Consider the following 60,948-nt stretch of genomic DNA (forward strand, 5'->3'; position numbering starts at 1 on the left):
CGTGGGAAGGACCTGGGCTGGTAACACAGGTGCTGCGAACACCTGCTAGAAGACAGCTATTGAAGAGGTGCTTTGCCAAGATACCTGCCTAAGGTCATTCTTTTTACAAAGTACTTCCTCTCAGCAATTCAGAATTCGGTTTTGTGGCTAGTCTATTCATGAACTCGTGTTGGTAGAAAGGGGCAACATTTTATTAGATACCTACAAACATCACCTCCCATGTATCTTCAGGCTGTCATGATATAATAACATTATTCTGTCTATTCACAGCACTCTGCTAGAAGTTGCAGGAGTGTTACAGTACTGAGCAGGGAAGACCTGTGGACTTGGCCTCATTTTCAATTGTTTTGAAATTACAACAAGCTAGATAGGTGCAGTTAAGCTAAAGATTATTATCTTGGCCACAAGCAGACTTACCACTTTTTTGCTTAGGAAAGTCTTACTATGGCATCCTCTAAGTTCAGGATATTAACAAACTAAGAGGCACAGAAGTTTCTGTAGGATTCCAAGCCGTCCTGCCCAAACAGCTATTAATACAACAAAGAAGTAAATCCCAAGATTTTACCTCCATAATTATGCAACATGTATCTCCAATATTCCCTTGTCAGAAGTGATTTTGTAGAGAACTGATACAGCATTAATCTAGTGGAGAAAAATTATTTCTGAAGAAGCTTATGAAAATGGCAAAATATAATTGCCTTAATGGCTGGTGCAGCTGCCTTACAGGAACTGTCTTCAGAGAATAAATAATTTCATTGCCACTAAAATATTTATTTCCCTCCCCAAGCCTTCAGTTTGATTTTGTTTTCTAAGTAGTATTCTGCATTTGGTGTGCTTTGGTTTTCTTCAGCACTATAGGTTCCGTTTTTCAGTGATAGGATAGCAGGTCAGTTTTGTGTAAGATACTCAGGACTGGTTTGTGCCATGAGGGAAAAGAAGAAAACAATTAGTTTTAGAAAATCCAGATCAAAGGAGAGTGAGATTGTGTATATGCATATCAAGACTAAGTTCAAAGATTCAGACTCATCAAATTATGCATAGCTATCTTGTTTAGATGTGTGACTGTTATACACTTCCTTCCCATTCATTGCCCGCTGTTAAGTGAGACTGCAAACTTGCGAACTACTATAAACTTGTCTAAATTTAGCAACCTGAAGTCTTTTTTATCAAGACACATAATTAAGTATGTGGAAGACCTGTGATGTATGTATTACAACACCATTAGGGTTTAAGACTGTCTTATGTGCCTACACAGGGCCTCTCACAAGAAAATACGAAATACCGCCCTGAGAAGTGGCTGCAGTCACGTCATCAGCAGAGCTCTCTTGGGTCACCTTTCATTTTCTGGGGAGCCTGGCCAGCAAGTCCCTCCGCTCTAATTCTTCTCCACCACTTACTCTACATTACCTATCAGTTTTGTTTGGGCTTTTTTTTTTAAGCTTTCACTTTTGACACTGAAAAACAAAACAGGCTGGATCCAGCTGAATGAACAATAACATGTATGGCAGCCCATCTTAACAAGTAACTGGCCAGCATAAACGTCAGTCCTACCCATCGCAATGTTGCATGGGTAGTCTGCCCCTGAGAAACCTTGTGCCAGGTTGGAACCTAAATTTATGGCTATAAAAATGCATGAGAAGGATAAAATGTAGTATCCTGATGGGCTAGAGAAATGCAAAGGCACTGGGAGTCTTGCACAGCCTTTATGAAGGGAGCACCATGTCCAGCAAAGTGAGTCTGGTTGACCTCCACACCGCAACTCCTAAATACAGCTGACTTTAGACTTTCCAGGGGTGCATCCAAATGGCCCGTACTGATACTTAAAACCACTTTACTTTTAAAACAAAAAACCAACAAAAACCCCACTTGCCCTCTTCCCTAAACAATAACCAAACAAAATCCAGTATGTTGAAAATGGAGGGTAGCAAAGCAAAGGCACTTCTACATGGCTATTGTGCTGATTTTCACAGGCTATAAAGTAAGTAATGAAGAAGAAGATACTGATGATGATCACATTAAACACACTTCTTGGCTGTTGTTTTTTTAATCCACTGATATGTACAAATACCTCCTGATGTTCAGATCCTGCAAGCAACTAGGTGAATTATTAATCTTACTGATGTGTAAGGTGACATGTGTATTTTCACACAGGTCCTAGATTTGGTTCCACTGAAGTATCAACATATATTTTCTGTCTTTACTCTTATCCATCTTACTTATGCGTTTGACAAAATCTTGATACAAGTGCTGCAAGCAGTCATCTGAGTAGCTGCTGGTCTATAAGCAGTGAGTGTGGCAGGGAGGACTGCCTGCACGCACCCGGGCTGGCAGCACCAGCTCTCCAGAGTGGCTGGTTCCTCCCTTTGGGCAGATTATCACGTAACTCCTGTGGTATGAGGAAAAAATGGGATAAGGTATGAAAGGATGTAAACCCCGTATTTCCAAACAAAAAGGCTCAGGCAGTAAGTTACAGAGCTTGAAACTGGCTTAAATGTGTGTATAAGCAAAAAGACTATATGCATCCATAAAGCTGTGTGGAGCAGCTGGATAAGTGTTTTCTTGTTTGTGTGCTAAAAGCGTCCCATCGCGGAAGGTTTCTAAGCCTCATCTCTAAATTCATCACCATGGACAAGTGGTCCTCAAGAGATGTCATACTGTGAGTCATGAGGTTTCTCTTTGTAGTACTACGTCTAGCCCCAAAATGTTGTTTTGAACTCTCACGTTAAAAAAAAATCTAATCTTTATCTGAAAATTATAAAAATGTGAACATTAAAAATCTGTTGCAGTTAGTAAAATAACACATTATACTGCAGGCATATGCACACCTAATTTGCCATCACAGGTAATTGGATTGATTTCAGTAAGGAAAGATGGTTCAGTAAATACACTGCATTTCGAAGTATATGTGGTGCAGAATTGGAGCTGCACTTTTCAATGTATAATTCTTTAAAGCTCTAGATTTCTGTGACACAGCTGATTAGAAACCAAAAATTTTTCAGGAAAATTACTTCTCTCTCTTCCTGCCTCACACATCTGATTTCCATGTTCATAGGAAATTTAATTAAACATTTTTATTTTCATATTTATTTCAAAACGTATTTTTTGAAAGTTGACTTAAAGAAAACCCATTATGTAATTAAACATCCAAAAACATTTCCAAATTTATCAAAACATTTTATTGCATAAAACCTGTCAATGCTAAACAAAAAGCGCATTTGGTGGGATTTGTGTATATTGGTTTCCCAACAATGTAGGTTGCTTCTGGTGCATGCACAGATTCCCATCGGCAACATGCACCTTGCATCCCTTCACAGGGAAACGATGGTTGAACGCAGTGCAGTGTGGTCACTGGCGATCCAGCTTGAAGCTGAGATACATGCAGGTTGTGCATTAAACTGGGAAATACTCCCAGGTATAGCTGTAGCTTTTGCAGAAAGCTTGACTTACTGCTAGGTTTGCCTCATCGGTCTCTTTATTCAAGGCGGTTGGTAAAGAGCAAAAATGACACTGGGTACCAGGGGTCATGGAGACCAGCTGTCTGGCATTTTTAATTGAAAGACTCTATCTTACATCTCTGCTTTATATATATTTAATCCACTCCTTTCCTGCAGTATCATTTTTAGCTGATGAAAAGATATTCTGCCATACAGACTGTTCGGGGACAAATTTGCAAATACCGTTCACCTCGGTCTAAGTGTGCAAGGTGTCCTCTTGCTGAGGGACTCTCCTCGTCCCCGTTGTCAGAGACACTCCATCTGGGCACAGAGTTTTGCTGTCTTGGATCAGCATCATCACCTTGTTCATATCCCTGGGGGGAAAATAAGAGGGCTCCCTGTGAGACTCTCAGTCACCTGCTGTTGTAGGATTTAGCTGTTAACATCATATATAATTGTTCCTGGGCTTAGTGCTTACAGATTTACAATTTCTTCTTCAAAATCGCGACTGAGTTAATGAACAGTTCAGCACCCGGGTCTCTATTACCCTTATCTGAAACACACGAATAACTGATTGTCCTGTCATGGAAAAAAAGCCTGCTGCTTTTTTCTTGCTTAACGTAGCAAGAAGAGGTAACTCCTTTGAAATCAATGGAATTAGACCAGCCTACTGCAATAACACTGGCAAAAAGAGAAGTAGACCCAGGTTTTTCCTTACCACACTCAGGAAATATAATATATTCCACAGATTTGAAATCTATGGATCCAGTCCTCCTGCAAAACTGTGGAGAGGCATGCCCTGTTTGTCCTTTCTTTGTACGGTGACATTAAAGGGGTGCTTTCCATGAATTAAAATACCAAATAACTCTGTGGAAGCAAAGTAGGTAGTAAGTCATGACGGAATAGTTTGGGAAAACTTAACATGCTACAGACATCTCAATGCAACAGTATTTCATGCCGTAACAGTTTTATTTTACTCCATAAATACTTTCATCCTTCTTGCTATAACTTGCATAAATGAATAAATACATAGAAAACACTAATGATAAGTCCTAATTTAAAACTAAGCTCACCATCTTGACATTTACTTTTTAAAATATGTATGAGACAATTCCTCTGATCTCTTTTTTATATGCTTACAGACTCACACACTTACCAGTTATTTGTGTTTCTGTGCCAAGTACGGTAATGAGTACAGACTTCCTCCTGCTGACGCTGAGAGCCTTTATACATTCATGAGAGCTTAAGGATCGAGGTCTTAAATTGAGCTCAAGAGATTGCCTGTCAGGGATAACCAAATGCTTCCAGACTTTTTCCCATTCAGCAACAGGAATTGCCTCATGCTTTTATCCCTCATTCTCTGTGCCTTGCGTTATTACCCACAAAAATACAAAGAGTTTTTCTTTATCCCCAAATTATTTTCGCAAGTTATTTATTCAAGGAAGCTTCTAGCCATGTATTAGAAAAACTTGATGGAATTCATGATTGAATTAAAAGAACTAGGATAAAATTCAATAGTTCCAATTTAAAGATCATCCATACGGGAATTTCTCCTCCTGTATAACCGCAAATCCTTGGGTTGGATCAAGGAGAAAAAAAATAGCAATGTAGTATTCAGCCATAGGATGACTGTGAGCTCCAGTGTGTTAGAACCATAAAACTGAGTTTGTAGGAGTGGAGACTTTTCAAAGGAGTAACAAAGTTTACACAGGACTTTCGGTCCGTGTTCAAAAGCAGAAAAGCAGGAACGGGTACAGAGAAGAGTGACAAGGGTATCTGATGACATGATCTCCAGATATCCCATCGACCAAAATTATTCTGTTACTCTATGAAATTACTTCTCCAAAGATGGGAATCATTTTGGATTGAATTCATTACAAACAATGAGAGGAACAGAGTACTACAAAAGACCTGCTGGTCATGAGGTCTTCCTCTTTGCTGTTAAAGGAAACTGCGTAATAAATTTAGCATGTTTTTGTGGGCCTCCTACAGAGATTCTGTTTTAATTTTTTTTTTAAAAAAGAAAAATAATTACAAATTTAAGTGAAGAGCATGACTCATGAAAATTAAAGTGACAATTTCTTCCCTTCTGTTTTTCAAAGATTGAACTATTGTCTGGTCCTTGAGAAAAAGTCATCAAGGCAGATAAATTACATACCCCATTCAGTGGTTGCCACACAACTGGAAATGTGCAGGTATTCAACTGAAACGTTCCCTTCTTCAGTTGTGGCAGGTTGAGTAAAACCATAGCTCATAAAAGTGAAGTCCACATAGTTTGTGTTCTATAAATTAAGGATTTTCTATGAACTTCAAACATTCTAAAGGAAGGTTTTAGACCTTACGTTTGTGTGTGGTAAGCTATTTATTTGTACCAGAAAAAAATAGTTATTTTAGTTACTTCTGGGTATATGAGAATTTTAATAGAAACACATTTAAAAGTAGTATATGGTAAATCAATTTTACTGTGTTTTTTTCATAGTAAAATATTAGGTTTTAGTATGCAGTTGTGACAACTTAGGCAATTTTATCAGAAAACCACCAGTCCTTAAAATTTTCTTTAAAGACTGTAGAAGACTGCAGAAAACTGCTTTCACTGAAAATGTAGTACTTCATATTTTCCAGGTTTGTAGTTTGCCTGAACAACCAAAAATGTTGGTTATTTCCAACCTTTGAGCATATTTCACAATTACATAGCTGTCTCCAAAGCAAGACAGCATGGACATCTCTTGTTTGGACTCCTTGCTGTTTGTTCTTTTACAGATACCAGTTCACTGTCTGTGGACAAGCATAAAAGCAAATTAGTAGAGCACCTACTAATTTTTCACTGAACCTTGAAAAGTAAGGATCCTCTGCACACCCTCTTTGCATACAGACAAGACTTTGGCAAATTATCTATGTTATCAGGAGACTTACGTGTATGGAAAATGCTCAAGATGTGGAAAGTATTAGGTTATTTGAAAAAAAGCTTTTATAGGATATTGAAAAAAGTATGAAGTTGAAAAAAGGATGCCAAGGAGTAGCACCAAGTAATAAAACATAGCTATTATATTTTTTAAAATACATAAATTGTAGTTTAACATTGCTTACCTTCTTTGTGCAGATTAGTCTTGATTTTTTCAGTCTCAAACAGATTTACTAGAAAAGCCAAAGCCATGTCTACATGGTGTGATGGTAATTTGGCTTTAATAAAAGGAAAGTTGTCAAGGAATAGTGAGGTTTAAACTTCTAAGAAAGGATGTAGTTTTCAGGTAACCAGGCAGAAATGCTGATTTTTATTTCCCCACCATGAGTAAATCATGAGCAATGTCATTTACTGTCTTTCTGAGGCATTATAAGACCTGATGGGCAACTGATGCCTTTGTCCAGTTTCATGCAGTACAGTCATTGATAACTCTAGGGGAAAATAGAACCGTTAGAACAAATAAAGTGCTCTTCAGCGTCTTTTGAGTGTGTGTATGTGTGTGTCTGTAATAGAAAACAGGGCTTGAAGAAGCCTGGTCCATTTCTCAGCATTGTGCATGTCTGAGTGTATCTGCTTCTCTTGATTAAGATCAAAGGCAAGCAGAGGAAACTGAGAGTCGCATGGCAAGTCGGACCTATGGACCATTGGAGATTTGATATCTTTCTAGGCTTAGAGGTGATTTCTTACAGTGCTTGTGACACCATTGAAGTCTATCAGGTAAATGGACAATGTTTCAAATGCACAAGACTTAAAAAGGGTTGCAGAATTTTGTTCTTTAGCTTCTGTAAAATGTGTATTTACGGCTTTCCATCTGTGGTCCGTGCATTGCTCCCATTACTGTAGCCATCTGGAAGCTTAAAAGTCATGAATTTATTTATTGTCTCAATACCCCCACAAGTTTAAAAGATGCTATCATCCCCATTTATAGGGGTGGGGAGCTGAGCCATGTTTACACTGTCAGCTAAGCGTAGCTATAAGCCTAAGCTTGTCCATCATGCTTTACAGGCGAGTGTGCACTCAGCTGCAGAGTCAGGCTGAATGCCATGCTTCTGCAAGTACCCGTGCTTCAAGCACACCCACCAGGACAGAGCCCAGACTCTTGCTCAGGCCATTGGAACAGATGGGGCAAAGAGGGACCAAACAAACCAGTCAATCAGCAAATATCTCTAACCAAATATACAACGTGTGGTTTTTACAGCTGAATGACAGCCAGCAATGTGGCTATAAAGCATACCGAGCTCAGTATAAGAAACTTTCTGCCAAGCCTGCACTTAATCTCACTTGTAGATGACCTGTGATGGTTTGCTTAAGGTCTTAAAGGAAGTTGGAGCACAAGAAGTCTAATGTAGACCTCTAACACTGAACCATTTGCCCCTTCAGCCTTCCGCTTTTCATACCTAAATTCTGTAATAACCCTCTTTCAGAGTTGGTGTTCTTCCTTTGATTTCACCGAGGTCAAGAGCAAATCTGCTGTGCAGAGTCCCGAGATTCTTAATTTGGAAATAGTTGCTGCAGTTGTCTGAAGATATACCTGGGGCTTAGAATGAACTGAAGCAACTTTGAAGTTCAGAAAAGTATATGAGCTTCTGTGTGGACTTTTAGCATGGAAGAGGGCTGGGGCTGCAGGCACGTGCAGGCTGTGGACTGGACCCTGGCCTGAGGCTAAGCTAACTGATCAGGACGTGGATAAACTATGGGACATGACATGAGAAATTGCTGGATATGACAATGTGAGAAGCTGAAAAAAAATTCAGATAGCACTGTGAAGGACAGCTGGATCTTGCAGGAGGTAAAGGAGGAGTTATGTGAGAAAGAGTTGAATTTGAAGGGGAGTACTGGGGACTTTTTGTGGGCAACAGTACCTAGGTAACCCTATCAGTAATACCATATGAGGCTGAGATTACCTAGAAGTACCAAATTTGGGTACAGATGTAACAAAGCTGGGACCAACTGGGAAAAAGTAATTAGGGCTGAGTTGTTTATTTGAGAGGAGATGAACAAAGAAAGCAAGGTACAAGCATGGTGAAAGGGAGGGTCAAGAATGGGGAAAGGGATAAAAATATATGCGACTGATGTAATCAGGTCTCTCCAGGGGCACTGGCTGGGCAGCCCTGTGCTTCACTGGCACAACCTAATCAGGACAGTAAACGAAGCTTGTCTGGCCACACCACACAAGCCTAACATGCCCCTGTAGTCAGGATGAAGAGGGAGGTTGGGGGGAAGCTTTCCTTTCTGGGCAGGGGAGCAGCCAGATGGACAGATAAGCATCCTGGTACTGTCAGGCCCATGCCAGGCCTGACAGCATCACCATCTACTCATGACTTCCTTACAAAGCACAGAGCAACTGACTGGAGAAATATATGAGCCATGGGAATAAAGAAGCAGATGGGGTTGTAGCAGAAGCTCCTTTCAATAATCTCTGTTACTGGAATGATGATGGTCCTTTCTTTAAAAGCAGCTGTGGTTGACATAATATGTCATTGCAAGAATTACATCCAAGCTAAACAATCCTCATCTGTTTCATGCAAACATGCTATTATAATACGTTTCTTAGGAAGTGAATTCAAATGAGTATACAGGCTGTTTCATTTAAGCAGGCTACTGCAGCCTCCCCCTTGGGTCAAAATGGGCATCTCCCAAGTTTTTGCATTCCTTAATCCTATGCAGTTAGCACTGTACATGTTGTTTACCTGGACTTTAGTAAAGCCTTCAACACTGTCTCCAATAGTATTCTGGAGAGAATGGCTGCTCGTGGCTTAGACAGGTGCACTCTTCACTGGGTAAAAAACTGGCTGGACGGCCGAGCCCAGAGAGTCGTGGTGAATGGAGCGAAATCCAGTTCGCGGCCGGTCACAAGTGGAGTCCCCCAGGGCTCAGTTTTGGGGCCGGTCTTGTTTAACATAGTTATCAATGAACTGGATGAGGGGATTGAGTGCACCCTCAGCAAGTTTGCAGATGACACCAAGTTGGGTGGGAGTGTTGATATGCTTGAGGGTAGGAAGGCTCTGCAGAGGGATCTGGACAGGCTGGATCAATGGGCCCAGGCCAATTGTATGAGGTTCAACAAGGCCAAGTGCCGGGTCCTGCACGTTGGTCACAACAACCCCATGCAACGCTACAGGCTTGGGGACAAGTAGCTGGAAAGCTGCCCCGCAGAAAAGGACCTGGGGGTGTTGATTGACAGCCAGCTGAGGATGAGCCAGCAGTGTGCCCAGGTGGCCAAGAAGGCCAACGGCATCCTGGCCTGTATCAGAAATAGTGTGGCCAGCAGGAGCAGGGAGGTGATCGTCCCCCTGTACTCGGCGCTGGTGAGGCCGCACCTCGAATACTGTGTTCAGTTTTGGGCCCCTCACTACAAGAAGGACATTGAGGTGCTGGAGCGTGTCCAATGAATGGTGGCAAAGCTGGTGAGGGGTCTGCAGCACAAGTCTTATGAGGAGCAGCTGAGGGAGCTGGGGTTGTTCAGTCTGGAGAAGAGGAGGCTGAGGGGAGACCTTCTCGCTCTCTACAACTACCTGAAAGGAGGTTGTAGAGAGGTGGGTGTTGGTCTCTTCTCCCAAGTGACGAGGGACAGGACAAGAGGAAATGGCCTCAAGTTATGCCAGGGGAGGTTCAGGCTGGATATTAGGAAAAAGTTCTTTATGGACAGAGTGTTGAAACACTGGAATAAGCTGCCCAGGGAAGTGGTAGAGTCACCCTCACTGGAAGTGTTCAAGGAACATGTGGACGAGGCATTGTGGGACATGGTTTAATGGGCATGGTGGTGTTGGGTTGATGGTTGGACTTGATGATCTTACAGGTCTTTTCCAACCTTAGTGACTCCGTGATTCTGTGATTCTGTGATATATGTCCTTGTCGTCTACTTCCTTACTTTGCCTGTTTGTTCCTTTTAAGTGTGCATTTGTCTTGGTACTTCTTATTTTATTTTCTACCCTGAGTAACTGCCTTCTTTCTCTCTTCTATTTGCATACGACTGGATGACACTTGGTGAAGCAAGATGGTACGCATTACCATACACACACTTTTTTTTCTGAGACGGACATGCACTGAAGCAACTGGTTCCCACTTTCTGTGTTTGAGCTAGATGGCCATATATGCAACGTTTACGAGTCATTGGAGGCCAGCTTTGCTCGGAAAAGCATTGTTCCTTAGTTGGAATGAAAACCGGAATTTCTGCAGACATTCACCTTTCCAGACCATCTCTCTCTGGAATGAAGCTGTATGAAGGAAGAGTGCTAGTAATATAGCATTGGTTTAGTCCCTAAAGTTTCCTGCTTGAGTAAAGTAGGAAACCCTTTTTGCACCTGAGAAACATCTATGAAACTCAGATATCCTATGCATGGGAATTAGTGGGCAACTTGCATATAAATTCAGTTTTCAAAGAAGTCATCTGTGCTATACTGATAAATATCATGCAATAATGTATTTTGCCTCCTCAGCATTTCAGCCTACATTACCCAAGCAAATCTTCTTCATTCAAAATTATAGATTAGCGAGCTCTTCCTTATACCGGGAATAATATCCATTTTCCTGCCTTAATAACTAAAAGGCAGAAAATATATATAATGCTACCTAGAAAATACAAATGGTGCTCTCTTCTGTTTGGATGAGCATCTGCTGTAATACATAAAACTGTAAAGAAGGGCTCAGGAAGTTTTGTAAAGTTCCCTTTCCAGAAGCCCCCATCAGGTCTCAGGAAGGAGCCCAACCTTATTTAAGTAAGTCGTTTTGGTAACAGCATTGAGTCCCCGGTTGAAACTCTTCATCTCAGTAATGAAGAGAGATAAAAAAATTAACGTTTGAATATTTCTTAAAATTTTGACTAGCAGAAGAGTTTAGCAGAGAAAAGGGTATGAAGCAATCGATCTTTCATCACAAATGATATCTGATGCCATATTGGGAGTTGACGAGAGGCTTTCATGCTGTAGCTTTTTTCAGATGTGTCTTTCAGTGTGTAACTAGTTCCCTAGCCTTAATGAACCACTTAAGTGCAGCATTTATGGCATCTTGTTCTCAAGTGCTATAATCCCACCTCTACCATTAGGAATGGATGCTTGTAAGTGGGGATTTATTTTCTTTCCGATTTTTTCTATAGGTATTTGATTTATAACATATCATTCCTCAAATTGTGTTTAAAGTACTTGTAAAGCCTTTGTAAACATACTTTTATTGAATTCCATGGGAGAGGAGAGAGCTGATTAAGGTTCACATTAGTCAGGAAAATAAAACAATGAGAAGGATTTTCCTGAAGGAAATGAAGAATTTACATAAATGCAGTTCATGCCATGTGACTTCAGCAGGAAAGTTTCATGAGAAAGAACTACTAATTCCGTTGGTAAAGAAGTTGTATATGTGCTGCAAAATGGTTTCATTGAATCCATCTGGTCTGTTCATAGATGAGTAGAACTATGAAGTAAATGGAAAAAAGTAAATTAAAAGAGCCAAAGAAACCAATAGGTTTTAGTCCCCACTGGTGGCAGGGAGTATCACCCTTCCCAGGCCCATGTAGCATATTCTGTGTTTCAAAAGCAGCTGTGTCATTTTTCGTGCTGTTCTTGAAAATATAAGAGGGTAGTGAAGGAAAAAAATAGTCATTGCATATCAGTGCTAGCCAATAGCTGGTCACCCATTTTGCTGAGACACAAGGCTGTCCCTGGGGACACCAGTGGTCTGGATTCTACTCTTTGCTCACCACTCTCATCTGGTCAGTTCATTCCATAAAGTTTGTGTATTGCTCTTTGCAAAGACTTTCAACTGTGTTCACACAAAATTCAAATGATCTCACTAAGTCCTAGCTTTAAATTCCATTAGCCTAGTTGCTAGGAGTAAATTGAAAGTTTCTCCTGGTGGTTATAAAGTTCTATATGAATTTCTACAAAATATAACCCATCTTGCTGTTTGTTTAGAAATTTAAAAAAATAGACTTTAAAAAAATGTTTAGAGACATTGCGGTTAGAAAAAATAACCTTGCCTGCATAAATCAGCAGAGTACTGACATATGTCTGCAGGCAACACAACTTTCCCTAGATGTATACATGATCACTTGCCTCTTTCTCCTCAACAGCTAGACATGAGGGATGGCAGGGGACCTCACCAGGGGGTGGTTCTGAGTGTTTGGGGTACAGCTGCCATTTATCAGCCACATCTGGTAGATTTTGTTGTTGACTCTTAAATACTGGGTAGGCTGCTGGATTTCTACCCTAAATTCAATGGGTATTGCATAGTGTTTAAGGTAATCGTTTGATTTCTTCAGTGCAAAATGTAACTAGGAAAGCTGTAAAGCTAAAGAATAACCTTAGGACTATGTTCTTTGACTGGTAGATATCAGGAATAAAGCCAGCTTTGGTATCTATGCTTTTCTGAAGAAAGTATAACAGTTAGCCACCGGCTGGCTAGCCTACAGAAGTGGGTGTTAGCAGATAGTTCTCAGGAATTCAGTGTATTCCTGCATCTTGCATGCACAAAAAATGCAACTGCCTTGTCATAATGGCTTAACCATCTTTTCCTAAAATACTAACAGTACCAGGTATGCTAAACTGCTTGCTATGAACTCTCTAGCAGCAGACCCAGCCACAGCTTGAGGCGTTTCCCAACAATGTCAAGTGATCAATCTGTCACAGCACCAATATTTTCCTCTTCAAGGCAGGTCTTTCATCACATTGAAAATGACAGAGTTGCTGAGCTAATCCAAGACAGTTTAGAGTGATGTGTATTAATTCAAGACCATACCTAAGTAATATCTGTTCCTTTGAAATTCCATTACAGCTGCGTAACACATGCTTAGCTACTTATTCAATTAAAATCTGGTTTTTATATGTCAGTTGTCCCAGTCCTTCCAAATGTCCAATGAATCTTTTTTAGTTACTTCACCTTCACATGTCCTGAGCAATCATTACTTCTTTTTACCCATTTCCTTCTTAATAGCAATTTAATACTCTGAAAGAAATGAGTAATAGGAAAGAATATTACTGATGTACGTATGATAAATTAAAAGCATCTATTTTGCTTGAAAAGATGCAGTCATTGTAGTACTCGAAGAGGCTTATTCCTTTCTGTGTAAGTTCCTATACAGGAGGTTAAACTTGGCTTGGAAGCATAGTCATTTCCCCTAAAATTCTAGAGCTGCCAAATTATAACAAGAGTGCTTTCAGAAATCTTCCTTCTTAGCATAGACCATTTGTCAAGTAAGGTCAACAGCAGCCAAACAGAATGGACTGAGGTCCACATCCCTGGGTACATCAGTGTTATTGCAGCCATAACCCGGAGTCTAACTGGACCAAAATCTTTAAGACTATGAAGCTGTTGGAAGGCTTAGGGGTTTTAAGGTGTGGGGCCTGTTTACAGGGAAAGCTCAGCAGGGTTGAGAACCAAAACTGAAGGGCTCAGACAGAAAGAAGGATCAGAGGATAACCAAGGGGAGCAGATATTGACTGGAGGGAAAAGACAAAAGAAGAATGGGGGAAGGGAAAATGGCTGCCAGAAAGAGGCAGAGTAAGCCATTTCAGGGTTCAGTATTTATTAGTAGTACTGAACCCAACAACCAGTGCATTCTTCTGAACCGCTTACTGACAACATTTAATGCTTACCTATATATGCATTAAGGCTTCTTGCAACAAAGGTGAGTCCTACCGGAGCTGTAGCTGCAATACACCGAAGGCAAGACCTGCTACCTGCTTGCTGAGAACAGCAGCAGCTTGGGAACCTTCCTAAAACAGTGAGGCCAGCAAAGGCACACTCACAAGTGTTGTTTCTATTTAGCCAGGTATCTTCTGAGCAGACTCAGAAGCTTCAGGAAAGTAGGAGCGGTCACGATATATTGTGGGGACAAACTTCTCTCAATGTCAAGGGAAATTCTACTGCGTGAAATTCCCGGATAATGAGGAAACGAGATATGAGATAAAGATATGAGATAAAGAAATTTTTTAAAAGGGGGTTCTGGCTAGTGGATGAAACTGTAGAAATAAAGACATGCATGACCTCCAAGGGCTCTTGGAAGAGGGGGAGTACTGATTATCAACAGTACAAATTCAAAAAATCAAAATGTAGGAAAATGCCGGAATTAGCATTGGCCATTCAAATTTATTTCAGCCCTCTTGTGTATGGATTATGATGATGATGTCTTAGTTACATGATCATCCCCTATATTTTCTATGGTCTCCAGCCTCCCATAGTTCATGACATAGATGGTGGTCATTGAACGGACAGCTCTTCAGTTTCTTCTTTCCTGTTTGCAAAGTTATGTTCATTGAGATCTGCTAAAGAAAGTGCATGAAATGAGCTGCTGTTATCTAGAACCTTCTAAGCATGTATGAATAGCTATTTACTTCACAACATTTTTGCAAGCTTTAATGGATAAAGCAAAAGGCATGCCCCTGATATGAAGGTCACCTGTCTAGCTAAAGTCAAGTCCTCTGTTTAACGCATGAGAACACAGGACTCTTCAAAGCCCATTAAATGTTTAAACATACAAAAGCAATGTATCTTACCTAATCTTGTCCTCAGAAACAGATTATTTGTTTTGGCAAAAAAAATAATTGCTTTGATCTGAGGCAGATATGCAATGTGGAAGATGTCAGCCTGAATGGTTTAAATTAGAAGGAATAAACAAAAGCATTTACATAGAAATGGAGGGTCAAGTTGACACCCTAATCTGTAAAGAGCAAATCATTTCTATGGAAGTGCATAATCCAGGGAGCAAGTTTAGAAGCAGGGCTCCAGATCACCCAACACTTTGCAGATGCTGAAAAAGAGCACAAGTACAGTTGCTATCTGAACCTATTTACTGTTGCATTGTGCTGCTGCAAAGAGCCTTAAAGTGTCAATTCAATGTTCTGTTATTGGCAGTGATAAAGTCATACGAGTTGTTCCTGAGAGCGAGAGGGAAACACAGATCCTGAAGGCTGCATTTAACAGGCTTAAGGTGAGTTTGATTGTTTTCATCTTCTTTTTCTGATCTTTGTTGAAGACTGTAGTGAGTTAACTGACATGCCTTTCATTTGGCACTTTACTTGAAGCTATTTTATACTCTGGAAAGCGGCCTTTGCCCATTAAATTTCTAATTTCCCAATAAAATAGTGTAGGAATTAGATTAATCATGCCTGACAATTTTAACAAGAAACACTTATTGCCTTCAAATAATATAGGTGCCACACTTGCAAATTTGCTTTTTTCACTCTTCCACTTCTTGCTAGCACACATAGTTGCATGCTTCATTATATAGCTGATGGTTTTACTTAAAACACTGAGTTAATTCAAGATGTGAACACATACAGGAATAGGAATAAGGAAGTGGCTTCAGTTTGAGAATCTCTGTAGCAGGATAATTTTCTAGAGGCAGTTGAGAGAGTGCCTATGAGATTCCCTAGCAAGCCACATGGCCTTTTCCTGAAGATATACATGAAAAGCAATGGTGCCACTGTAGCACACAGTGCTCTGCAGCATGCTGCTTTGCCAGCACAGCTAACGAAGGCACAGGCAGTCTTTCCACAGCAGTGTGGCCCATTATCTCAGAGTAGAATGGGGAGTACCCGTAAACCAGGCCTCCAGCATGGAAAGGACTGCACCACACATGCGCTGACCTCAGGCACTGGGGTAGGGACAGACCTCGTCAATAATCTCCAAAACACAGCCTAACCAAAGCAGAACCAGGAAGGTAACAACTTAATCACTATGTTGAGTTTGTTCCAGGAGTTGAACGTGAGTCCCATGCTCTGCTTCTCCACCTGTGTTAGCTCATACTCTGCTCAAGCCCAATGGGCATCGGTTGACTTCTCCCTGTACCTATGAAGGTAAAGGTGTTTGAAGGGCAGCCTTGTAGGCAGCACGGACACAAGCTAAAGTCATTTGGCACAGTGAACTCAAGCCTTTGTTCGTGTTTGGCTGAAAAGAGCTGCATGGACATACACAAAGTAACACGTTGGTAACTTTGGCAGTCCTGTGACATACGGTTTTGCATCACAGCAGAACACCAGGGGTACCAAAGCGTTGGGAGCATATGCAAAACCTCTGGGCCACTCACTGCCTTCAACGCCAACAAACTATTAGGCAGTCTGCGATGTATCTCTGTCTCCTTTGTTGAATCCTCATGTAAATCATTGTGTTCTCACTGAGGCAAAGAATGAAGGTGCATATATTTTTCTAGTCCAATAGTTAACATCTGGGATACAAGTAAATCAAATCTCAGTCCGCATACCAAATCAAAAAAATTTAAGATCTTAGAAGAGCTCTTACACCCTCCTGAAAAGCATTCTGTCTTTCAGTTATGACGAAGTTTTCTTGCTACCTTTTTTTAAGAAAGTAGACAGAGCTACCTTAGGTATCTCAGCCCAGGAGAAGGCTCACTGCTGCGAATACTCCAGTAGTGAAGACATTGATGCCTTCCTAGTTTTAAGTAGGAAGGCTGAGGCTCTCTTCATCACCTCTGCATTTCTTAATGATATGTTTAGTTGGTTCCTCACTCAAGATGCTATCTTTTGTAAATCCCATTCTCAAGACATCCAACCTGTGCACACGTTGCATGAGGAATTTCAATGTTCAACAGAGGCTGTGTCTCAGTGCTATGTATTATAGCACTTTGTACTGTAATGCCCAACTCTCCTAAAGAATATTATCTTATATTTGTTTCTGCAGTGCTTACTAAGGGCCTGACCCTCAACTGTGAATGTTACTGTAATACCCCAAAAAGGATAATTGTTTTACTCCCAATTAGGAAAAAAAAATCTAACCATAAATCCAAGAAAGACATGTGGAAGCTGGTTTTTGCATTAATTTCTTCCCCCTGGATGCTGGAACATAAAGAGGGAGCACATGTTTTTTCCCTTCTCCTCATATTGCAAACCCTGCGAAGCAAAAGGGTTACTCACCTTCCTGCAACTGTTTCTCATTACAGAGCTCCCTTAGGCTCCCAGAAAGAGATTCCTTCACCCAATTCCATCAAAGTGGGAGCAGTCGAAACTTGAATAAGTAATTGCATGCTATAACTCTGAGAGCAGGATAATAAAATTTTGGCAAACTGCATTGGAATCTGTCTAGTTAATTAGAAAGTGATTGATTCTGATGAGGCAGTAAGCTGAGGAGGCTGAAGGGAAGATTCAAAAAAGAGAGAGAGTATTGACACCCAGTTTCATGAAAACAGGCTGGGTTTGGCTGCATTTCAGATCTTAGGGCTCTTCCATCTGTAGCTGCTTCACTGCCCATCTACATGGGGTCAGACAGAAAGAGACACCTGGGGGGCTAACAAGTAACGGATATGTTTAACATTAACTAATCATTATCTTTTCCAAAAAAAAAATAATAATCTCAAGTTATTCACTCATGAAGGAGCGGATCGACGATGAGACTTCTTAGAAGTGCCAAATATTCACAATACCAGCAAAAGTCGGTAGCAGCTGTAAGTCATCAGCTCCTCTGAAGAACCATGTATTTAGAGTTGTGCAACTTTTAAGTCTCCATGTTGGTCTCCCCTGTCCTTCCCCCACCCCCAGACTTCCAGACTTGGAAACTCAACCAACAGTGGACTTACGTTCATTTTTTTAAATATGAGTCTTTAAGCACAATGCTGATAATATGCTCAGGAGAAAATAGAAGACAGTGCATCAAAAAAACACCAATAGAGCAAAAAAAAAGCTACAAAGTCCAGATATAGTCCTATTGCTGTCTTAACACAGTATGCCTGACAAACAACACAGATAAGAACAGGAGGATCAACAGAGATATACAAATTGCTATAATTACAAGTACTGCACTTTGGATTTTTATGTTTTGGAGTCAGAAAACCAGAATTGGTTTAAGACACATTTCCTTTTAATCCATTTTGGTTTCAGAAGTAAATTAATACCAACCTGTCATATTACTCACATGTTCTGTTCCTCAAGGAAAAAATAAAGCTGGAACCAGGATCTTTTCAAGACACAAAAGTTTCGTACCTAAATAACCATCAAATAGTACCAATTTCACCTTTTTTTCCAGAGAAAGTATTTTGGGATTAACTGCAAGTAGTTGGTCTATTGAAGAACGTTAATGTTTTATTTAAAGCCATTTGAAGACTTCAACCTGTGTTATGATAAGGCCTGATGGTATTCTCCACCATTGTCAGTATTAGAAGAACAAGGAAAGCCGGTGAAAATAAAAGTTACATCACTCTTTTCTCGAAGTGAGAAGGATACCCGCACTTGAGTTTAAATTCAGACATACGTTTCTCTACCCTGGCAAGTTGGTCTATTAGAGATGACATATATTTCAAAAGTACCAAATGTTACGCTCTCTAGTGATGTCAGGATTAGTCCCCATTAGTCAACCCAAAGAAACACAGAAACTGCAGTGCAAAAGTCAAGTTTGGGGAGCCCAGTTTGCCCCCAGTGTGATCCATGCACAACTTAAATCATAGAATCATAGACTCATTTAGGTTGGAAAAGACCTTTAAGATCATCGAGTCCAACCGTAAACCTAAAACATTCTGAATAAATTCCCAGGACACTGCAAACACAGACTAGATTCTGCACAAATGGATCGTATTTTCATTGAGGATTTCCTTGCATACAACAGATCATCTATGCTGGCAAGGGAAAGAGAAGACAAACCCTCCTGTCCCAGGCTCCCTCCTCACTGTGTCTGGTGGAGGGAGCTTTACTCATGGTGTTCCTTTTAATCTCAAACAGGACTGCTCTTCTACCAATACCTGAGCTGTAAGGTTAACTCATACACTTTTACAGAAGGTGTAGTCCCTTCAGACTTTTTAAACTTAGTATCTGGAGCTCCTTAGGAGCAATATTTGCCCCTTTTTTTTTTAAGAAAAACAAAGTCCATATAATGCTTAGTGTAATAAACCCCTGAAACCTGCCTGAGGTGTATACGCTCTGCTACAGTACAAATGGCATTGCCTATACTGAGTGAATAATGGATAATGAATGTTTCATTCCACACATTTAACTTTTGGTTCATGAATTGCCCAAAGGCAAATCACATTAGTCATAATCACTTGCTGAGTAATCTCCACAAATTAGTTTTGGTCTGTAGCTCCATTGCCCACAGTGCTTTGTTATTAATCATTATTATAAATTGATTCCTTCATTGGCTGGTTCTATTAACCTGTAGCTGACAAAATATCGCTTTTTCTCCCTGATAGTGTAGACCTGCACTGCCAGTAAAAATAGTCAGCACTACAGATTAAAATTTGTCTGTTGTGAGTTCTGTAAAGTTGTTTAAGCTTGCATGGATTCAACAAATAAACTCATCCACAGTAACGAAGCAAAAAAGACACCTAAACGTACTGAGTCCAATTGGTCACCATCCCAGACTGCAAAGCAGCAGGAGGTGGCTCTGGCCCTGATCACTCTTGCCCCAGCCAGGCAGAGCAGGGTCCCCCGCGCTCCCCCTGTCAGCCCCCGCCCAGGACCACAGTACCACCATCTCTCCACAGCAAGTTCTCAGAAAGCTCTTCCGCATCGTGCACTGTCATGTATGCAGCTGTTTCTTAGGGCAATACGTGTCTGAAGTCATAAGAAATGAGGCAGGTGGGGAACAGAGAGTCATGCTCTTTTTCAAGGCAGGAGATGCCAGTTTCTGGTTTTCACTAAGTGACAAAGGTAGTAGCAGCTGGGCGATGCCATCAGTATGTATACAGCAGTATGTATTTCTTGTCTCCAGCACGTTCCTACATCAAGTTTCTTTCAGTTTCTGTGGGGAAAAAACCCAAGAGCCTGGTAACTGTGCTTCCCACCAGCAGCACCGCCCCGCATCCTTGAACACCTTTTGCACTGTCCCTGTGCCAAAGACCACTGGAGCAGATATGACGGTGAGTATGACAGGGGTAAATGACGGTGGAGCTCCTCCAACTTCCATGTAAGATGACAAGTATGTTGCATAGCAGTGTTAAGGAACATTTTCATATGCTTGTGATGATAGACTAAAATGCAGCAAATTCTTCAGCAATTCAAGTACAAACTCATGGAGTTATTTATTTTTTTAGCTATAGATCACTGTCACAGTTTTTGGATTGGGTGCTGCTCTAACACAATCACAGGCACCGATCTTAAATTTTAGATGTTCTGCTGCAGTCTTTGCTCTTATAAATACTATCTCATTTCATAGATAAGGTACAAATCTTTATTCCTGACCCAGTGTTTAAGACTAGAAATACCTTTTTGCAGGTTCACTGTTTCACACTAATCATTTGCAAATTATTACAGTAATCAACAAATGAAAGAGAAATATTTAGGATGATAGTACCACAGTGACGTGAGTGTTACAGAGCTGCCCGCTCCCTGTCCCCCAGGGCTCTTCTTGTCCGTCCATTGTCCCTCTGCCTCATACACCTCTCCAATGATTGGCTATTTTCTCCTGCTTTTTCTTGTTTAGGAGACAATTTGAGGAGCCTGTTGCTGATTTACGAGCCCTTTCATGGTTTTAATTCTGTTGGACCCGACTGACAGAAACAAATGTCACGTTCCCAAGTGCTTTACAAAGAAACTGGGATTTGTTCAGGTCATCAGACCCAGCAGATTCTGTTTATCTGCTCTGGAATTTTCCTTTATAAGCGTTATTTTTGAAGCGCTACTTCGTTTGAGCCTTAACTGATAACTTCTACTCCATCAGTGGTCTACAAGCACTTTTTATCACATACGCCTGACTGGGATCGGGGCTGTTTGTATAGGTAGCAAAGAAGCTACTGCTCTGTGAACATTCCTGGCATAATAGAGTTAGACCACTCATTCTTCAGTAGCTTTTACAAAAGAAATTCCTGGGCACAGCCAGGCACTTTAACTTTGGGAGGAGCCAGCCTAGCAGGCCTTGAAGACACAACTCCATTCCCTTTTGTTTGTTTTCTAGCCCCTACAGCAGCTGCTTATCCATTGTAATCCCTGAATTGATCCTGTCATTGCAGTTCAGGGAATCAGAAAAATATCTCATAGGGGAAAAGGATCACTTAGCTATAAATCTGATAGTTTACAGCTCCATAGGCAAATGCTGAAAAAGGCTTCAGAGAACAAAAGCCCATCTAAAAATGCAGTAAGAAAGCCTGTCAGCCCGAAGGGAGCTATTCCTACTTTGCGGAAGGAAGGAATTAGCTCAATAGCCAGGGCTGTGTGCATTTTACTTTACACATACAGAAAATATATCTATATAGCCAGATGCTTTAGTCATCAGTCCAGATTTTACCCTAACTCATAGTTAGGGTTCCAGTCAGATATGCATAGAATATTTCAGATACACAGGGAACATCAGGTGACAACAGAGGTTATTCATCAATATATCAGAACACATGTGTGTAAACCACTTGCCAGACTCAGAAGGAAAATGTTTTTCCAGGAGAACTTTAGTAGGAAGATGCAAGATAGAACAGGAGAACCCAGGTAGTGAGTGTATTGTTCTCACAAGACGCAGAATGCCTGGACTTTCTGAGATGGGAAGAATCTGATTCCTCTTTTACTGGTGAGGAAGCCTGAGTCCGAGCTCAACAAAGTCATCAGCACAGCCCCAGTGGGAGCAGGATCAGACCCAGGGCTTACTATTCCATTTCTCATGCAGTGCAGCAACAACTACAAAATGAACCAAGCCGTAAATAGTTTAACAAGAAACAAAATAGGGTTTTGGTTGGGTTTTTTTAATGAGTCTGTTAAAGACTGTTTCACATCTTTAAAATATACTTAGCCCAGTGGCATCTGTACTTGTAAGAATGGATATTCAATTACTGTATAATTGTGTATGAGGTTTTCCTCAGTGACTCTCTTGAGGAATAGCCTACGAGTTCTTTTCTGCAGTGTAGAGCCCTGTGTAAAATTATACTAGTATAAGTAGAGTGGCAAGACCATTACTGTGTTATAGCTCCACAAAGATCTGCAAAACTCAAATCTTCAAGCTGTGCATTGTTCGTATTCTGTTCCTGCCAGAGTTATGGCTGCTGCAATCCTGTGAATCAATCCCGATTTATTGGCACAATTATTCTTACCAGCCTCACTGAAAAGCAAATAAATACTGAAAAGTTAGAGCCAATTAAATGTCTAGTGTGCTTAATCAGAAACTTAAATTACTTTGCACCAGCAGCTAGGACTACCTTGTATGTCCTTCTAGAAAGCACAGGGAATCCCACACTTAATTGCCACTGGACAATTTTGCTGCACATAAAGGGCAGCTGAAGGAGATCTGCAGTCAGGACTGTCAATTAAGTTCCTTAATTGGCAGGAGCAAGTGAGGATTAAATCAGTCCTGAGCCTGAAAATACTTGCAAGGGTGAAGACATTAGAGAGGAGCAGTTCTACTCTTTCCAGGTGAACTACAGCACAGTTGTAATTATCCACTAGTGTCAGAGTCAACAGGAGTCATTCTTCCTTCATTCTTTCTTTGCAAATGTACCAACAGAAGCCTAAAATTCTGTTGCACACTCCATACATTCATGCAAGGGGTGTTTGTGTACATGCATATATGCCACTATGTTTCTCGTGTGTTATGTGATGAAGCCTCCAGGAGTCAGACCTCTGACAACATCAGTGAGACTGGAGCAGTTTCTATTTCTTCTGTTCTCTACCTTCTACTATCAGATTTCTAACTGAAAACATATCTATCTAATGAGTTTCAGGATGCTGAGTGTTTATGTGTCTATACATGAGCATATGGATGTAAATGGAAAACCCATACATCCTGAGAGAGCCCACGACATGCTGATAGAGCCCGTGAGCAAAGAGCATCACTGCTTGCTTTACTGACTGCACATTCCCTTTAAGAAGAGGCTCAGAAATGCCAAGCCATTTCAACTGATGGCATCATAACAATAATTATATTCTGAACTTTACAGTTGACAACATTTCTCAAAGAAGTCTGTTCACAGTGATGTTAAGGACAAGGCCAATTTCGACACATGTATTGCTGTATACAGCTCAGTAAGTATAAAAACTGGAATTGCTAGGTAATAAAGCATAACAAAATTACTGTCTTCATGGCATATAAGATGGATAAATCATATAAACAATTTTGTCCAGATACTAAATGTAAATGATGGCAGAGTTGTTCTAGTTATTTTCTATGACAGGCATCAATCATCTCTTTTGATCCATACACGATCACAGACCTGATAAGAGTGCTAAGCATCTTCCTTTCAGGCTAAATGGAAGAAGAAATTGAACACCTGTTTATGAAAGGGTAGTGAGGAACAACTGGAGGCTACTGCCCGAGAAAATGGCTTTAATTACAAAGTGTGAGCCGGGCTAAGCCCTGTGGTCTAAAGAAGCTTTCAGTGACTTAAAGGAAAGAAAGGAGTGTGGGATTTATGCAGCTATGAGTGTATTCCTGGGGAAAAGCAAGGAGACTCCTTTCCTCTCGGGCTCCCTTCCCAAATGCGCAAAACTAGCTGGAAGAAAACCTGGAACCAGTGAAAAAAAACCCTCCCTGCTCTGGTTTCTGTCTTGGCAGGGTAACAGAGCTTTGTGTACACCATTTGTGATATGTAGGATTATACCAACAAAATGCTTGTCTTCTTGGAAAATTATTTGCATCATTTTTAATTTTGGAAGAAATTCTGAATTCTCTTAGCTCAGCACCCAAATCTTTTTAAAATATTTGTCCCTTTGCCTTGTACTGACTTTTCTTCACCATACTGACTAAAAGCTAGAGACATGGCTAATGAGCTCAGGGTTACTGTAGCTTGGAAGGTGTCCAGGTAAGAGCTGATACATTTATACTCTTGAGCTGTCTTTAACAGCTCGGTTTAAAGAGAAACTGCCTCCAAGGAAACCCAAAGCGTGTTGGCTTTCCTAAGCCCTAGTTGAATCCCAGGGACTTTCATGGGACAAGTGAGGTTGAAAAAAGAATGTGCAGTTAAAAAAGAATACTTACTATGTAGTCACGACTAATAATCTCTTATACCTTCTTTCTTAAATAAAGCAATAATGTGTTTAAATCCTCTGGAAAAAGGGAGCTGTCTGTATGCTTTTACATACTATTTCTTCTCATAGAAAGCAAGTCAGGATGCTCATGCCTCCAGTGAGATTCTGGGAAAGAGCATTTGCTGGGCATCTGCAGAGCCACCTCCGTCCTCAAGAACAGGTACCCGGAGTCACACCTGAGTGCAGCAGTAGGTGCTGAGTAAGTCTCCAGGTCCCAAATCTGAGCCTGCTGAAAAATCCTGCCTGGGGTCTGCTTATTGTCCAGAGGCTTAAAACATCCCAAGACCCTCTAAAGGCAACCTGCTGCCTGACAGATAGGGAAAGATATGCAAAGGAGACAGTTCTGCAAAGGACATGAGAATATTTAGGTTTGCAGACATACTCTAAAGCATATCTCTTTTCCTCTAGCCTCAAGATACCAGGTGAATTTTGAGGTTCAAATATTTGACTCTGTGTTCAGGGGGTTCTGTAGGATTTCTGCATCTGTTCATTTTGGTAGCTGGAGAATCTTCCCCCCACCTAGCAAATCCCACCACTCACACAGCAAATAAATGTCTTGTGGCACTGACTGGTACACCATCCATAATGCTATATAATAGCTGAAGTGTAATATGTGTGGGCATAACAACACCCCATCGCAGATAGTAAGGAAGATAAGAGAACAATTAGTATCACTACCACTCGCTAGCCAGCGGAGCCCAGCATGGAAATCCAAGGCATGCTTGCCAAAGGAATGATGCTGAAAGAGTCACAGTGCCGATGGAGCCCTCAGTATCTATGGGAGATGCAATGATGAAGTCTCCTAAAATTTACAGCAAGTAAAGGATAGCTGGACTTGCCCAGTCCAAACATGCCTGCTCTGAAATCCATCTTCCGTTTGTCAGTTTTCATGTGCTGTCTCTACGTCACACCAAGGACAAGCTGAAAGCTACAATATAAATAAGATGTCTGTTGGAGAAATGTGTTTCTTGTTACATGCTTTATAAAGCAAAATCAAGTCAGCAATTGAAGTGGTGCTCTGGACAACACAGGTAACATCTGCCAGATGAGCACTGAATGCTTCGTTTACATTGCAAAGGATGAGAAGTGGGAGTTGAATCAAACCAAACTACCCAAATAGGGAACTGAGATGAAGAGGAGTGATTTGCATTCTAAAAATGGGATTTTTTTGACTCACTTCCAGGACAATGGCAGGAGTGAAGTACTGCATTTTTGCCAAAAGAGGATAGCGGTGTGCGATATACCGCTGATTTCATTAGTTAAAGTAAGATCGCTTCTGCTTTTGAGATTCCCTTGCAGCCAGTAATGTGAGGGACAATTAGAATACCTCAGAAATTAAAAAACTGGGTGATGTTGTAACTAATATTGTGAATATCTGCTGGTTTATCCCCTCCACGATGATGGAGAAATTTGGCAAAATTAATCCTGTGTAACTATCAAGAACAAGGGCAAGTTTCAGGTGTATCTCAATTGTGATTTTTTTTTTTTTCATTTCTGTAACTTCTATTTCCAGTTTTGTGTGCTTAGATATTGCAGTTGGCCAGGAGACACTTCATTTCAATTGCTCTTAGCTTGTGTATAACAATTTGTTGTTATTTTTATAAAAATGACTCAAGCTGAGCTGATTGATATGCTTTTACTCCAAGAGCAACAAATTTACCCTCTGTGATGTGTATTTTTAGGGATAAATCTTAAAAGTCAAATACACATTTCTAATTAACCATGTGTGAAATCAACCATGTTGAATTAGGGGGGAATTTCACTGCATGCCTATAATTAATCAAAATATGAAAGACAGATAAACTAACAAACATAAGGTGTTAGCACAGTGAGACGATCTTTATTTATAAGCAGCATTTAGCACCATTTAATTCATGAGTTTGGTTTCTACTGACCATCTGTCATAGCTGCTGTCAGCTTCACAAGCCTCCTGAACTTTGCCAGTCCTGGTGTTAGACTTCAAAAGATGCTGTGCCTACCCACCACTATCACATGGATCCATAGACCATATTGTGGCAACATGAAACAAAGAGTGGGTTTTGGCAGGAATAGAAGAGGCTGCCCCTGTGTTTCAGTTTTTCTTCTTCCAAAGTAGCAGGCATTTAATTGGATTAACTGGACTAAAGTGACTACTGCTTGAAGAGGTAGCATCAGGTTCAGCATCAGATGCCTTCTTGGTAATCAGCATGTTCTTACTCAGGGCCATTTGAGACATGGTGGGAACTGAACCCTGTGAAATGCGTTAGATATATTTATAAAATAGCTTGTATGGCATAGAAGAAGTCAGGAGCTTTTAAAATCTAGATTATAAAAACCTTCTTAGAAACCTGGAAAGCAAGGAAGGCAAGGGACACTCATGAGCTGTATCCATGACTTTCATCGATGCAGCCTAGCACAGCTGACTGCAATAAACTTCAAAATACATTTATCAAGTATTCATTCCTTTGAAATTCTCTTTAAGAAATGTAGTGGCATGATAGTCCCTATCAATTTCCCTCTTTGTATTCAGCTCACAAACTTACATATTTTTAAGGCTTGTGGATCTTGACATGCATGTTTGTCACATTGACACAGAGGTTGTTGCTGACGCTCTTTTCTGTAATGTCCTGTGACTACCCAGAAGCTCTGGGGAGAGGTTTGTTAACTTGTGTTCTGGCCACTAGCCCCACGCTGGATGAAGAGGAGCTGTTCTCACCTCTGTTTAGGAGTCTGTACATCTGGCATTGGTTCTGCTGAGCAATACAAGACCATTTTCCTACAGGGTGCAGAACACTGAGTTTCAAATCCCTGTTTGCAAACTTTCTTGCTTTCTTAAAAATTCATTTCCAAGTGTATTTCAGATTTGGCAACCAAAGAAAGTAAAAATGGACAAGAAGCATCCCTTAGGTATGATCATGTGTAGGTAGCACATTAATAATTGTGGTATCATTTAGTAGCAATCATTTTTTACATTTTTTTACATTTTTACAAGATTGTAATAATTCAGTTATCTTATTCCTATTATTTTGTCATTTCATATAAAATCATTGTTTAGATCACAGCTTCCTTCATAGTATTGGTGACCTTCTGTTACTGACCTCTGATCTGCTTATTATCAAGAAAAATACTTGGGTATATTTTGCAAACAACACTGGTATATGCTACACTTTCTACCTCTCTTTAGCGTTCTTTTCTTTTACTGCCCTAGTGAGCACAGAAAATACCTTGTGAAAAAAAAAAGACTCCTGGACTCCATAGGAGCTAATACATAGGCAATGTGTAGGAGTCTGAGAAGGCACATGAAGTTGAAGGTAGCTCTTGTTTCAAGCTGTTTGAGGAGGCACGTTCCTGAGACCGTTCTCTCTTGCCATTGGCAAATCTCCCACAAGAGTTGTGGTAAGCTGGACACAATCATTCCGCGAAATCTGCTCCATTAGCATAGATGTCAAGCTGGACCAGCCAATACAGTTTTATTGTCTCTACCATGACTAGAGTGTTTGCCTACAGACCTTCAAGTGTGCCATCTCTTGGATTTCCCCACCTACACTGAATGCATATGAATTACAGGTTGGTTCCTGCACTACAGGTGGACCTGTGGCAGCCCAGCAGCCCCTTCCACATCGTCGAAGGCATGGTCACCGACGTGCGAGTACCACAGAACACATCCCGAAGTCTGCTGCCCTATCTCCAGCAAGCAAACATCCAGTACACGTAAGCCTGTGTTTTGCTTTCTGTGCCTCGCTCCAGAGATCTGGCCTCCAAGGCAGGTCTGAATCGACCACGCCAAGTGCGCTTGAAAATACATTCCACATCATAGCAATTAGACTGGCAGACAGCTAGACATTGCCAAGAAAACAACCATTTTAATGGGAGAACAGAAAATCTCCCACAGGCAGGCAGTTTTAATTAAATGTCCTCCTTTGGAGTCAAGCTGAAGTGTTTTCAATGTATATGATATCACATCTGTTAAGAGAGGGATGGTAATTACTAATTCTACAGCTTGCTTTGCCTCTCCCTGTATTTAACAGGAGCAAGGTTTGTTTACAACTGTGCTGCAAACACAGAGGCAAGCCTTCTTCATGAATTATAAAGGACTGTATTAGTTCTGTTTTATAACTCTCCATTCCTCTTGACCCAACACAAGTCTTACAGAACAAATACATGCTAAGGCTCACACATCATTTACAGTGTTTCTTAAAAGCATTCAAGACAGTTTGGGAGTATACTTATAATTTCATTTTTATCAATATGATATCCTAGACAAGAGTAATGACCTTGTCATTAAAGCCTTTTCAGTGAGATGCTGATGCTGAAGCATTTGAATAACCAACTGATGAGTTATTTGAATTCTTAAACATTTGCTGAATAAAGCCCTATGTGAGGCTATTTATACTTATTTCTCAGTGAGAAAAGGATGGCACAAATCATATTGTATATTAAATGTACCTTTATCAGAATTCCTTTTTTATTATAACAATGGTCTCTTATTAATTTTTCATTCTAAAAATACAAAAACAAACATAAAGAAATTAATTATGCAGTGTCGGTAGCTGAAGTTCAGAGTGGGTTCAACTTCATGTGGGTTCAACACTGCTTCAGTTTTGTTTGTGTTTCAAAATGAAATGGGGATTTCTGTAATCGTTTTCCTGTGCTTATACAAAAAATGTCCCCTAATTACTGTGCCCCAGCAATTGTATTCACGTCTGCTGCTGTTCCTGCTCACAGTAATCACCTTTAATGAAATGACAGAAGGCCATTTTATATGTGTTATAAACACTCCCTGTACTTGAAGACCTTTCCTTAGGTTGCAGAGCAGAGTGTGCAAGAGCAAGAACTGTAAGGGCAAAGGATTTCTGCAGTTTACCCGAAACAACTAGGACAACATTACGTTAATTTTCCACAGGGAAAATTTCCTCTCTGACATTTGGCACACAAGTTGTGTGCATTTAGAAGGAAGCTGGGCAGCATTTTGTCAGCTCCAGACTGTTTCTTTGCTCTCCTCTTCATCTCCCCACTGCCCGTTTCAGACTCCTTGTCCACTGGGTCCCAGCCATTAGAAGCAAAACCCTGCAAAGCATCGGACGAGCATGTGCTTCTCCTGACAAGCCTCCCAAGATCTGTAACTCCGCAACACCCGGGAGGATTCGCCATGAGAACAGCAACAGCTATAGCCAGGGAGTGGCAGGAGTGGGGCTGCCAGGGTGGCCGGACACAGCCGTGCCTGTAATGCAGCTGGGGTGGGGACCAACGCCCTGAGCTGAAGAGCAGCTCCACAGCCAAGGGGCTGAAGCGCGGGGCAAGGTTTGATACAGCTCCTTTTCTCATGGCTGTTTTTCACAATTTTTTTTTAAATTTTATTTTGGCACACTATTTGCAAAGGAGTTAAATTGCTACATCCCTTTTGGAACTGGAAAATCTGAGGCAAACACCATGTAAAACTTCAGCTTGACAGAATGACGCTTGCTTGCATTATGACAAATTTCTGAAGACTGGAAGCATTAAGCAGCCCTGATAATGAACAAGGTCACCAGCCCTTGCCTGTAAGACAGGCTTATCTGTCCCAGTGTTTGACTTTATAACAATAAGACGGTCATGAAAACAAGCCAGGCATCAGATGAACATTTACTGCACGAAGTTGCCTGGATTGTTAAGTTCTCTGGCAACGAAGCCACTTAGCTTGTATTCAAACCTGAGGGACTTAAGAGCCCTTGGATGTTATAAGCACGTGCAGTACACAGTCATTTAAAAGTAAATAAAGACTATCAAATCTCATTTGGACTACAGACACATAAACAATCAGGAGTTGTGAAATTACATCTATTATTGTAAAAGTGAACAAACAGCTTGATTCTGGTAGGTACTTACACTAATCAGAATTCAGCAAAGCAGGCAAGTATTTTTTTAACATATTAGATGTCCTAATGACTTGAATAAAACCACTGCTTTAATCTAACTGCAGGCTTAAATACTTTACAGTACTGGTCTTAGAGTGTATAGCACTTTGCAAGTCAAGATTATAAGCCCTTAGTTTGCTTAATGAAAGTTGCTGATGTAGAACAATGTAATTCCTAATTATACAATTACTTCACTAATACATTTGAAGATGGGGATAACCTTTACTTTGATGTTGTATGGAGATAGACCTATTATCTTTGAGGTATATGCTGCACAGTTGAGTTAGGATCAGAGTGAATGCAGTTTCCATCTTTTTCCAATCTTTGCAGCTAATGCCTATGAGAATTTAAAAGGCTGAACGTGACCATGGTTTTACAGGAATGACGAATTAGTGGTATGGTGATTACACATTGCCATGCTTTAGGAGAAGGTGGTACACAAGGATAGCCCTCAGTTTTATAGTGATGTTGTTACTGATGTCAGTGACAGTATTCCTAGCGCCTGCCACTGTGAGATGGAAGGGATAGACGCTCCAACCTCTGCAATATAATTCTTTTCAGATGTTTTCCATATTATCTTTTTCTATTTCCATCATTATTTGGTTTTGCCATAAAATAAAAAAGTTTTCAGCTTGAACTACTTACTATTCCTGCATTTTGCTCTTAATGCAAAAAACCTCTCACTTTTTATGCAAGCATATTTAAATTACACTTAGTGTTGCTTCATGTTTTGCCTGAGTTATTTTAAAATAACTGGCAACCAACTATTGCAGAGTAGATAACTGTAAACAACAAACCACACTTAAGGTTTTTTGTTGTTTGCTGTGTTTCAGACAAAATGAGAATGACACCAAGTTCTCCATTTTTTTATTTTGCCTGTACAAATTGTAGGTGTATGTAATGTTCCATGCCAGTACAATACCCGAGAGAAAGTACGTGCGTGTTCTTCTAAGCCTAAAAAGATTTTTTTAAATGGTTTTGAAATCAATTTTGAAGATCCATCATTATGTAGTATAACTGGATTATAAAAGAAGACAACAAACGCTGTTCCGTAAACAAATGAAGGTGGCTTCTTCTTCACATTATTTACATCTAATGTGGCTACATTATTTACATCATTCTGTTTTATTCACTTAACAAGCTTATTGTGGTTTTTGAAGGCACTGTTACATTTCAAAGCAGCTGGAGTATTTATTTGGCAACATACATCCAAATAAGCCTGAAGCACTCTATTGTCAAAATACAACAGATGAAGTAACATCAGGATGGTTTAACTCCTGCTATATTTCTTCTAAATGTGATTGTTGTTCTGCTTTAGTCTGTGTGTTCTACTAGTTTTTCAGTCATACCGCTATCTTTTTTTACCTAGGATTCTCATATCAGACCTACAGAAAGCAATAGAAAACCAAACTGGATTGAGGTCACATAGGAATCGAAGGTCCATTTCTGAGTATAATTATGAAGTGTATCACTCTCTGGAAGAAGTACGTGGAAATTCATATTGTTCCTCTTATCCTCTACACTGTTGTCTTTAATAAGGCTTAGATTTCACTCTGTCTATAAGTTATGGTTGCCTGTTCATCTTCAGAAGTATTCTAAATGTTTCTTCCTCAAAAATGGGCACCTTCTTAAAAATACATATTTTTTAATACTTGTATTCAAGGCTTATCTTTATATGTAACTATCTTTGACAGCTTCTGAGTTCTGTTTTAAAAATAGGTCTTTTACTGTGATGGAGTAAGAGAGTTCAGTGATTAGTCTCACTGATTCATTTACGTAAGCAATATGAGCAAATGTTTAAGTATTTGCACAAGAGGCCCAAAGACTTAAAAACACTCACAGATTCATGTATAAGGTATACTATTGTGGAAGATAGCTGGGTAAATGATTTCTGTTCATTTCAGTGTACAGTTTCAGGCTGCACCAAAACAAAGTCACTAGCCAGAGTGTGGAGGGTGCTGCACCCCGTGAAACAAATATTGCAAGCAGCATTGAATCCTGCAGGTCAATCTGTTTGCCATTCTGTGTCCTGGCAGGCAGACTCAGGGACCTTCTTTCTTCATTCCATTAATATTTAGTGGGAATGGCAGATTAGCCCCATACCCAGATTTTCGGTGGACAGCTAATGCATTCCAGTAATATCTGACAATAAAATAGAAAAAAAATCCTGTGTGACTGAAGGCTGCATCCAGGCTCTGGCAATAGAGCTATGAGAGCCCAATGATAGTTCAAGTATGAAAACAAAACCAAAACAACAAAAAAAAGACAAAAAGAAAAAACTACAGGAAAATCCAAGAACATACAGAGGACTGAGAGCTGAGGTTACGACATGTGTTACAGTTGCTTCCTTTGAAGTGCAAAGACTGAAGCAACAATTTTATTTCTGTATTTGCAGATCCAGAGTTGGATGCATCATCTGAATAAAACTCATTCAGATCTTGTTCACATGTTCTCTGTTGGGAAATCCTATGAAGGGAGACCACTCTTTGTACTCAAGGTAGATCAAATAGTCATTAATCAGACTAAAGTCTGGAATAAGTGACAGACACTTTATTACTTATGTTATAGCATGTACACTGGAGACATAGGTTATCAGTGTTTCCTAAGGATGAGTTGCCAAGACCTAAGTATCTCTCTGAATGTCATCTTTAATGAACAAAAAAATAAAAGCTGGAAAACTAAACACCAAACCCTGTTTACTTGGATTGGATGTGGATGTAGATAGATTACAGGCCAAGTTCAATTAGCAGGATTTAAAGGAATTGGAAAGTTTTGTGTTTATAGACAACTTGGAAAGCAGTCATGCTGGAGAGGGACCCGAGGACTCTGGAGCCCTTCTCAGCATGCGCCACATGCGCTTCCTCTTTAGCTACTGACAAAACTCCAGGGCTCTGCGGTCTCAATTCACATTATTAGGACCACAAATTAGAGGGTGTCAGCAAGACGCAAAACCAATTCTACTTTCAATGTACTTTCTTTTCATCTGCTGTTGCAGAAGTCTGAAAATTGGATTCTGTATCAGGCTATTCCTGTAGTGTCATTTTTCCTCACCCTGCTTCACATGATATTTAAGAATTTCATTCCGCATAAAAGAGGAATTGACAGATCTCACTTTTCCTGTATTTTTTTTTCCATAGATCAGCTTCATTATCTTGGCATACTTGCATATCATTATCTTGGCCATACCTTTGAAAACAATACATTTGTGTTCCTTTATATGAGGAAATTCAAAATGGTTTAGTGTTTCTAATATTCTATTATTTTCTCATTATTGTGTCCCACTAATGTCATGAGACCTATTGATATTTCTATGAATATTCACACTTCAAGTTAGGTAAAAGATCACGGCCCTACAAGAAAGCTGTCTGGATAGACTGTGGGATTCATGCAAGAGAGTGGATTGGCCCTGCCTTTTGCCAGTGGTTCGTGAAAGAAGTAAGTGTTTAATGATTTACAGTCATGCAGCTCCTTCAGTTCAACAAACATTGTATATTTTCTATAACAAATCTAACATATTATTAATAAGAACAATAACTAGCTATTATTATGGATTTTATTTATTTATTTGTAGAACACTTAAGTGCTTGATAAACGAAGCTGATAGTGACAGCCAGACACAGTGAGGCACAGGTCAGAAATGTGCCAGAGACATATTGGCAGTGATATGAAGTAGAAATTTATTCCAAGACCTAAAAATGTGGAGAGTGTAATTCTGGTAATGGTCCAAGTAAATCAGTGCCAGTGTGTACTGCTTCAGATCAGTTCTGCAATATCTTTGCTTTAAGGATTAAGAAAGACATTTCTCTTGTGTGTAATTCCATAGGAATAGGAAACTAAAATCATAGACAGATTCTACCCAAAATTATGGATTTCATATTCTCTGAATATCAGGTAGTTCCTCCAATGTTTCTTTGATCCTATCTTGTTGGATTTATGCTCCCTTTATCTTTGATATCTGGCGTCTAGCCTTCATATCCATCCCTTGGCCATTTTTCAAATAATCAGTGAAATAAAATGGAATTGGAATTTTGCTTTCCACTTGTCCAGTACATCTTTTTTTTTTTTTTTAATATCAGCACTTAATTTCTTCTAATTTGGAATTCATTTCATATGCACAATATGTTTGCAGGATTTTGACATTTCCCCTTAACCAACAAACTTTTGTTCAAAACAGGATATTAGCTGCACAGTGGAGACTGTTTTTCAAGGCAATTTACAGAAGTCAAAGAAGGCTTCAACAAAAACCAAGAGATGTGCTTTGAGTATTTTGCATACCATTTTTTTTCTCAAAATAATTGATACAAAATCTTTGTTTGCAAGGTTCTTCCTACAAGCACACAATTTTCTCACTTCTCTCCTACCCCACGACTGTGGAATTCTACAATGTATTAATACCTCTTCTGATTTAAAGGACCTGCCTTTGATTTTCTGGGATCTCTCCACTCAGCAGAAAGATCCTGTCCAGTAAGTCATTTCATGAGAGTAAACTTCTACATCATCAACATCCTAAGCGTTACCTGAGAGGATCATATAACCATGTGTGGACTTCCCTCAGAAGTCACAGCAGCGTATAGGGCAAAGGCAGAAATAATGAGGCCACTACAATTTGGGTGAGCCTGCCAGCATGACTGCTGATGCATGGATAGGCTAAACCAGATCCAGGTGCTGATCTCCAAAGCTCACTGTGCAATGATGATGTGTCATCTGATTAGGACTTCTGTTAGTGTAAAGATGAACAAACTTGCAGCTATTTCTGAGCAGCTTTCCTACCTAGGAGAACAGGAGGGGAGAGGTTTGGGACAGACAGGCACTGGTGGGAAAGCTTATTGCTCAAGTGCATCTTCCTTACTAAGGTTTTCCCATAAAGCACTACAATGTGGCAGCAAGGTAAAAATCACAAGGTTTCTCTGTAGAGCTTATGGAAGAATATAGGTTGTGTATGTGTATATAAAAACCTTCTGGTTGTTATTTGAGATCCTCGGAGAGTAGCTTACTAGGAAGACTGTTTCGCTAACTATGTAAAAGTATTTTCCTGGATTAAGGAAAGATTCTGCAGAGTTCCTTGAGACTGTACCACCTTTGTCTGCCCATCTTGGTCGGGCATTACCTTTGTTCACAAATGACATATATTTTCTTCTTCCCTTAGAGAAATATTTCAATCCAGCATAAAAGCAAAAAGCATCAGGATAAGGATATATTATGCTCACAGTCTCCATCATTATGTTAAAAATTACTGGGAGAGGAAGAGAGGCAAGATGATTAGATTGTTTGGTTTAGGACATTGCTTTTCCCATTAAATGAATTAGACATTTTAGTAAGAACTCTGGGAAAACTGAAGGTCTGTCCGTGCTTCAAACTCTGCAATTCTCTTTTGCTGGCAAATTCCTCCCTTAAGCATCTCTGCAGCCCGGCAGCCCACTTTCCATCCTCCCTGGCGCTTACGGGTAGTTCTGAGAAAGGGCAGTCAGCTTGGAAACAGATTTTTCCTGGCATGGTCGTTGACTCTAAGGAATAGCACCACAAGCCCACTGATTTAAGGCAAGCAAAAGGAAATGTTGGATTTAGGTGATGTTCGCTTCTTTTCTAGCAAGAACAGCATACTCGCATCCCTTTACTGTGCAGGCAGCCTGAGATACTTTGTCGAGTTTTCACTTCACCCTGTGATCTCTGTCACTTGTTTTTATTGAAGTATCCATATTCCTGTGTACAACTAGGCTTTTCAAGAGATTTAGCTTAGAAAACAACCTCTATGTATGAACATCACTTAACATTCAAGCTCAAGACTCGGTGCTGCAAACTTGACCAGATATTCCCATCCAGCTTGGGAACCCTTGGTATCTTGCTTGCATCACTGGAAGCGGCAGCTTCTGAGTGCCAGTGAATTTGCTGCAAGCAATGGGAGACACCACCTCCCATAGGGTGGAAGTGCCACTGAGCAGCTGGCTGCTAGTGTGGCTTGACAGGGTATGGGCAGTGGCTCCCCGCTTTCTCCAAAGCATCTGGAGTTGTTCAGCTGAGCAAGACCCAGCTCCCATCTATCTAGAAATGCAAAGCAGACTAAGGGGGATCAGACTTGGGAAGTGAGGATGTGAGGCTAGAGCGTGGGAAGGCAAGAGGCTGCCTGCTATGCAGGCTTGTTCTGTACTCGGGCAAATACAATAGTACGAGAAAAAGAATAGATGAACTAGAGAAAAAGGGAGAAAGGTATAGAAGTAGAAGTTAAAGATTAAAAAGAGAAAGAGAATGCACAGGAAAGAGTTTTGCATTATCTAATAATATAATTGAAAATACAAAGCCAGCCTACTCACATTTTGAAACAAATAAGAGGAGAGCAAAGACTATTGTTTGGTTTGGGGGGTTGGTTTTTTTGTTAGGTTTTTTGTGTGTTTTTTTATTATAATCTATTCCAGCATGAGCTCTAGCCTTGGCTCTGTATTCCGTAGGTCTGGTGTTAATAACAATGTCACTGTTTGTTTCTGTAGAAGGCGCCCCTGAATGCCTGTAGTCTCTCAGCTAAAGATAATCAGATGTTCTACCAGGCTTAGCAATACTGGTGGCCTCTGACAAACCCTACCTCATGGTCATTGAATTTCAAGTCAAGAAAGGGGACGTTCTGCGCACACAGGATCAGAGCTTTAGGTACCAACTAGTGAGCCCCAGAGAAGTGTCTGCACCCGTATTGTAGTACAATACCAGTTAGGTTACATTTGAGTCCCACCCAACTTCAAGCCTTACTCATCTGAAAAGTGGTGCAAAAAGGCCCTGACAGTGGAAATATTAAGAGATCTATGATGGAGTAGGGAAGCAAGAGGAACTGTAAAAGGAAACGGAACTGATTATGTGTGGACTACTTTGAAGGCAACCTGCAAAGATAAATGAATCTAATGTAACCCAGAATTTATGTCCACAGCAAAAGATTTAGGGAAAAAAAAAGAAAAAAGGTTTGTTAGCCTAGATTTTTAAAAAGACTGCACGGGATCTAATCATACATTAAAATGTGTTAGTAAATATTACAAATTGGAAAGAAAGGGACTCTATTATGTATTGTTACTTTGTAGAAAGCAGTATACTTTAGAAACAATTTTTTTTTATCAGACATAACATGTATTTATCCAAAAATAAATAGCCCTCATAGAAACAAAGAAGCAAAACCTATAGACTTTTTGCAAAAGTACGATTACATATGTATATGTGTTCAATATGAAAATTTAACTCCTCTTCATTGAGTATGCAATTGTGAGAGGAGAAGCAGAATTCAGATATCAAATTATCCAGACCTCGAATTTAGGATTTTTACCATTGTTTTAAAAATTTGAAATATACTTCACAGGCTGCTATTCAAATTAACATCGAAACTAGATTCTGTTTCAGTTTTAGTGGAAGCAGATGAGGATTCCCATTACATCTGGTTTGACTTTCTTCCCTCTAATAAATGCTGCCATTTGATCCATGTCAATGATGTATAACCTTGAAATGTCATTCATACAACATTTTCAGAAAACAACATACAAGAGATGTGACTTTAAGATGCACTATTCTTTGTTTCTGATGCAGGAATTTGTATTTCAAGATGAGAAAATTCAAGAAGTGTAATTAAAAACCTTCAAGAAGCAAGCACTGATTGTACTTCTTGAGAAAATGTTCTAAGAATCCAATGGCAACTGTAAGGGAAACATCCATTAAGATCAAGTGAATCCCCCTAAGGGAGTGGCCTCATTGGGGCCTCAAATAAAGGTGCAAATAGCCTCGCACTTTGGAAATGCAGTAGCCTCCACCATCACCTTCTTCTCCCATCCTCAAAAGTGGGCCTTTTTGGGAAAAAAGGAAAACTAATATATGTTGACCGGATTCAGTATATCTGCATCTCAAATGTGAACTGTGTCATGCTCTTCCATAGACTCCCTAGGCTCTTATATTTTTCAAATGTTTAAATCTTGAGGACATTCCTCAAAATAATATTGTTATTCTTTGAATGTGGGTCAGATTACATTGCATTGCACATAGCCACTTTAATGTGAGACTGTTGTGGGTTTTTTTCCTGGATGAGCAGTGCTACTGTCTGCTGCTTCTGGGACAGAATCTAGCCAATATCTAAGGTCTTTGCTGAAAAAATGTTCCAAACTACTTCTGAGCTTTCTGGATTTGATCAAGGTGGCTTTCTGGATTTGATCAAGTTTGCTTCAGGCATTGACCTTGCTAGACTGCCCAGGAATGTTCCCTCACCCCTATCCACAGGCTCACAAGAAAGCAGCTGTATAGTAGAGGAATCCAAATCTGCACCTCTGGAGCCCTGCTCATCCTGCAGCACTGCATCTTCCCTTAAAGATGGGCCATAATAGCTGTCTCATCTCAGAAGAATCACAAATCTGAAAAGAATATCAGTATGCTCTCTATACTTCAATTTGTGAGATGCGTGGCCAAAAGTCCAAATTCTGAAATGTGGGTGTTCTATGAACCCAATTATGTGAGTTCCCAAATTATTCAAGATTATGTGTTTGTGCTTCATTGTGCGCCCCGGGAGCAGAGAGGTAACCTCAGACAAAGAAGTTAAAGGCTGGGGGCAGATTTTTTTAATTTTTTTTTTTTTTTAAATGCTGACATTGATATTAATTGCTGCCAAAACCAGGCCTGAATCCCATCTTTTCACTCCATAATAATGAGCTAAGAGAGACACACAGACTGTCCAAGATGCAAAATGGCAACACCTGCCCCCACTATTCTAAGCTTGAGACTGATTTATGAGTCATCTTGTGGGATGTGTATGGGATGTATACTGCCAATTAGCCAGCCATTAGGCTTGTGGACCAGACCCCAGAGACCAGTCTTTACCAGGAATTTTGCAGGGTTCAAGACCTCAGATTCTTCCTCAGGAATGTTTATGAAGTGCTTGACTCTAAAGACAGGATACCTAAAATAACAGCACATACACATATACAGAACTGAATAAGGACAACAGTGCGATCAGACGCACATCCCAGCAGGAGACCCAGACAGTGTCAGTGTGAAAGAGTTGGCTCTTCTTCTGCACCGTGCAGGCCATGTGGTCAGAAGGCCATAAACCTATAAGTATTCCTACTTTAAGGTCTGCTGGAAGGCAGTGTAGCACTTACACTTACAGTGTAGCACTTCTGCAAAATTCCATAGTCCATGTCCTGATGGACAAAACATCTGCAATACGCTGCATCAGCAGTCAGAGCAGCACTCAGTCATTCCTTCCAGTGCTGAAGTCCACACTGTCAGGAAAACAGCTTCACATTCTGAATCATTTCTGGGTCTTGCTGAGCTCCATCAAAACTGGTAATCCTTTAAGAGTCAGGAAAATTTCTTTCTCCTTGCTATCCATAACTACCAGAGCCTCAAAATACAGGCTGATTATGAAATTCAGATGCCAGTTTTTCACCCACTTCAGAAATAGTCTGATCTTGGGGGTGTGTAAGACAGTTACGTGAAGCAACACACTAATGTTTGTTAAAGTTTATACGCTTGACCTATGACTTGTCAACAGACTTAAGTCTTTTGAACAGGTACAGCTGAAATGCCATGTTTCCACAATCCAGGATTTCAGACTAATATTATTACACCTGTATTTAGTTATTCTTTGACACAATGTACTTAGTTTACCCCCCATGATAGGCTTTCCATCTCCATTTTTTGGAGTTCTCCAAGCAGAAGTTTTGAACCATAGAGGAAAGAAAGCAAAGACCTGACCACGTCTCTCTCTAATCCATACATTTATGCCACTCCTGTTCCTGGGGACAGATACGCCACTGTTCTTAACATATCTTTAAGCACTGGCTCTCAGAAACCTGAAGAGCTTTTGAAATTATTTGAAATATTCCAAAGTGAATCAGAGGCATGCAAAGCCAAAACAAACACTGTACCTGTAGCTTTTTCCTTTCACCCTTTAGCTAGATATGTTCCTTCTTTCCAAGGTTTGTTCCCTTCAGCTAAAGCTCTTCAGCTGATGTTGGTTTGACTTGAAATTTCTCCTCCTCTTTAATCCATCGCATCTTCTTACTCTATGAAATCTTCCTATCTGGGTTTTCCTCCTGTTCATCAGGTTTTAGTTCACCTTTGTTTTAGGAAGGCCAGAAACTTCTAAGGACTGTATTTTGCCCCCCTGCAGCCTCCCTCACAGCTGCTGTTGATGATGGCACCATGAAGACTGGGCTTTTTTCACCCTGAAGGACCAGTCACCTGGTGACAGATCTCTCCACAAACGCTCTGCAGCTCTTTCAGTAAATGCAATACAATCATTGGAGCTTAATTTTTATTGTTTGCCAGACTCTAGTCTCCCCAGCTGTCTTTTTAGCAGGCTGCCTAGCCTCAGAAAAAATTGACTTCTCTGAGTGCTCCCTATATATCCATTATCTGGAGGAAAAATCCATCTGTTTCATCCTGCAGCATCTATATTTGAAACACTCAGCCTTACTTATCTTTAGCTAACCCATTCTTCTCTGTCAGGAGCTTCTGCCTGAAACACTGTTTGTTTTTCCTCCATCAGAGAGATCACCTCTTCCAGCCTCTTCACTCAGTACTTCATTCATCAGCCTTTCAACAGCGAGAGGCGCTGGTGCAAATGCAGAATCTATTTTATCCTCATGGGTTTTTTCATCCTTCAAATGTTGTTCCTGCCATTTGACATTTCTGTCCGGTAATCACACCTATGCGTATGTAGTTTCTGCTTCTACTCAACATCCCTCCTCCGCTGCACAGCTGGTTCAGTTCTGAAGGATTATTTCAGCAGCCATCTTATATCCCACTTCATTCTGAGTATCTGCGTCTCTCCAGCACATCTTTGTGACTGAAAACAGAGGTTATTAGTGTGCATCACTTCTGAGGGGAAGGAAAACAAAGTAGCGGTAAACACTACCAACAAGAGTTTCCCGGTCTGGGCCCTCAGTTGTGATGTAGTTTTTTTAATGGATAAAATCTAAGCCAATGCCAAAAAGATGGATTGCAGTACCATGGTATCACCACAACGAGGCATGTGATGCATTGTTTTAAAAGCAGCTGTGGCAAACCATTTTTATATTGTGCAGTTTTTCTTTCACTTTTGGTCCATGGTGGATTTTCCCAGGTTCTATTCAACAGTAAGTCAGTTTAGAGAAGGTGCTTTCCTTTGCTGTGACATTCTTCATGATGGCAAAAAAACAGTTAAAATGGTTTCCAGTTTTCCAAAAGGAAGTAAGTACTGCATTATTTCTCTTGTGCACTTTCAGCTACTCAGCTGCATCCTCCTGCCTACCCATGATCTTAAGAAGGTAAAAATTACTTTCATTTTGCTTGCAGCTATTAATTTTTCACGATGTGAATACATCTTGATAAAATAAAGGTAACCCTGTGTCTGTGTTGTGCCTGTAGTAGGAATTCTTCAATGACACTTGCTAGTGCAAACTCCTATGTAAGTATTAATCACTAGGACATTCAAATTCTACCCTGTGAAGGTTCTTAAGCTGTTGGTTATGTTCTTCTTCAAGGCATGAAGAGAATTCACATTGTTGCTCCAACACATTACTTGCCCTAGGGAAGAAATTCTGCTTTATATTTTAGCAGTCCACTCCTGTATGATGATGCTGAGTAATTAGGGCCTCAGTAAAATTACTGATATGCAGAAGCACTACTGAACATGAGAAAGGACTGTGAAGGAAAATTCTGTGTATTGGACAATTTAGTTGTTCCAGAAATGGACTTACAAGCAATAATTTGCATCTCAATTATTTAACTGTGTCTCAACAATTTTATTAAACAATGTATTCAAGTGAGTTCTGTTGGGTTGCCCTCAATATGTACTACCTTGGACCAACATAACTAAGATGTAAAATTCAAGAATTACATTTTTCTGTGGTAGACATCTCAGGAGGTCTCCACCACCTTGGTGGGCTTTAGCTTCATACAATTACTAGTAGAGAAGTTTGTGTTGCCCCTTTCAGAGTATTCACAGTGCTTCAGACTAACTCAGGCCTCTCCTTTCCCTGCTAGGCAGTCCTTGACCTATTTGGGACCTATGAGGTTTTTTATGTACTACCTCTTAGAGTGGAACGAAAAAGTTGTGTCTCCTGTTTCCACTAAGATCTGTGTAACTCCATCCAGCTTCTTCCCCACAAGATCCTTCATTTGCTTGGGTGGTCCCAGCCTTCCACAAGCTTCCTGGAACTGCTGTTTGCTTCTCTAACATGTCAGTCATGCCATTGTCCCTCTGCCTCTTCTCTGCTTCAGCATCTTCTCCATTTGCATTGTTAAGTACCAGCGTAAGCAAGCCTTTGGGATTCTGCAGGTCCTTCTTTTCAGACTCTTTTTATGGGCAGTCTTCTGAGCGTGGCAGAGTAGTTGCAGCACACTGTCATCTTTCTCAGTTGTTGTTTCTGGGTTTCTCCTGTGGGAAATGCTCCCAAAGAGGAAGGAAAATTTTGCTTGGTGGAAAAAAAAAAAAATATCAGACATAGTTCAAGCTTCAGCCTTGAAAATTTGACCCTTTGTTTTAAGCCATTTGTTTTTAGATACTCGTTTGTATCTTACCTTTAATAATGGGCTTACCACTCTGCTTGTGATTTGAGTGTCAAAGCAGGACGCTAGCAGTAAAAGGGAAAATGGAGATAAAAAGATGTGCTGCTTCCAAGTACAGAGACAGAGCTAACTACTAGCTTGCCAAACTGATAAAGTGGCAATGAAGGCCTGAATGGCAGATCATAGTGTCACCCTGCTAAAGTATGAGATATACAGACAATAGTAAAACATTGTATGTTATCATCAGAAAGGATGCTTTAACTGATATCTTAATAATTGCATGGAAGAGTTAATCCTGTTTTGTCAGAAGCAGTTTTATGCAACTTGTGGACGACCAGCAATAGACTCAGTTCCCTGTGCTAAAATAGTCGCTTTAATTCAGCGTGATTGTTTAATTCAAAACCAGAAACAACAAAAGCTGATTGTTACCTTAAATTTGATAATAATTAATTGTGGGACAGCAAATTGTTTTTAAGGCTAACTGCAATTTCAGAGTTTCTCTCAACCCCATCTCCTTGCTTTGTCCTTCTCAGTCAATCCCCTTATTTTATAAAAAGCCCAACTGCATCCTAAATCCATTTTAAACTCTTGCCTTTTATTGCCTTGTCAGTTTACAATATAGCTCTTTTGTTCACTTCGTCCCCCAAATTAAATTTCCTGTGGACCAGATCCTCAGCCAGCCTAAGCTGGCACAGCTCTATCAACAACCACCACTCTGCTGATCCAGATGATCAAGCCCCCTCCTATTAATCATTGGTCCTTTCCCCCATCCCCCAGGCAGATTGCTTGCAGGGTGTTGGCAGGGTTTCTGTATCATCTCTTCATTCACTAATAACACTATTCAGCATTTATTGGGCCAGTCTGGCTCTCTGCGCATTCAGCAGCAAAGCTGCTATTGATTGCATGATGGGGAAGCAAAATTCAAGCCTTATAAAGTCACATTACTTTGTATTCTGAGAGCTCCGTGCAAACTACAATGCAGTTAATTCACTAACGGTTTTGTATTTGTCTTGCTTGTGTCATAGTAAAGAGAAAATGTTTCAACGCTGCTGGGGGGGGTGGTTCACATGATCATTGTTCAGAGGATTTGAGAGTCACGTCACAAAAGGCAAGTTGTGGGCTATGCTTCAGCAATGACACGCCTTAGTAACTGTAAGGCACATTGCCAAAGACCTTCCTGTTAAAGGAGGTAAGATTATACAGTCTGTGTTGCCTGATTACATATATAAAATAAAATCGCCAGATAAAAACAGTATGAAGGATAAAATATTTTCAGCAGAAAGATTGAATATGATCTCACTTATACCAGGTTACACCATCTACATTCTTGCTTTCCATGAAGAAGAAAGCTGCACCAGGTCCATTACATTTGTAATGAAATGCTACTCTAAAATGGTAACCAAATTATTAAGATAAACCATATATGCTGTAAAGAACAGAACTGAATGATTGACACATTTGGCTCTCCATTAACTTTAAGACTTAAAAATTTGAAGAGTATTACTGGGGACTATAATGCTTTCTAAAGTCTTTCCTAGTATTTTGTCAATGACAGCAGGCATTAGAATAAAACAGAGTAGCTTTAAAAAATGAAAGGGTGCTTGGCATTTTGCAGTCTATGTTTTGTTTTGTTTATTAAACGGTGGTGCTTTTACCTATCAAGAAAAATATATTCTTTGCAGGATTTAAAACGCACTGAACATTAAAAACTCCTAATTGAAATATTTTCATTATGTCATTTTTTACAATTTTGGAAAGGTTCTGAAAAATTTGTAAAGCTTATCCATGCAATTTTTAAGGAGTGTATTACCTTAAATTAATTAATTATCAGTAGTTATTTTAAGGAGATTACTTCAAAAGTGTTTTAAAGAGTTTAATCTTATAGCATTGCAGTTTAGAATACAGTATATAACACTACAGTGTAACAAAATGCATAATTACAGATGTAACTGACAGCAAAAGAATGGCATACATAAATACAGATACAAGCAAATATGCCAATCTCATTATCACTGATATGTAAATACCCACCATGGAGACACAACCTGAGCTTAATTTGTTAACACTGTCTAAAAAGAGAAAAGCATTAAAAAGTCAAGGAAGCGATATGTGGTGCCTTATTTCCTCCCCAGCCAAATTACTTCTCCCTGAAATAAGCATGATAAAAATGTTCATTTTCCTTGACTCACATTTTAGAGCCTAACTTGGTTCTGTTTCCACTGTAAAAACAGTCTTACAGATTTAACATCCATATTTACCATATAGGCTCTTAATCCTGTGAAGATTTAAGTGCAGGGCTAGCTTAATGCACAGAGTAGCCCTAGTTACTTCAGTATGTGTTTCGTGCATGTGGAACATCAATGAAACAGAGCCCTTGTTTTCACGGGCTATTTTTACTATAGCTGCAGTTCCCTGAATACCAGTATTTTTATCCAAATGTATCTGTAGGCTTGATGTGGCTTCCTAACACAAGTAAAACAAATTTAAATGCAACACCATTCCAGCTAAGAGTCTTTGGGGAATTTCTGGCACGTGGGCCAGGGGACCTGTGACCTCTGCATTGGCCAGGAACTTTCTCCCAGGCAGCCCATGGCTCCACCAAGCTTCCCCTCAAAAGCCTGCTGTCATCCTCTTCTCCCCTATGATAACTCTACCCTCTTTCAGCATCTCATCCCACCCTGCGGTGCTCCACGCCATGCTGTCCCAGCTGCTGCCTAAGTCTCATTTCATTCTGCGCTGTGCCCCACTTTGCCCTCTATTGCTCACCTTCCCCTCCTCTTGCTTGGCTGAAACAGAAGAGGAGCTCAGTGTGGAGTAGCACTGGACGACTTGGTGGCTTTGCTCAGGGATGACGCACTGCTTTAGATCTGCAAGTGAGGCTGAAGGACCTGCACGTGCAGAGCACTGCTGGTAGGGAAGCTGAGGCTGGGTGAGGAGAAAGCACTGCACAACAGAGTGGTGGTTAATGAACAGCTTAGAAAAAGCATTTAGAAGTCTCACTAGGCACTCAATAAAGAAAAAAAAAATGTTTAAACTCCTCCATGAGTAAATTTCAGCCCCAATTGTATGGGTATTTCTTACAGGTATTCCACAAAAAGCATCCGTCAGCTCCCATGGCAGCTTCAATAATCCAAACAGCCGCATGGTTAGGAGCTCAGAAGTATCGGATTCCTGTACTTCGCACTGTTCTCTGGCATTTGTCAATGGAAAAGCTTTTAGCTTAGTTTATTTGAGAGCAAACATTTCCCTTTGTCCCCCAAACACATGTTATTTTTTGGATCTGGAGGGCCAGAAATACTGCAGAGCAGAAGGCTGTAATCACAGCACCAGGAGGAGAGGAGCCAGCCTCATGCATCCCTCTGAACCCGGCATCAGTGTGATAACGCTTTCTGCCTGCCAGGTGAAGCACTTGATTCCTCACCTTACAGAATCAAGACTTAAACTTTGAAGGATGCAAGTTTTATGCCCAGCTATGACAAGGGACAGTTTTTGCTACAGCATGTGGAGTCCAAACTTCCTGAAAGTGGTAAAGGAGCATCTCTGGTACTAGCAAACAGAACTGCTGAGGAGCCTCTGGTTTGCTGTGTTTTTCTAAGATGTAGAATGGAAAAAAAATAGTTTCCTTACCTAGACTTCCTCTACTAATATACCTGACATTCTCCAAAAGTAGAGGGGTTTCTAAATTGTAAAGCTGCCTGTATTGATGATTGTGCATGTAGTAAATTACTTTGAATACACAAAAGCTTATGTAATTTGAGCCTTAAACACTTTAAGACATGCTCTGACCTCACCAAATCATCACCTGGTGGAAACAACAGCATTCCATTGTCTAAACTCGTTTCTTCAACTAAGAACCTATTCCACTGACTTTCAGCTCCTACGTCAAGAAACACTTTATATGCATTTGCTTCTCTGTAATGTGAGTTGTATTTTCTTGGCTATTGAAAGTGACTGAGAAGCATAGAGAATAGGGTCTTTTAAACACCTGTTTTCACATGTTCACACGCTGCCTTTAATCACATTTGCAGGAAGATGTCAGCCTTTCATGTACAGCTCTAAGGATGTCAGTGGTGCTGTGAAATCAGGTCTCTGTACTGCCAAGGGACACATGACTGTCTTAGTCTGTCACAATACTTACCACAATACTCAATCGGGAAATTATTTTTATTATGGAAACTACTTTCTTTGGCTTTTCTGCTTTAGGCTCTTCAGACATACCAGACCGATCCTGCCATGAGAAAGATGCTAACTCAGCTGTATTTCTATATCATGCCTGTATTTAATGTGGATGGATATCATTTTAGCTGGACAAATGTAAGTAGTGTCAGTAGTATTATGCAAAAAATTGTTCAGACAGGAAAGATCAAATGGTTGTTACATCATTCAAAGGTGACTTTCCCATCAGTTTGTAGCATGCAAAATGGTAGTAAAAACTCCAGTTACAATATAATACTGAATATGTTTACCAGGGTTGGATTGTTATGTGTACAAATAGATTTTTGCCAAAATATAGTAATATTGCTATTTAACTCTTTTATAACTTATGTTAGGACCGATTCTGGAGAAAAACAAGATCAAAGAACACAAGGTTTCGGTGTCAAGGTGTTGATGCTAATCGCAACTGGAAAGTGAAATGGTGTGGTAAGTCTGGAGATACTTTGGTCCACCAGTTCAGATTACCCTGTATTTAATTATCCAACAGAGTAAGTAGGTTAGGTCACAACCGTTGTGAAATGTTCTCTTTTCCGTAGTTAAAGTTGAAGCTACTTTCCCATAAAGCCACAAGCCAGGACTCAAATCTTCCTTCTAGCTTCTAAAAAAATGAAAGTCCTAAACTTTGGAAAAACACATCTCATCACAAGTAAATGTTTTCATGGCAAGTGTGGCAAAAGTAAAAAAACGCACATACCGCTATTCTGTATTTCTGCAGTCATGTAAATAATTCGAAGCACAGTATTGAGTCTGGCCCATCACATTTCAGAATTTACCTGACTACAGCTTTAGGAAACATTTCAAACTTCATTTTATTTAATTTGTCATTTCTCTGAAATGGCTTTAGCTTTGGAAATGTCAGACTTGCTTTGTTGGCCTCACAGAGAAATGTCTGAGAATATTTTAAGGCCATTATTATTAGTGATTTAATAAAGAAAGAAGGTGCTTCTAAATGCATGGAGATCCAGTTTTAAACTCCCAGCACTTCTGTAAATACTTTCATTAAAATTGACCTCAATTTTGCATAGAGAATGCAGCAGTAATGAAATACTAGCAGAAGATTTGGAATGGGTCCACTGAAGAAGAAATGGTACTTATATTAAGTCTTACAGCAAGACAGTGCAACTCACAGAGGAGTAAGCAGCCATACAAGTTCTGGTGCAGCAGAAAGTAACAGCACTTTGTTGTGAAATACAGCAATATATACCTGGTTCTTCTGCTGACCTGCTCTCCCATCTTGAGCAACTTCCTTCACCGCTCTGTGCAGCTGTTTTCTCCTCAAGCATTTGTCCACCTTCCTTATTTACATTATAAACTTGTAAAGACAGAAACTGTGTTTGCATAGTGCTAGGGCAATGGCCCTCCCTTCAGCCCATCCCTCTTCCACTGAAAGTCTCTAGATGTTTCCACAATACTCCGATTACTTGCAGTAGGAGTAAGCACTGTACAGTCTGCCTTGTAGCAATTGCATTCTTTAAGCAAGTTTCTGAGAACTGTAAGGATAGAAGTGAGTGTGAATAATCTGCCTGGGGACATTACAAATGAGGTGAGAGTGAACAAAAGCATACATTCAATACAGTATGGACCTGTGAAATATGCTTCCTATTTTTTTCTACTCTACTCGCAGTAAGGAGAGGACTGACACAGAAGCAATTACCGAAAGCCTATGTTAGCTGAGAATCCCTCCACTACAGAAGAGAGTCCCAGGGCTGCTATCACAATCTTTATGGCAATTTTATGCTGCAAAAATAACATAAAAATGAACCATAGTCCTGCATCACTGTTATCATCTTTTACCTAAGTGTGTAAGTCACAACTTTAGGTATTTTGGGGACATACATTTACTGTTCAGAAGACAGCCACCAGCACAGTTGGAATGAACAGTTCTCTTGCAAAGTCTTCAGAGCCGTATTATAGGTACCTATCAGTGCAACACTAATACTCACACAGTGCATTTTTTTTCTAGTCCTAATTAATCTTTGTTGGGTTCAAATCACTCTGCTCCTCCCTCTTCCTGCTCCCTAGCCACTGTATTAAAGCACACTTTTTACTCAGTCCTGAAAATGTTTGTTTAGTTTTCAGTAAAAAACATTTTTTCTAGGCTAAGTGAAACTATAACAATACACACACGTGTTGCGTGTTGTAATCCACTACTTGTTGCATTTCTCCCCTGCACTGAACATGAAAGACAGGTCCTCACACCGAGTTTAAAAACTAAAAATTGCTCATCATCCCACCAAGCACATACTCCACTTCCTTCACCAGACCCCAAACTGTCTGATTCTCTATTTTGACAGAGAATAAAGAGCTCTTTCATGAAGTGGGCTGACTGATCCTTACCTGGCACCCTATGTTATCATTAATCTGACTCTAAATTCTTCTATTCCAGAGAAGAATCTGGATCATATCACATTTTGAGGGTTGTGTAATCATGGTGTGTTTAACATTTAATACTGTGTATGCTTGTAAAAACCTTTTAATTCAGTTCAGTTGCACTTACAGTTTGCAGACAGGCTTAAACTTCACTGTGGGGCTTCCAGGCAGGTGTGTTGTGGCAAAATCTGGCCCCCGCAAAGCCACTGAATGCTAGCTGCAGTGAGCTAGTTGGTAAAGATAACACAGCATCCCTTCTGCTTTCCTCTTCCCTTCTAGTGTAGGACTTTGATGTAAGCTTTATGATGTTGCTTCTGTATTCTCTAGGGACCAAGAAAAGGGCTATATCACTGATTGTGGTAGACTTCACTTTGCAGCGCCCTGTACCCAAAATAGTGCACGGAAATTGCACACAGACCCAGGTGAACAAACAGACCCAGGTGAATACACAGACCCAGGCAGCAATATCTCTGTGTAGAAATGCACCTTGCAAAATATATATATGTGCAATAACTAGCACAATTGTTTAATGTTCATGAAATAAATAGCAAATTTAAAAGCAATAATGAGGCACTTAGAACTAAATTGTATCATAGGGCAAATGCAGTTAAAGGGGTTGCATCCGAAGCTCCCAAGAGAGCAGCAGTGGGAGTTAAAATTTCCAATGCATCCTAATTTCCAGTGCACCCCATTGCTCACTGAGGACAGTACCCCACACTGACAGAAGAAGTGGCTGCAAGGAAGTTTGAGAATCATGCTGCAGCTCATCCATCCTCCCTGCCTTCCTTCTCTACCAAAGCATTGGTTTTATCAGTCTCTGCACACATTGCCTTTGTACATTTGATCTCATGACGGATGTTGAAGGATACTTGTCCTCCCCCAGTATGCTATCAGGTAAAAGAATAAGGCAGCATGTTAACATTTTATGCAATTCCATTTTCTTCTCATGTCTGTAACTCAGAAATTTCACAGGAATTGATACATACTGTATCGGGTTTTTTCTTCTTGTGTTACTTTAAAAGAAATTCCAGTACAAAAATTGAGGATATCCTTACATTATCCAAGGCCACTATGGAAACCCTCTCTTTCTACTACCAGCCAGCTTCACTTAAGGAAAAGCATTAACTACAGCTGGGATTGCAAATGGCTCACAAAGAGTAGGCTGGACAGTTTAGAGAGTTTTTTTCTTCACTGAAATTCACTAAACTGAGTCATATTTTACCATTGGGTCATTTTACCATTAGCATGTAGGATTCTGCTGTTTATTAACAGTGATGTCCATTTTCATGATTCAGTATACAACACTGTTACAGGAGATTAAGTATCCATAAAAAAAGCAAAGGCTCTGGAGGCTCTGTTAAATAGCTCTCCTTTAGCTATATTATCTGACAAGACATCGAGGCGGAGTGCTCTTGGGATTTAGATGACTTGGTGGCCATCTGTTCTGCAGGGAGGAGACCATCTGCCCTCTATATAACCCTTCCATATCCACTGCAATCTAAGCACTAATACCTTTTGAAATCGCCACCTGTGACCATTGAATGGTAACCTCAATTTTCATATTACAAATGAAACTGCAGCATTAAATTCTTCCACTTTTTAATTTTTTTGGCATTAGGTTGATGGCATAACCCTGTTTTAGTTCCTATTATTATGCTTTCTCACACACTGCTCTCTTCTTATTATTTGAAGATGGCAGTACTTACTATACAAAGGAAAGCTAATAAAACACTGCTTTTATAAGTCCCTGATGACACCAGGGAATGTTGCAAACAAACTATTCCTATTCTGCGAGTCAGTGTAAAACATGTGGCATTTTGAAATCACAGTGGATAAAAAAGTGGAGTGGATTTGCATAAATATTGTTCTTTTAGGCCCAGGCCCTAAGCTGTAAATGAGACGGTGGCTTAGATCCAGAATTGCTAAATGGTAAAAGAGCCACTGCCACACCTCCTTTTCTGAGTTTCATCTTTCAGTACCTCATGGGATATTACAGACAGGCTACATTTCCGCAGCTTACTGCCACCTGAGCAGATTGACATGGTGAAAGATATCCTCACAACTGAACCCCTGCCCCAAACTTGAAGGAAAATTAAGCCCTGTGCAAGCTGAGGTGATTTCTATTTTAGCTAACTGAGCAATCATCGCATGTGGCTTGTCATTTTTTTCCCATAAGGTTTGCAAGAGCAAAAAATAGGCAGTAGTCAGGAACTATTCTCATGTTTTAAACCAGTCTCTAAGATAATGCCTGTTGAGGTTATCTGCGTACCATTGTAACCACCACGGTAGCAGCTAGTACATTAAAATGCTCTTAAAGGCTAGATATGTCTTGGCAGTGACTAGTGAAAGAGGTATAGCTCTCTGCTTTCAAATAGACCAACTGAGACCTTTCAATGGTTTTAATACTGGAATGCTATCATAAAATGTGCTGCTCATATGGAAAGCCAGGGAACAAAATACAATGAAGTCAGGCTGTCCTTTTTCTGTTAGGTTAAAAATATGTCCTCTGGGAAGAACTGAGTGTAGTTGGCCAATTGGCAACTTGGTGTGTCTACTAGATGAACAAGCAGATTGCTGTACTGAGGTCCCACTGGCTCATGCCCATCAGTCACAAGAAAGCAATTTGTTTCTTGCTTTTCACACTTTTGCACGTAGGCCCACGCAGGCTGAGCCAGAAGTTGACCCTTGAAAATTCTCTGTGATTGTTCACCATCAACTTTCTCTTTCAATCTCTAGATGAAGGTGCTTCATTTCACCCATGCGATGACACCTACTGTGGTCCCTTTCCCGAGTCTGAGCCTGAAGTAAAGGCTGTTGCTCATTTTCTCCGCAAACATCGGAAACAAATAAAAGCCTATTTGTCCTTCCACGCATACGCACAGATGCTGCTGTACCCTTACTCTTACAAATATGCAACTATTCCAAACTTCAGCTGTGTGGTAAGTGCATTAAAACCTGGGAGAATATGCTTCCCTATATAATATTTTTTGGTACGTTTTGTTTTGAGAGTACACTTGTTTGTTCAATACTTTACACATATTTAATATTGAGTGGTATTTATTCTGGATCCACTTGCAATTGCATTTCTGGATATATAACCTTCAGTCAAAGTGAGTCAGCAGTAATATGATAAAAATGGTATAGTACCTTCCATCCATCAGTCCCTTTAAATTACATTATATGATAAAACCCTGGGTTTTAATTATAGTTATTATAATTTTATTTAATTAACTGTAATGGGAATTATGTAGTTAAATCTTTGGGCATCTAGCTGAAATTCTGTCCCTTCATGCTCAGAACTTAAACACCAGGAGCACAAAGAAGATCATCTTCAATGTTATGAACAAAATAAAACTGAAATGGTTTATGTTTATCAATTAGAGAAAAAATCTCGTAGATGTCACCAAAAGTAAAGCTTCCATTGCTTTATGTATCATCCTGCTCAGACATACTGGTTTTAATCCTTTAAGACAAGCAGCTAATTAACATCAGGGGCTTTTGTCTATTACAAGAATAAATTAATAAGAATACGGTTTTTTGATGCAAGCCCATTGATTTACAGATATGTACATTTCATGTATTCCATGCTCATCCAAATGCAGAACAACTATTCCCTCTGCTCGCAGTCTGAGGTCTGTTTTTAGCTACCCTCCTGTACATAAAACCCTCCCTGTGGCTTATTCTCTTAGGGAAACATCGCTAAGCTCTACTGTCTGTTTGCTTCTGCTCATAGACGCACATTGCACCAACCAGTGGCAAGCATCTTTCTTTCGCCCAGTCTCCAGTAAAATTACATTGTCCATATATCTCCCATTTTGGCCTTGAAATTTGCAGTGACTTTTAACTTACTAGTTTAAGCTAGTTTACTCCAAAGGAGCTTAACTGCACCTTAGATTTATCCTGTGCAGAATAAAGGATGCTGTCAGTCCCTGGAGCTTCGCTGAAGTTTCATTCAGCTGCCCTCTCAGGAGGCTGAGCAGCCAGCACTCCACAAACTAAACTCTCTTTGTGGGTTTATTTCTTTTTAAGACACCTAATTTCAGCAGCTACTAAAAATTCTCCTGTCTGATGTCATTCCTGGGAAACAGAGAAAATTAGAAGTTAACTAAGCAGCCAGAGGAGCTAAAAATATGAGACTTGTTGGGACTGACCACCCAGCCCTGCATTGACTGTGAATAAATCCATTAATCTTCTTTTTATTCTACCTTCTCCACCCTGTTTTGGGGAGTGGCAAAGAGAAAGGAGCTCCCCAAGGGAATTGGTGACTATTACTTACTAAAAAACATAGACTGGGAGTTTGAAACCACAGGATCACATTCCTTTGAAGATTAGCAGGTGCAAGAATATTTGTTTAAGAACTGAGAACTCAGCAGAAGGTAAAGACATGGTGTTAGGAAGAATCAGTATCTCCTCTGCAAGTAGGTGATTATTGGGTATCTGATGAAAATATCCTGAGTAACTTAAAGCAATAGCAGGCACTGTGTCAGGAAATTCATTGTAAGGAAAAGGAGTTTCTAACTGAGAGTTTTCACACATACCAGTAAATCTTTAGTACATGTTGTTCTTGTTGCTCAAGGGCTATTTCCATTCTGAAACAGGGAGTAACTGCCCCTCAGCACACAGACTCTATCTTTCCATCCACAGCTTTCAGACCAAAGGAACACAGTTTTTGATGTGTAGGAGGTGTTCCCCAGGTTTGTGAGACCTTCGGTCAGGCTTCTCATCAGAAGCAGTGGAGCACAGACCTAAAGGAACAAAGAAAGATACTGTTTTAGACAACAACCCCGGACAAATGGAAGCCAAATCCCAATTCTAAACATTTTGTCAGTATTTGGACTCCATGCTTCTTTTTATTGCAGTGGATCAAAAAGAACAGGGAGGTTGGAATAAGAAACTGAAGTAATTTCCTGTTATTTAGAAAGCTTGTTATGGGGATCATAGTGAAAATGAATGGAATACTGTTGCTTATTTATTTGTGTGTTTTAATATTTGCCTACAGCCAAAGGCTCCATCACCTGGCAGATCCTAAATTAATAGTCTTTAATATCTGAAGTGTCTAAAATGGTGACTTAGGCTGAGGTTTCAGATTCTCCACTTCTCTTGGAAATTACAGTGAGCTGGAAAGCAGCAGATCTCTGTTTCCTCTTGCTGATGGAACAAGCATTGTTGGTCTACGTGGACTGTGTACAGTGGACAACTGTAGGACTCCACATGCATAGCAGATAAATAACATTTGGTACTAACGGGGTGCCACGATTAATCCTCAGCAGAAGAACGGATGTTTCTGTCTGACCCAGCACACTGGGTCGTATCATTCTACTGAGCTGTCAGTTACCATTTTGATTAAAGTGTTCAATTATTCAGAGTTGCTTTGAAACTGGAGAGCTGTGTACTGATCACAACATGCATATTCTGTTCCAATTTAGGCACAACTCTCTTATTGACACTCTCCTGAAATCTGCTCTTTTAAGGTAATTTAAAAGAAAGTGCACTTTTAGATTGAAAAAACCAGCAGAAATATTCATCCATCTCAAAGAGTTTTAAATTTCACCTACTTTTCATCCCTTTTCTTCCTGTACAGTTGTTTGGCTTCTAGTGTTTGTAGTAAACTTACATGGCATGACTGAGTTTGTGTATGTCTTTGTAAAAATCTGGTAATTTTATGTGAAGCTTTCTCCTTGAGGGTGTTCAAAAACTGGTTGCCCGGATTTATTGAGGATCCAACCTGCACAGTATGATGCAGTTGAGAACTGTCCCCTTCTTTGGGCACATAACTCCAACAGTGGAAGCAAACAGCTCCCCTCAAGGCTAAGAGCATCAAGTTCATAGCCCAGGGATGCCTGCCTACATGGTAGACATGGACTTGGGTCACTCCTGGTCTGGCCTCCAGATGGTTGCTGCCTCTGCACAGAACCCAGTACTGTTGTGCTGGTTTTCAAGGGGCATTGCCAAACTACTTCTTCAGAAAGATTTCAACAGGGCATGCTCCTGTTGTCTCATTGCTGTACAATGCATAACTCATGCACAGGGAGTCTTCTGCTTTGTGGCTATGTTCTCCTTCCCATGGCACGTTTACCAGGACCTTGCTCTCCACCTGTCTCAGCTCCCTCAGCTCAGCCCTGCCTCCCGCTCCCTTGGCGTCAGGCCTGTTGTCAGGCCGTCCCAGCTCCACACCACAGCCCTGGGATGGTAAGCACAGCTGCTTGCCAAATTTCTGTTGAGCAACTGAGCCCGGTACTTGGGGCTTCGGTGCAGGCACCAGACAACAGCCCCAGGCTGCAGCTGGAGCTCCCCACTCCCTGGAGCCCTGTGAGGCTCCACTGCCACCGCCGTGGCCTCATACTGCCATCCCACCGCTCTCACGGGGCCCAACACCTCTGACCCCATCATGGGTCTTGTGTGTCATGACTCACAGAATTTGAGGCATACGTAAGAGGAGGAAGAGTCCCAAGCGACAGCACTTCCCCCTTCCTCAGACCTCCTCCCACCTCCTCATCTTTGGTGTTAGGGTGAGTCAGAGGTTACCCCTCACACTGGCTGGTGACCACATCCCAACCCAGCAGAACTTCCCAGCAGCACTGACTTCAGCGGTCCTGCCTCCATGCACTCTCTCATGGAGGTGGCAAGAGGAAGAGGTGGGGCAAGCTGAAAATGTCGGAGTCTCTGGCACTATCATCCCTGTGCTGAGAAACAAAAAATCTAGTTGTGCCTAATGGATTTTTATAATGGAGTAAAAAAGTGCTCTTCCATTTGCTAGGAGCCCTACTCTCCAAAGCCCTACTTGCTGGCCAGTAAGTGAAAATGAACTTTTCTTTTTTTTCTGGAATGACATTTTAAAGCCATTTTCTCTGGCTTCTCTACTTGGGCGGACAAAGACCCACAGCAGGAATGCTTGCACGAGTCAGACCAAGGATTAAGCCAGAATCCCAATTCCTGACAATGGCAAACAAGTGGAAGGTTAGGGAAAACATATAAAAGGAAAGGCAAGTATACAGTAATCCTTCCCCAGTGCATTCATCTAGTGCCTGATGAATAACACGACAAGGACCAAGTTCACGAAGACTTGCATAAACCGAAACCTACAGTTCTTCAGTTCACAGAAATAAAACAACTAAACCATTGCAGCTTTACCCAGTGGTTCAAAGTCCAGCAGTTTCTAGCTCCAAAGATGTTTGTTTCCTGATCTCTATAGGGAGATGCCTCTGTGTTTTCCTAGATATTCCTGGCCTTCACTGTACATTCTCCAGGATCCTTTTCTTTGGGATCATAATATTCCTTTTTCTTTTGAATATGTGTGTCCTTTCTCTGTGTTTGGATGAACTATCCACATGTGACCCTCAGAATTTCCCATGGGCCAGGCCTTCTACACCTCAGTTTCACCGGATGCCATGAACCTCCTAAACAGACTACATCCATATGGATGTTGAAATGTATGTAGGTGCTGATTTTCCCCATACAGTACTGAAATCACATTTCTGCAATATTGGAAAGAGTTCTCCAAGCCTACATCATCTGGCCCCAGAGAAAGTTAGACCAGCAGTGAACATTCACCTGTCCATCAGAGATTCAGGAGTGGAATTTGCCTCCTTCCTTCTTCCCACTCTGCTCACTGAACCACTGTGGAGCATCACCAAGAGATCATTTCTCCTTCACAAGCCCAGCAGAGATGAGGTTTAGTGGACTGGGAAATGCATCCACAGGTACTGGCAGAAAATGCACGCGTGGCTTTTAAACTGCATAAAAAAGAGATTATTTCATCTCATGGTCTCACAAGTTGCCTAAATTTGTTGTGTCACTAAATTGGTATATATACCTATAGTTACAAATACTTAATGGCTGATCATTCACAGTGCAGTGAGCTTCTTTATGCCACGAAAATACTGAACCAAGTTTTTCAGGGAATTAGGGAAGTGCTGTCAATAAAAATAAATAATGCATTTATCCTTTAAAATAATTTTAAATTAGCTGCCATGGACTGACGGAACACACCATTGCGCTGGAAGTCAATGATCCATAGCTCAGGTTCCAATCCCGTTACAGTATTTAATTCAAAGTCTAATTTATGTATTCGTTTTTCTCCCCCCCACAGGAATCAGCAGCCTATAATGCTGTTAACGCGCTTCAGTCAGCCTATGGTATAAGATACAGATATGGTCCTGCATCTAGCACTTTGTGTAAGTTTTCCTCTGGCACAGGTTTGTGACTTTCACCTACCTATAGTAAGCAGGAGATTACTATAGGTAGTCTTTTTATTATAACAAAGCAAGCAAACACTGTTTAAAGTGAACTTTGTTCCAGTTGTGGATGGTGAGGAAGGAGGAAGATGAAGTTTTGTAACTGATTCAGTCAGTTGATTGCAGTAAGATTAACTCAATTGATGCAATAAAAGAGATTAAAATGCAATGCATTTGAGAGGCAAAAGCCAGCTAATAACATGTTCAGAACATATAAAACCAGATTTTTTAACAAAGAAAGACAAAACAAGATCTTAAAAAGCGTATCTTTATCTGAGACTGTAAATGCACTACTAAGTTATAAAATATTTGGGAGGAAATAATTCAAAGTAGGTTTCATTTTTCACCATTTCTTTGCCTCTCCTTCTCTGCAATTGTGACAGATAGAGCTGTTCATAGAGTTCATTCTTAAATTTAGGGTGATGTCTTTAAAAGCCAGGTTTCAAATGTCTCTGTGTCCAGATAATGATAAATGATAGCAACAGTATCTTTATTTGGACATCTTCCATTTTTCAGAGAGTGATTTCAAATGCATTTTTCCCTATAACAAAATATCTTTAAAATACGCCTTTTAAATATGTAACAACATTTGTCAGGGAAGCTCTCCATGTAGACAGGTAAGAGAAAAAGAAGTTCAATAGGTTTCAACGAGACCCTTTTTTTTACTGAAACTATGAGTCCTGAATGCTCTTTGTAATGATGACAGACATCGAAAAAGTGAGAAGCTTAAGTAAATAGCAAGATTTTTCACAAGTAACCTCCTGCATCTCCTCTGCTGTTGCCATGTTTTGGCTAAAGCTCCACTTTATTGTGGGCCTCCAACTCACAGCACGGTCATCATCTTGTGCTCATTACAGTGCAGTCAGTCGCTATGCTATGTCAAAGGAAGAGCAGTGTGAATTAATGCCAGAATTGCACAGAAGACAGCAGGCCACACGAGAGATGGATCTTTTTATAAATATAAGTGTCTTGGGTAATCAACATATGGAGATAACGAAAGCATAAGCAGCACATTTCCTCGGGAAGGTTTGTTAATATTAGACACCACCTATGCAAATGCTCTCATGCTGTAAGGATATGGTGAGAAAACAAGACAGAAATCAAGAGAAAGGAATTTTAAAAGCACTTTGAAAAGGAGAATGTAAATTACTTTATCAGCTTTCTCCCCTCTCCCTGCAAAGGAATTGCCTGAAAAACCCAAGTTAAACCTAGGAGCATGCAGAGCTCCGATCCAGCTGTGTTTCTTTGTGGAAGCAATGCTTTAGACTGCACTCGCCTGGGGACAAGAACAGTTTGAGGCTTTATTCTAAATGTTCTCTTTTATTAAAGTTTTGCATTACAAAGAGAAGGCAGTTATTAATTTTTTTCCTGTAAAAATCGAGGGTCTAATCCGTATTGTGCTGAGCACCTTATACCAGGTGCTGGGTGCCCATGCCCTTCTCTGAAGGGTGTTCAGGATCACGGCAAGCAACAGCTGGAGTTGCAAGTATATTCGCTGAGTCCTTGAGACAAAATGCCACAAGAACCCTCTGGCACTTTCAACATGACCTGCATTTAACATATTTGTAAATTTTCTCTGAATTCCCTCTTTCAGATGTGAGTTCTGGTAGCTCTATGGACTGGGCCTACAAAAATGGCATCCCCTACGCGTTTGCGTTTGAGCTACGTGACACCGGCCATTTTGGATTTTTACTTCCTGAGACGCTGATCAAACCAACCTGCACAGAGACCATGCTTGCAGTTAAAAATATAACTCTTCATCTGCTGAAGAAATGTCACTGAGAGCTGTTTCTAGGAGCTGGAAGTGAGCATTTTACTCCCAGTGCTGCTGCCTTTCAGTGTGTTCAGTTGCCATTCTAAGCTTGGCCACTTCAAAATCATAGAAGCTAATGGGAAGTATGGTATTGTTTCTACCAGATTTGCTTGGTGGGAAATGGAAAAAATCCTGTAATATCAGCTCTACAAAAGTCCATAAAGTTGATTGATAGACTAACTTAGTTACCAGTTTGGTGTAAAACAGTCTCTTCTTTTTGCAATAAAGCTTTCATTCTGCAACTTCAGTGGGGCAGGTCCAGGCCCACATACAGGTGCCTGAAAAAGAATTCCACTTCCAGACAGTCCCTGGCCTTACTCCTTTCCCTAACAGGAAGACTTCCCTTAGTGTGGTCTCTCGAACCAAGGGATAAAGTTTACTTTCATGCACATGTACTCAGTGACCCAACACAGGCCCATGTCTATAGCAGTAAATGGCATATAGTTGCAGCTGGCCGCGCTGCAAATGGCAATGTGGCTTCGTTCTGCCTGTATACATACATATGTATATGCACTTTTGTGATTTTTTTTCATGTAATGCAAGAATTTGACCAAAGGTTTCCTTTAACTGTTCAGAGAAACCTATTTTCAAATGTATATATTCGGATGGACTCAAAATCAACATATTGCCTTTGAAAATGTAACTTTCCTAGAGATGTGTAAGAATTAAAATGAAATATTATTGAGATATACAATACTCTGCTTTATGGAGAGACAAAGCAACTTGCCATGACTTGGGACTTGGAAGCCAGCAGTCGACTGGTGCATCTGGGTTCTGCTATAGTAAGTGTCTGCCCATTTCCACCAGCCAAGGATCTAGCCTTAATCTGTAATTAACTGATCTTAACTGATGTTTTATTTATCAGTATTCTTGCAGTGAGTCCTGTAGCTCTATGGCTATGTGGCTGTTCTTCTTGGAAGTCGTGGTTTTTGCATGTTTTAAAGGAATTAATAATAGATTCTTAAGTGAGATGGAGGTGAAAGCAGAAGCTCTATGGCTGCAATATATTGAATAAGCACCATGTTTGAAAGAATAATAATGAAAGCACATAGAATATAACAACTTGTTGAGGGTTTTTTGGTACTTTTAAAATACTATTTTTTTGATCTTATATCTGCAAAAGCATATATTTTACTTTATTAATTTTGAGTTTAATCTTATGCCATGTTAAATAAAACATATTTGTTAATAAAATCATCAAAGGCTTTTGAATTATTCTTCGTATTTCATTTAATTGTTAAAGCTTTAATTCAAGGACACAACAATTTTACTTATCTGTAAAACATTACTGACACCAAGGATGCCATATTTTAAAAAATCTACATCCTCTCTAGGTAAGTACTCGAACTTAGCAAATGGGCAACCTTTATGAGACTAGGGAGCACTGTATTTGATTAACAGTACCATTGTTTTCAGGACTGCAAAAGGCAATCATTGAGCAAAGATAACAGAATTGCATTCTATTTGTTTAATGTTTTGCTAATAAAAAGTATTTATTTTAAACAAGCTTTCTGAAAGCTTGCTTAGATTTGGTTAGTTCAAGACTTGTTTGTGTAATGCAAGTTTCTATTCTGGTTTAATAAAAATCTAGGGGACAGGAGCTCTCAAAATATCTATCCACTAGTCATTTCCAATTGCTTATAACCATAATCATTAAATATTTT

General features: G+C 40.2%; 1 protein-coding gene across 1 annotated transcript; it reads left to right on the top strand.

Moving 5' to 3' along the window:
* The first annotated feature begins 15,247 nt into the window (after window positions 1–15,247).
* CPA6 (carboxypeptidase A6) lies at window positions 15,248–59,253 on the top strand. Its single transcript, XM_009814550.2, has 10 exons — window positions 15,248–15,316; window positions 27,838–27,962; window positions 31,515–31,629; window positions 32,541–32,642; window positions 33,476–33,580; window positions 46,856–46,966; window positions 47,203–47,293; window positions 51,974–52,176; window positions 57,327–57,411; window positions 59,066–59,253. Exons 2-10 carry the CDS (start codon window positions 27,883–27,885, stop codon window positions 59,251–59,253), a joined length of 1,080 nt encoding a protein of 359 aa, XP_009812852.1. The 5' UTR covers window positions 15,248–15,316; window positions 27,838–27,882.
* Window positions 59,254–60,948: the final 1,695 nt, after the last annotated feature.

The sequence above is a fragment of the Gavia stellata genome, chromosome 3 (assembly GCF_030936135.1).
Source record: "Gavia stellata isolate bGavSte3 chromosome 3, bGavSte3.hap2, whole genome shotgun sequence".
In the NCBI taxonomy this organism is placed as follows: Eukaryota; Metazoa; Chordata; class Aves; order Gaviiformes; family Gaviidae; genus Gavia; species Gavia stellata.

Bases quoted from the DNA above. Each gene is read 5' to 3' on its own strand.
- CPA6 (XM_009814550.2), top strand. From the start codon at position 27,883: ATGGTCACCGACGTGCGAGTACCACAGAACACATCCCGAAGTCTGCTG. The intron at 27,963-31,514 runs GTAAGCCTGTGT...TTTTTTACCTAG, and splicing joins CAAGCAAACATCCAGTACAC to GATTCTCATATCAGACCTAC. The intron at 57,412-59,065 runs GTAAGTTTTCCT...TCCCTCTTTCAG, and splicing joins TCCTGCATCTAGCACTTTGT to ATGTGAGTTCTGGTAGCTCT.